Here is a 72,089-nt window from a genome sequence, read left to right on the forward strand (position 1 = left end):
GGTATTTATCTTTCTGTGCCATCTTATTTCAGTTAACATGTCCTCCAGGTTCATCCATGTTGCCACAAATTAGAAGATTTCATTCTTTTTTATGGCCAAATAGAATTCCATCGTGTGTATATAGACTACCTTATCCATTCATCTTTTGATGGACATTTCATATCTTGACTATTGTTAATAGTGGTTCAATAAACATGAAGGTGCAGGAATCTCTCTGATATATAGATTTCCTTTCCTCCAGATAACCTTAGTGAGATTGCTGGATGTTAGGGTAATTCTATTTTTAGTTTTTTTGGGAAACCTCCATAATGTTTTCCATAAAGGCTAATTTGCCCTCCCACTAACAGCATATCTCTGCATCCTCGAGCATTTATTTTTTTGTCCTTTGATAATAACCAATTCTAACTCGGATGAGATATCTCATTGTAGTTCTGATTTGCATTTCCCAGATGATTAGTGATGTGGAGCATTTTTCATATCCTTGGTCATTTGTGTGTCTTCTAAGAAATGACTGTTCAGATTCTTTGTCCATTTAAAAATCAGATTTTTTTTTTTTTGCTGTTGAATTGGTTCTTTGTATATTGGGAATATTTGTCCCTTGTCACATGAATAGTTTGTAAATATTTTCTTGAATTCTACAGGTTGTCTCTTTACTCAGTTGTTTCATTTCCTGTGCACAAGCTTCTTAGTTTGGTATTATTCCATTTGTTTATTTTTGTTTTTGTTTTAATCTACTTTGATTGGTTTGGGTATACAGTGAGAGATAAGGGTTTAGTATCATTCTTCTGCATATGGATATACAGTTTCCCCAGCATCATTTATTGAAGAGGGGGCTCTTTCCCCAGCATTCTTGGCATCTTTGTCAAAAATCAGTTGGTTTTGAATATGCAGATTTTCAGGTTCTCTGTTCTATTTCTCTATGTGTTTGTTTTCATGCCAGTACCATGCTGTTTTGGTTACTGTAGCTTTGTTGTATATTTTGAAGTCAGGTAGTGTGAGACCTCTAACTTTGTTATTTTTGCCCAGGATTCCATTGGCTATTTGTGGTTCCACGTGAATTTTAGAATTGTTTTCTCTATTTCTATGAAGAATGACATTAGTATTTTGATAAGGATTGCATTAAATCTGTAGATTGCTTTGGGTAGTATAGTCATTTTAACATTAATTCTTCCAATCCATGAGCATTTTTTTTTTTGCCTCTTCAGTTTCTTTCATCAGTGTTTTATAGTTTTCATTGCAGTAGTCACTCATCTCTTTGGTTAAATTCATCCTTAGTTGTTGTTGTTTTTGTAGCTATTGTAAATAGGATTGCTTTCTTGATTTCTTTTTCAGCTAGTTCATTATTGGTGTATAGAAATGCCATTGACTTATTGACTTTTGCATTTGGTTTTGTATCCTGTAACTTTACTAAACTCATTTGTCAGTTCTAAGAGCTTTTGCATGGTGTCTTTACATTTTTCTATATATTATAGAATATCATGTTATCTACAAAGAGGAACAATTTGACTTCCTCTTTTCCACCTTGGAGGCCTTTTATCTCTTTCTCTTGCTTAAATGCTCTGGCTAGGACTTCCATTACTATGTTGAAAAACAGTGGTGAATGTGGGCATCTTGGTCTTGTACCAGTTCTTAGAAGTAAGCCTTTCAGCTTTTCCCCAGTCAGTATGTTAGTTGTGGACTTATCATATATAGCCTTCATTATGTTGAGGTGTGCTCCTTCTATACACAGTTGTTGAGTTTTGTCTATTTCTCTCTCAAGACTTGGGAAGTTCTCAGCTATTATTTCATTAAATAGGTTGTCTATGTTTTTCCCCATTTCTTTTCACTTCCAAATCCCTAAAATGCTAATATTTGTTCACCTGATAGTATCATGTAGACATTCTTCATTCTTTTATATATATTTTTCTGCATGTACAAATGTGTTATTCAAAACACTTGTCTTCAAGTTCAAAATTCTTTCTTCTGCTTGATCTAGTCTATTGTTGAAGCTCTCAATTGCATTTTTTATTTCATTCATTGAATTCTTCAATTCCAGGACTTCTCTTTTTTCTTTTTTATTCTATGTTGAATTTCTCACTTAGATCATACACTGTTTTCCTGGTTCCTTTGTATTGTCCATTTGTGCTCTATTGCTCCTCACTGAATTTCCTTATTTTGAATTTCTTTTTAGGCATTAGCTTTCCTTTTCTTTGGGATCTGTTACTGGGGAAAATTATTGTGCCCCTTTATTGTGTCCTGTTTCCTTGCTTTTTCATGTTTGTGTCCCTGTGTTGACATTTGTGCATCTATTGTAACCACTGCTTCTTCCAATTTTATGGAGCAGCTTCCATAAGCAGAGTTTTTCCTTACATTTATCTATAGTGTCAATTGGGTAGGTTGCTTTGGTTTTCATTCTGGGTGGGCACAATAGTGTAGTCTCCATATTTTCTTAAACTGTAATAATCAGTGGTGTCTGCAAGTTACTCACTTTAGGCTGCAATTGTTTGTGGAGGCTATGGCAAGACTTTGCTGGAGACAAGAATGCTGGGCAAGCCAGCTCTTAGCTCTCAGAGGGGGCATGCTTGGGTACTGGTGATGGTGACTGCAGATACCAGGTCAACCAGTCCTTGGGGCTCCTGGGCAATGGGTGCAGGCATGCAGCAGCCTTACCACTGTAGCGGGCAAGGTTGCTGGTGATGGTGGGTTGCAGGCAAATTAGTCCTTGGTTCCTGGACACCATGCATAGGTGCCAGTGGCAGCAAGCCCTGGGCAGGACAGTCCTTGGACTATGGGTGGCACACATGGGCAAGTGCGTCTCAGGCTCTGGGGAGTGCACATATTGGCTATGTTCTGGGAGCAGCCTCCCGGATGTTTTGGACTTCCTTTTCCTCAGGGTATAGGATGCTGACTGGGCTCAAGTGCCGAGAACAAGACTTTGCTGGGGTCCAGCTTGTGTTGTGATGCTACAACCCTCGGAGTGGATGTCAACAGGGTCCCAGGGAATGTGGAGATGCAGGGTCTACTGGGCACCTGAGCACAATGTAGTACAGTGGTAGTGCCACTCTCAAAGTGGTACTGTGCTATAGCAGCTTGGGTACCAGGGGGTCAGTGGGATCCAGTGTGAATTCTCTCTCTGAAACAGTATAGTCGGCAAGAACTCCAGGCAGCTCCCTATTCTAGGGTCAGGACCTGTGAGGGATAAGGGGCTCTCATGTAGGTAAGATTGCAAGCATCTGTTGTGGGAACGAGGACTGCTGGGGATCTCCCATTTATCTTTTCCCTAGAATGCGGAATCCTTCTCAGCTAAAAGCCAATCCAAGTTGGGTGCTTTGCTTTCCCCTCTCTGTTGCCATCTTGAGTTTCTGTGCCTTAGGGTCCCTGTCACTTCCCTGTTGAATCCCCAGTGTTCTCCCTTGGACACTCTATTCAACATGTGGCTATCTACTTGTTTGGCTTTTCTTTTTGGAGGTGAGTGCTGGGCACCTTCAATCAGCTATCTTGATGCCTCCAAATTTTTTAAAATTGAGATTCCTGGCTGTGCTAGTGAGCCTCCAAGATGGTTCACAATCATCATCTAATGACATCCACACACTTGTGTAGTTCCCTCTCACACTGAATAGGCTGACCTCTATTACCAATAGGATACTGAGGAAATCACATCATGTGAATTTTGAGACTAGGTCATAAGAGATATTGCAGCTTCTGCCTTACTCTCTTAGATGACTTGCTCTGGGAGGAACCTGCTGTCATGTCCTAAAGACACTAAGCAGCCTTCTGGAAAGGTCTGTAAGATTAGAAGCAGTCAATATAGCTCGACCAATTTGCCAGTGATTTGAGTTGTCACTGCAATATGTTCCCTTAAATCTTTGGAAATAGGAAGAGTATAAATTGTAAACACAAAGTATCCTCCATTCTGTGGCCTAACAAGTAGTAAGATTTACCTATGAAACAACTTACTGCAGTTCATGCGCTTAGGCCTGCTATTCTACAGGCCTGCTATTCCACTTAATATTTTTCTACAGGCCTGCTATTCTTTCTACTTAATGTTTTTCTACAGGCCTGCTATTCTTTCTACTTAATATTTTTTAGGAGACGTTGGGCTTAAGTTGCTTGGTTGTCTCTCCTTTTTTGCAATAGAAGCTCAAATCCTACAAAATGAACTATGCATTCTTCAGACGAGTAAGTTTTGCAGAGTGCTTTGGGGGTTCTTATATCACTAATTTATTTGAATTATGAAAGGGGCCAGCCCCTACACACCTGTGAGTGTTTCTCATCAGGTGGGATGAGAGACTGCGAAAAGAAGTAAGACACAGACACAAAGTATACAGAAAGAACAGTGGGCCCAGGGGACTGGCACTCAGCATATGGAGAACCCACGCTGGCACTGGTCTCTGAGTTCCCTCAGTATTTATTGATCACTATCTCTACCATCTCGGTGAGGGGGATGCGGCAGGACTACAGAGTAATGGTGAGGAGAGGGTCAGCAGGAAAATAGGTGAGCAAAGATCTCTGTGTCATAAGTAAGTTTAAGGAAAGGTGCTGTGCCTCGATGTGCACGTAGGCCAGATTTATGTCTGACTTTACACAAACATTTTAGTGCAGTAAAGAGCAGTATTGCTGCCAGTATGTCTCACCTCCAGCCATAAGGCGGTTTTCTCCTATCTCAGTAAATAGAATGTATGATCGGGTTTTACACTGAGACATTCCATTCCCAGGGACAAACAGGAGACAGATGACTTCCTCTTATCTCAACTGCAAAGAGGCTTTCCTCTTTCACTACTCCTCCTCAGCACAGACCCTTTACGGGTGTGGGGCTGGGGACGGTCAGGTCTTTCACTTCCCATGAGGCCATATCTCAGGCTATTACATGGGGAGAAACCTTGGACAATACCTGGCTTTCCTAGGCAGAGGACCCTGCGGCCTTCCACAGTGCATTGTGTCCCTGGGTACTCCACGTTAGAGAATGGCGATGACTTTTACCAAGCATATTGCCTTCAAACACCTTTTTAACAAAGCACATCCTGCATAGCCCTAAATCCATTAAACCTTGAATCAACATAGCACATGTCTCTGCGGGCCCAGGGTTGGGGCTAGGGTTATAGATTAACAGCATCTCAAGGCAGAATTTCTTAGTACAGAACAAAATGGAGTTTCTTATGTCTACTTCTTTCTACATAGACACAGTAACAGTCTGATCTCTTTCTTTTCCCCACAGAATTACATTTTAAACATATACCAACTATTTTTCAAACTGCTAAAAAAAGTAAACAACATGTTATATACTAAATGCTTAGTATACCATGAACAATCACATTACACTTCCAAGTAAAATCATTTATAGGCAGAGGTTGGAACCATTTTTCCACAATTTAGCTTAAGGAGTATATCCTGAATTGGCATTTTAAACAACATAGAGACTTCCTCCTCGGGATGTAGAAAGTTGGAAGTGTTGATTTCACCCTGTAGTAAAAAAGGAGCAGGACTAACTTCAAATTTAAGACTTTTTGAAAACTCTCAGGAGACCTGAGGTTTCAGAGAAAACAACTGGTCCAAAATCTCCTCTACAGAAAGAGATGACACAAGCCCACTTGGGGTAGTTCATCTAAAATAGCTGACAAACTGGTGAAAGTCGAGTGCAGAATAAGGTGAAAGCCCTGAGGCTGAAACCCCTGGAGAGGAGACCACATCCTCTTACAGGCTCTTCTTGCAGGAACTCCACCTGGCACTCACAGAAATAAAAAGAACCTATGCATTGTGGTGGAGACCTAGGGGAGGGGAATGTTAGCTATGCACGAGGGACAGAAACTCTACCAGGATCTTTCCCTTCTATAACTACTATAGAACAAAATTCCTTAAAAAAACACAAACTATCAAACTCACACAAGAAATTGTCCGGCCGGGCGCGGTGGCTCAAGCCTGTAACCCCAGCACTTTGGGAGGCCGAGACGGGCGGATCACGAGGTCAGGAGATCGAGACCATCCTGGCTAATACGGTGAAACCCCGTCTCTACTAAAAAATACAAAAAACTAGCCGGGCGAGGTGGCGGGTGCCTGTAGTCCCAGCTACTCGGGAGGCTGAGGCAGGAGAATGGCGTAAACCCGGGAGTCAGAGCTTGCAGTGAGCTGAGATCCGGCCACTGCACTCCAGCCTGGGCGACAGAGCGAGACTCCATCTCGAAAAAAAAAAAAAAAAGTTGTCCTATATATAATGCTACATTTTAAAACTTAAAATATCCAGGCCCCAATGTTTTACTGGGAAATTTAGCTTCTATGCAACCTCTTCAAGAAAATAAGAGAACACATACTACTCAACTCATATTATGAGGCATTATTCCTAAACTGAAACCAAAGACATTAGAAGAAAACAGTCCAACATCCCTAAAGAATGCAAATGCAAAAGTCACCCCCCCACTCCAAATTTTACAAAACCAAATCCAGCAACACATAAAAATGAAACTACAGAGTTCATTCAAGGAATGCAAGGCTGTCTCAATAGTTAATGTAATTCACCAAATTAACAAACTAAATTTTAAAAACTATATTGATCATCCCAAGAGATAAAGAAAAATAATTTGGAAAACTTCAACATTCATGACAAAAACTCTCAGCAAACTAGAATTTGAGGGGAGCTTCCTTAACAGAAGGCATCCATAAAAAGCTACAGCTAACATTCTACTTAATAGTGAAAAACTCAATTGCTCCAAGATCAAAAACTAGGCAAAGATGTCACCTGTTATCACTCCTACTCAACATTATACTGGACTTCCTAGAAAGTTTATAGCCACATAATAGCACCAAAAAAACTCAAAGTACTTAGGTATAAATCTAATGAAATATGTACATGATGAAAGGAATTTTAAAAACCTAGAGATATATTCTATTTATAAATTTGAAGACTCAATGTCGTTAAGATGTAAATTCTCCCTTACTTGATCTACAGATTGAAGGCACTTAAAATCCCAGCAAGCTGATTCTAAAATTTATATGGAATGGCAAAGAAACTAGAATAGCCACAACAATTGTTGGAGGGTTCACACTATGCTATTTCAAGGTTTACCACAGTAATCAAGGTGGAGTGAAAGGCAGGCATGTTGGCTTATGCCTATAATCCCAACACTTTGGGAGGCTGAGGCAGACAGATCACTTGAGGCCAGGAGTTCGAAACCAGCCTAGCCAAAATAGTGCAACTCTGTCTCTACTAAAAATACAAAAATTAGCCTGACGTGGTTGCACATGCTGTATAATCCCAGTTACTTGTGAGGCTGAGGCATGAGAATCACTTGAACCAGGGAGGTGGAAGTTGCAGTGAGCCGAGATCGCATCACTGCAATCCAGCCTGGGTGACAGAGCAAGATTCTGTCTCCAAAAAAAAAGACAAAAAAAAAAAAAAATAAAATAAACCGTGTGTGGGGGGGTGATATAAGCAAAAGAATAGGCATACCAGTAGAACACTACAGTAATAATTGTTTCAGGCAAGATTCATTGATTAATGCTAAAATTACTAGATGAAACTTAAAAACTGGATATTTTTATTACCTCAAAATATCTCTCCCAAAATTTACTGATTACTACTGTGGTGGTTTCTCCAGAAAGCAAAGATTAATTCTTTTCCCTTGTGGCTATAAACTTCTATAGACTTAGTGATTCACTTCTAACAATGGAAAGGAATAAATATTAAACTATATAGAGTAGAGAAACCTAGCAAACATCACCTTAATTAAGTACTATAGACTTAGTAGTACTAAATGCAATGAGAAATACATAATGTAAAGGGAAAGACACATAACTTCTGTGGTATGCTTCCCCAAAATTCATAACCTTAGGCTAATAACGAGGAAACAATGAACAAACAACTGAGGAAATGTGAATAAAATCTGTAGTTGATAGTATCAGTGTTAATTCCTTAGTAAAATATTGACATATAGGAAGCTGAGTGGAGTACACAGGACTCTTGTGCTACCTTTGGAACGGTTCTATAAATCTTTATAAAATTATTTTAAAATTAAAAGTTAAAAAAGTTAATACCATTTGCTATGTATGTAAATCTAATGTTTTAAAATACTATGAAACTAAAATTAGAAATAAACTCGAAGTGAAAATTTGTAAGATTATCCATAATCTGAATTTCAAGCTTTTCAGAACAAATCTATTGTTCATCAAAACTCACTTTTTCAATGAGTGCTATAAATCTGAACTCATAAAAACACATTTATACCATTAACACATGCGCTTTTATTTATACACTGGATAACCATACAAATATTTCAATTGTAAAAAATATCCTGAAATTTAAAAGGTTTGACCAAAAAATTATTTGTGCCACCTAGTGGCACTTAACAACAACAGAATTGAGGGATTGAAGATGCCTATACTTTTGACAAATAAAACTTAACTGGGAGAAAAATGCTGACAATGTGATAACATTTAATATTTGAGATCATGTAAATGAAAGATACTAAAAAAAAAAAATTCCAGTAAAATTGGTTTAAAAGATCAATTTAAGAAAGGAGAGCAGTTTTCTGTCTATATGAACAAGCAGAATATTTTGAAGTATGAGGATGACGTCCATGTTTATCATCTCCGTATTATACCATATCAAACACCACAATACCTCCAAGTCATTAACTTCATTATGGAGATTTTCTTGTAATACAATAATTGATTGGAAAAGGGAGGAAAACAAAGAAAGCAAGGAGGATATTCTTAAATGATGAGGAGAAAATAAAACAAAACTATGGACAAGATTAGCCATTCCACTTTGTGCAGACTACTGAAAGAACAAAGATGAGGAATGTAGTGGCATAAAGAGAACAAAGGGCTTAGGTTTTCCTCCTTGGCTTTCAGTATGTATCCTAGAGCAGAATACTTGCCTTTCTAAACTCCTATACCTAGATCTATAAGCTGATATGACAGAATAAACTTATTATCCCTTTAAATTCTAGTGTTCTACCAGGCAATCACAATAGAAGAAATATTCCCGAATCCTTAATAAAAAATAATTTTGGTGCTATGAACTTAATACAACAATTGGGAAACATGTAAGTAATAGTACTTAAGAGTTCATGGCAAACAGTAAGCGCATCATAAATATTAACTATCAGCAGACAGGAAAAGGTAAGAGAAAACAAAAGGAACAAAGAAAAGAAAGAAGACAGTCTAGCACAGTGTTTTCTAATCCTAGTTTTGAGCCTTATACATTTAATACCTTCCTCATAAATGTGAACCAAAAATAATCTGTCATCATTCTATATGAGATAGATGTCTTCACTTATTATTATTTAGGGGAAATCAAATCATAACCTTTTAATAAGAAGCAAGAAAAACTGTCTCTTTACACTGATTTTTATTAAACAAATAAGGCTGGTAGCGGAACATATTTTTATTTAATGCATAAACATATAAGTCCCTTTATTAGAGAAACTGTATATATTGATGAATATGGTCAATGGTCACATCTATGGGTTAATTCTTTAAAAATCAGAACCAATAATTAGGATAGATTTTATGCTCTCTTCACTACATTGTGAAATGCCTTGTGTAGTCATATTCTATTGTTGGAATGACAGCTTGTACAAATTTCAAGAAAATAAGAAGATACCTAAAGGTTTAGTTAAGGAAAATAAGATTTGTAAACAGTTCTATGTTTTAAGCCCATGTTGTAATTATCCATTTTATTAAGCCATTAATTTCTCAAAAAAAATCAAAAACCCTTAAATTAAGTCTATTAAAGAATTCAACTATGCAAATTTGTGTCTATTTAACATGAGGCTCTTTAAGGTTATCTGACCACTCATTCTAATATTGAATTTGAAGCTTCTTAATGAGTAGGCGTTCATATAAGCACAATAACTTTGATATAAAAATAAAGGGACAAAGCTATACATGTTTAATCGAGTACAAAATGTACTCATTTACTAGACCCCTTTAAGTTTGCTAGAGTTATGTCAGAAAATAAGGCAGAATAGACTATAAAAGTACTGTAGCAAAAGAGAAAAAACTTAAATGAAAACCCTATATAGTAGACTGATTCTAGGTTACTGTATGTATTTGTCAGACTGCTTTACTGGACTGTCTTTAATTAAATTCTGAAATTTTTTTATGTTCATTGCACTTAAAAACGTTAAGAGCTTACTTTTCATTGGAGGAAACCAATTACTATTATGAATTATATATAGACAGTCTTCCCAGTTGCTTCCTAGTATCCAGCATAGAGATGTGCCAGTTAGGCATAATAGGACTTTAGGAGTAAATATGGTTTGGACTGGAAGTTTTAGGTTTGTTTCAATATCAAATCAGCTCATAGTTCTTCTTAGGGACACACTTTATTAGCAACGCCCCTCAGTCTGAGTCTCCATATCTAATCTAACACTTAGTAACAGAAACCACCACCATGTCAACTATTAACCTAGCATGAAACTAATTCAAGCTATCTGGCATCTTAATCACTGATTTTGACTGTGTGATGAATCTATGCTATGCGTACAGGTACTTTAGGATCCAACAGTTTGCTTGGGCATTAACTTGAATTTATTACTTTTGTCAATCCAAGAAAACTGAGTAGGAAAACTATAGTAAGATACAAGAAAGGTGCTACTGTCTTGAGAAAAATGAACATACTATATTTTAAGAATATCTAAAGCACTTCATGTAGTACATTAATTACTTTTTAATTTACCTATTTGTTTAAGTTGAATTATTTGCTTCAGAGACACCTCCGATTGACACAACCTATAATTTTACTTTTACCTGATGGGAAAGTACATTTTTGGTAACAAGTTAAATTGGAAATATACCTAAGAAAAAGATACTCATGTTATTACTCTAAATTAGTAGTTACCTTTGTAACAAGGCTGAGCTACTGCTACACATGGGGACATGTTCTAATCAACTAAGCAAGGTGTAACTACCACAAAAAACATTTTCTAAATAAATTAAAGACTTCCACTAGGATTTTCAGATATGAGAAGTTAAAACAAGTTATAGGTACTATGTCATTAAGGTTACACTAAATTTCTCAAAAAAAAAAAAAAAATCCTAAAGCCATTTTGCCATTAATCCTACACACAGGGAAGGATACATATGAACTCCAAGTTCTCCCCCTCCTTCTGCAACAGTCTCAATGATTTTCTTCATCACCTCAGCATGCCTAGAAGCCAAAAAAAAATTATTAATGTAGACCGATTAGACCAAAAGAGGAAAAACACATTTTCATTTGTAAAGAAATCGACCGTATTACTGTCAGTGAATTAATTTTTAATATAATAGTTACATTACAAACTTATTTCTCCCACCATTCCCCAATAACTATAAAGTATTTATTAAAATAGTTAAATTATAAAATATCTCCCCTCCACTTCCAAAACACAAGATTATAGATTGTTATGCCATGCAAATAGTTTTACCAGTGGAGGGCGTAATCTTAAAAAGCTATGGTAGTCACAGCAGGCACAATGGCATTAGTTAGTGTTCTGATAATTGGGACAGATAAGGCAGGCAGAAAACCAGGGAAGAGGAAATCATGAAGGAGAAAATGTGGAATGACAGCTGTTTGCTCTAAGAAACAAAAAAGAGTCATATCACGCAAATTAAAAAAAAAAAAAAGGCACAAGGTGTCAGTTGGACAAAAAAGCAAAGAGGTATCTATAATTGTGTGATCTGGGCTGTTGATTTAGTTGAGAACAAGCCAAAACTGAGAGGGTTTAAGAAAAGCTAATTGGTCAGAGTTAAGAGGTTTGTATTTGTTTCTTTGTCCTAATGCATATTCTAAAATTTATCCAATTCTATGTAAAAACAATTATTTTTGCTTATAAAAAGAAAGGTATTTATTTATATGAAGTTTCTATCCTATCTATACATCATGGCCAATTGGTATCTCTCCTGTGCTACAGAAAATAGTGGTATCAAAGTATCTAGGCACAGAAACTAAGAAAAAGACAATTTTTAAAGAAAGTCTTTTTAACATACCTTGGCTTAAATAACGCTGCTTCAGTTTTTACGACTATAACCTTCGATAGAGGCAGTCAACTTAGAATATGAGAGGGAATGTATCATTCCAGAGGATTTGAAGGCACAATCTGAGGTAGCCCACAGAACGGTCTAAAATATCCTTGAAGTTTTATTTTACAGGCACTCAGATTTTTTGAAATATTTGTATCCCATTCCACAATATAGTCATCTATTTTATTAAAATGTTTAACATAATTACCAGTTAAATTACTTTTCCCCCAACTGAGTAAATTTTACATCTCAGAAAGAAATATGCTTCAGTTTGATAAGCACCATCCTAAGACCTTAAACCATAAGAGGAATCAAGAGAATAACTCTAAAAACTGAAAACTTTTTAGATTACATAATTCAAAACTAAAGCTAATGGCTCCTAAATTGTTTTTCACAGCTAGCAATTAAAGTTTCAGACATTAAAAAAATGAAAAAATGATCAAGGTCTCCCATGGGGTTAAAGTTTGAGAGTAAAGAGGTTGCAGAATACGAGAAGAAAATATTAAAGGTTGTTTTTAACTAGAGGGAAGAGAAAACGAAATGTTTCATCTAATTGGTCAACAGAATGAGTTTCACTGAAAAATACTGTTACCAGTAGGTAACCAATATTCACTGAAAAAAACTTACTAGTATTTTCCAATCAACGGCGAAAGTTTCTATTAGAAATAACCAACCTAAAGAAATTAGCATGTAATAACTTTTTTTTTTAAAGAAAAATTCTGAACAAATCATGTATATAGGTTTAGCTTCACAGATTTGGCTCTGTGAAAAGCCACTGACACAAAGAAAATCCCAATATATAAACGCACTTGACTTGCTAAGGCTGACGAACTCTCAACTGAAGAACATACATACATATATCTCCCTTCACTAATCAATAAAAGAAAGCAAATAGGTCACCTAAAAAAATCACAAGGTTAACTCTATGGTCTACATTCACAGAAAAGCAGTCACAACACAGCAAACCACACCTAAATGATGACTACTTCTGAGTCAAAAACAGAATCTTCCAAACTGTTCTGGGAGCTAAAAAGTGTAGTAAAATCACAAAGATCCATCTATTCTACAAACACCCACAGAGAACAAAAAAATTTTTAACGTATTAAACTTAAATTGGTGAGTTGTTTTTTTTCTTTTTCTTATATATGTAAGCAGAAGAAAATTTCTAAGGAGGACAAGAGAGAATTTTACTTGTTTATTAAGAAAATTTTTTTCTGTTAGGGTTCTATGTTTCAAGATTCTCAAGTAACAAATCCATGAAATATACAATCACACCAAAAAATATATGTATCTCTACATATACATACCTGCATGGGTGAACTGAACACATAGGAGGTGGTGGCAGATGAGGGTGATTTTCAATGGTCACTGTTTTCTTCACATGATCTTGACTGATGTCTTCATACATGTGCTCAACTGTTAAAGGCTGCCGTTGCTGAAAGCATAAAAAATGCTGTGAAATTACTATTTAGGGCCGGGTGCAGTGGCTCACTCCTATAATCCCAGCACTTGGGAGGCTGAGGCGGGTAGAACACGAGGTCAGGAGATCAAGACCATCCTGGCCAACACGGTGAAACCCCGTCTCTACTAAAAATACAAAAAATTAGCAGGGCGTGGTGGCGGGGACCTGTGGTCCCAGCTACTTGTGAGGCTGAGGCAGGAGAATGGCGTGAACCTCAGAGGTGGAGCTTGCAGTAAGCTGAGATTGCGCCACTGCACTCCATCCACCCTGGGCGACAGAGTAAGACTCCATCTCAAAAAAAAAAAAAAAAAAAAATTTACTATTTAGAAACTTTCAGCCTAAATCTCAAGGTTTCTAATATATTTAGTTCTCCATCTCACGTCACTTGCAATTTAGAATTCTAGACTGTTTAGAATGATTTCCGGGAAATTTTACAATTTATTAATATCAAGGGAAGGACAGGAAGGAGTCATAGCCAAGCTCTGTGACAGCTACCCCCTAATGCAGAAAAAAAATCTCACAAAAAGACAAGTTTGTGGCTGTCAAAACATTTTATAGCTTTGTAACTCATCTTTTAGACTGATTTTATTTTCTTGTTTCCCATATACAGCCGTAAGAATGACAGATTAAACAAGTTAATCTTATATCAATTATCCTTTAATTCAATTAAGCAGATGAGTTTTCTGTCTTAAGGGGAAAAATACATACATACAACAATCCACTTTCTTCACATGTGACAATGGTCATTCTCTAAATGCCTACATACCCAACTGATGTAATCCCAAACAAAATTTAAATTTCCCTCACATTTTGAAGGCATAAGCTTAGAGGTCAAGGAATATGTAACAGACTATTTCTGTTTATGTCTTAGCATTATTGTTGCTACACTGAATAATTCATAGTTCATTCAAAATAAGAAAGAATCAAGTTCAACATTAATCATAAAACTGTAAAACAAATGATTTCCAACATTTAAAACACTACAATAAATACCCATGGACCTAATGAAGAATAAATTAAACCCAACAATTTAAAATATTGATATTAAAATATAATGCTTCTAATTTTTACCTCATCATAGCCAAACAACCATAATCGTGGAGTCTGGTAATATTTATCATAAGTGATGTAAAGGTCGTAAGTTCTGGTTTGCAAAATAGCATCTTCACTGCCAGCATCAGTTTTGGCTTTACAAGCTTCTACTATTTTGCTTGTATCTAGGGTAGCCTGGCACATAATAAAAGAGAAAAATTTACAACCATTAAATCAGTATGAACGTGACATTCTAGAAAACCTATTTTTTCCATTCTATATTTTGTTTTCTTAAGGGTAAATGAACTTGAACTCAAAGCTAAATTGTATATGCTATAATCAATATGAAAAAATTAGAATTTCTTTGAAAGATCAATATATTAATAAGAACACGAATCCCCAAGTTCATTCATTAAAAATTAACTAAAGAAAACTCAATTTACAAACCTCATCTGTTTCCAACAATCCACTCTCTTCATATTCTGTTATAAAAAGCAACAAAAGATTAATCAAGTTCAAGAAAATTGCCTAAACCAATTTAAGTATTACTTCATAGTAGCATTCAAAAACTGGGATTTTGCCGTTGTTTTTAACAAAGATATTGAATAGATATAAGTGAGCTAATTTGATACTTCCAAAGGCAAAAGCCCAGAGAAAGTCAGCATGTTTAAGGCTTGACATAATAATGCTGTAGAGTCCTCAGTGGCTCCACAGTGTATACAAGGCTACTTCTATAACTGCATAAACATGTTCATTAAAGTCATCGGTGACCTCCTCTTTGCTGAATCCAGTGGTAAATTCCCAGTTTTCATCTTAATTGACCTATCAGGAACACGTGGCATTTTTTAGTCCCTTCTCCTTGGAACATTTTCTTTCCTTGGCTTTTAAAATATGGCTTTCCTCCCACATCACTGACTGTTGCTTCACTATCTTCTAGGCTGGTTCCTCTTCATCACCTCTACTTTAAAAGAACCATAAAATCAAACACTGCAGTAACCAAGGGCTCAGTTTCTGGACCTTGCCTCTCCTCTATCCACACTTATTTCTGTAACGATTTCATCCAGACTCAATGACTTTAAATATTGATGACTTTCAAATTTATTCCCTGCCTGCAGACTTGGATATTTGTTTATTTCACTTCTCCACTAGATAACTAATGAACACTGCAAATATCACATGTCTAAAACTGAGTTCCTGACTCCCTCTCCAAAGCTAATCACTCTTGATTTTTCCACATCTCAGTTAATGGTATCTTTCTAGAAGCTCAGGTCAAAAACCTTGGAGTCACCCTTGACTACTCCGCTTGTCACATATGACATCCAATCCAGCAGCAAATCTCTTTGGCTCAACTCTCAAAATATTCCAGAATTCTACTGTTTCTCACCACTACCAATGTTATGACCCTAGATCAAGCCACCATCTTTTCTTGCCTAGATTATCAAAACAGCCCCCTGCTGTCCCCTTCTCCCTTCAGTCTATTCTTACCACTGCACCGTGGTTCTGTTGAAATGTTAAATCATGTCGCTCCTCTACTTGAAAAGAAAAAACCCTCCAATGGCTTCTCTCACTCTGAGTTATGTCAAGACCTTATAGAACCTGGTCCCTGGTTACCTGACTCCACCCTTTACTACTCTCCCTTCTCTTCTATCTGGACATAAGCATACTTTACAGTATTTTACATAAGCCACACACATTCCCACCTCAGGACCTTTGCACTCTTCCCTCAGATACCTAGTTTCATTCACTTCCTTCCAGGCTTTATTTTAATGGTGTGTACTTTCAATTAGGTTTTTCTTGACCAACTTATTTAAATTGCAACACTCATTCCCACCCCAAGATTCTCTAGCCCTTTCCTCCTTTATTTTTTCCTTAACAATTATAACTAATACAGTATATCTTTTGCTTATCTATTTTTTGTCTCCATTGATTAGAATATAAACTCCACATGAGATCATGTCTACTGCTTTAGCTCCAACACTAAGGACAATACCTGATAAATACTGTACTGCCCAATAAATAATTTGTTCAATAAATGAAAATACGTTTATATTAGATACCATCAACACTATTGTTGAGCAAAATTACATATATAGCAATTCTTTAACTCTATCTAGGGGAAATATAATAAACATACTAAATGACTACCAGATATTTAAGGCAATCCCACAGCTTGTACTTTGAAAACAGTGCTTTAATCAAAGGGTTCTATGCCACCCCACCAACCCAACTTGGTCAACTATGCCATTCAGAGACAGATGAAATTCAGAAATAATATTTGTGCAAGAAGGTGGTAAGTTCAGTTTCTGACAACTATGAGACATCCAGGTGGAAATGAAACTGAAATAAATCTGAAGTTGAGAATATCTAGGCTAGAGGATTCGATATGGAAGTCCCTAGCATACAGATGGTATGTGAGGCTGCTGTGATCAATTCTGGTTACAAGTAATTCATTCAGATTTCCTTAAGGAATAGCAGTTTACTATGAAAGTAAGGACAAGAATCTCACTGAAATTTAGGAACAGATATAGCTAGGTTTCATGGGGAATTGAAAGTAATTTTGAAAACAAACAGAAAGGTACTTTTTTGGTCCAGCAAGCATCACTTGCCATTATGGTGTTTCAACTCTACCTGGCACCATCTTCTACTTCTGCATACTACAAAACACAATCTATCTCACTCTAAAGTCTATGTATTTTTGGGATTCAGCTGCCTTACAGCCTTCAATGCCTGCCCTTTTTTCATATCCTTTTCCTTTTTCCGACTTCTTACACATGCACCCTATTTACATATATAAATATATTCATATTTAAACTCTCACAAAGTATTGGATGTAATTTATACGCTATCTTTCTTGTTGCAGAAATTCTCATGCCAGACTACAGAATGCCATTACAGAAGAAAAAATCTGGCAGTACAGAGAGTAAGCAAGGAAAAAAAAAAAAGAAAGAAAGAAACCCATGAAACAGTAACATTTAATTGCTGAGGGAAAGAAAAGAATCATAGATTACTAGAAGAAAGAGTCCAGGAAAGAGGAAGAAAACCCAGTGTTATAGAAACCAAAGGAGGAAAAAAAAGAGGAAGATACGGTTAACAGAATCAATGCAGAAAAGGTAAGTGTAATAAAGATAAAATGGATTTAACAAAGAGGTCACCCTGGTGACAGCAATTTTTTCATCTACTTTTAAATATCTGAGGTTTCAAATGTATTGAAAAAGATTATCATGCTCATGAAATACAAAGCTTTGAATAACCATGTGCTAACAGACCCATACTTCTCTGATTTTAGTGGGTTTCTCTCTCTTGTAACAATGATTCACTAATGCAGTGATTCTCAACTGGCAACTCTAGGAGGAGGACTTCTCAGAATCTTGGGAAACTGAGGGGATTCTGTGTAGTTCAAAAGGCCCCATTAGCCAGGCACAGTGGCCCACACCTATAATCCCAGCACTTTGGGAGGCCAAGGTGGGCAGATCATAAGGTCAAGAGATCAAGACCATCCTGGCCAATACGGTGAAACCCCATCTCTATACTAAAAATACAAAAATTAGCTGAGTGTGGTGGCGTGCATCTGTAGTCTCAGTTACTCGGGAGGCTGAGGCAAGAGAATCACTTGAACCCAGGAGACGGAGGTTGCAGTGAGCCGAGACTGCGCCACTGCATTCCAGCCTGGTGACAGAGTGAGACTCCGTCTCAAAAAAAGAAAAAAAAAAAAAGGCCCCATTGAAACTATCTTCAGGTTTTAGTAGAAAGATGCTATCAAAGAGGGAAAAGAAAATACAAAATGCATAATAAGCAAACTTTGTTCTGCTCTGAAATAATTTGGTTAGGAATTAGTATCTTGCAGCTGTACCCAGTATTAAATATTTATGTCTAATAGTTATTCCAATAAAAATGATGTTGTCCAAGACTATGTTCGGAGTAAAATAGAGGAGTCCAAGATCAAGGTAAGTTTTACACCAATGAAATTTTCATAAACTAAACATATATAAAATATACCATAGGCTGCTATATGCTAAACTTACAACTCAATGAAGAATTCTCAATCCGCATAAATTACAAATATTCTAAATCAATATTCTAGTGGAATTGAAGCAAATCTAGAACAGGGATACCTTCCATATCTGCAGCTTCTCCTTCATCTTCCTCTTCTTCCTCTTCACATAGTGCTGAGCAATCTTGAAGTCTTATATTGTCCTTTGAAATTAATTACATTTAAATTCACTTAAATATATTCAATATTTAAACACTGAACACCCATGTGCTAGCACAGTGGTAACCACTGTGAAAATAAGAATGATAAGGCAGTTCTTCTCCACAAAAAACTTAAACTCCAATGGAGATAATGAATTCATACATCAATCATTAAAAGTAATGTGCTAAGTGCTGTGACTGAAAAATAACAAAGGTTATTATGGGAGCAGTAAGAGTCATCTAAGCTAACTATTTAAAAATAATCGCCAGTTGCACTTCCAATAAAACAGTATTTTTGGTCAATCAATTCATTAGTATTAGAAAATCAGGTCAATATTATATTAACTTGTGTACTTATAATTTAAGGGGAAAAAGTGCATATATTTATAAATCAAATATATTATAAGCTAAAATATAAATCAAACACTATTACACTCTAATTTGTTAACAATATCCTAGCTGAATTAGGCAAGTTGTCGGACTTTACAATTATTAAAATGCACAAAATATCAGTTTAATTTCTTAACTATATTAGCTCTAGAGTGAAAGAACAATACTGACCAACAGGTTTAACATATGGCTATTGTTTTCACAAAATTAATATTCTGAAAATCTGAAGTCAACATAATAAGTGGATAAATTGAACATTTAGTTTTACCTAGGTTACATTTTACTTAGGGGTGGTTTTATTTAACACTATATGTTTAAAACTTAAATCATTCTTACACCCAAAATTGAAACCACAAAACCACTGTCAGTGTCTCAGTAATTATTATATGAGCTATTATCTAACAAATTAATCATTAAGAAAAATTTTCATCATATTGGTGATATTTATACTTGATAAAGTAGAATACAATAGAAATTGACAACCAAGATTAATACTTGCATTTGGATGGCAAGTATTCTAAGTTATAAAAAAATTAAAGGTATTACCATAAGCCCATCCATGAAAATCACTATCTACACTACTCTGCCATTTATCATTCCCAAAGTCTGAAGCATACATAGTAATGGTCAGAGTAAAAAAGATCTTCTGAAACAGCAAAGCAATTTGTGTGATTTCTCCTTAAGTCATTCAAACACTCCAAAAAGTCGAATTTCAAAATGAAGAATTCTCAGGTCAAATAACTAAATCTTAAAGCATAAAACTGTACCAAGAAACCCCACAAAACTTGTCTTAATTTCTATCACTTTCTGTTAAGCCCCAGTTACAAATCCGGAAAGATCCAAATGACAAAATCACATAAAGAATATCTTTAGTAACTGTTGTAGCAAATGTGTCGTAAGACTAGCAACACAATTATTCCACCTAAATAGTCTATCCTCTAAGTGATCTGACGGATAAAAAAATAACTAAGACAAGGGTGAGAGCATTTTATATTATATTTTCATATCATTTCAAACAACTACAGGTATATAAAAACATGAAGACAACTGCAATTGATCTCTCTGAGAAATGAAAAGCTAATCTAATACCTACGACAGCCTAAAATAACTCAGAATTTCCAAGCAGAAAAACTCTATCCAATTATGTTTTACCCCATAAGTCATGCAATAAAACTTAACTGATTAAGCTTCTATTCATTCAAAATGTTACAAATTTGAATGATGCAAGCTAAAGTTTGCTTTCAAATATTCAAACAAATAAACCCCAAATTACCAGTAGTTGAAGAAAATACAGAGAATGATTAAATTGCTTATGGCACTATTTAACCTATAAAATTTAAATGTTAATATATCCTTAGCATCTACTAGTAAGCAAGTAGTTAATTCCACCCCAAAATTCTCTACTTACATGACATTTGGTACTAAATACATTTTAAAACAAAAGTCATCTCTTTTAAACTAGCCTAGAAGTCACTCCAGTCAGTGAAAATTAGTAGTTTGCACAAGCTACAATCTAAAAGCTGTTTTACTTAACCATACTGCAAATTAAGGAAAATAAGAGATGCATTAGGCAGCAGTAGCGTTTTGGTGTGTTGAGACAAAAAAATGAATGGGGAAGAAAGCTGGAATTTAAAAGAGCTTGATAATAAATAACCAGGGTTTTTATAAGACAGATATGGTGATTATATATGTGTGCGTAGAGATAGATAGATAGATAGGCAAATAACTAGTCATTAAATTTAAAAATATAATTAAGCAGTACCTTGTTTTCCAGTGTGATCTCTTTAACTGCTTCGGTTATTCCTGTAATACCTATGTAAAATTCAGCAGAAAAGAATAATTAAAATTAAACTGCAAACACCCTATTTACTTATTAAAGTACTATAAAAATGCTGAAAATTCTCACAATTTCTCTGAAAAAAGGAGGCAAATAATAGTAGTATCTTTACAAATGAACTCTAATAAGAATAGTCACAATGACACCTCCTCAAATTTTGAAAAACTCATTAATATTTTACCATGAATTATCCTGCCATTCTTCACTTATTATTCCTTACTTTCCTTGTTAGAATCTCTATCACACTTTCTCAGAAACAGAACAGTTTGACCAGGTGCGATGGATCACGCCTGTAATCCCAATGCTTTCGGAAGCCGAAGCGGGTAGATCATCTGAGGTCAGGAGTTCGAGACCAGCCTGGCCAACAGGGTGAAACCTTGTTTCTACTAAAAATACAGAAGTTAGCTCGGCATGGTGGCGTGTGCCTGTAGTCCCTGCTACTTGGAGGCTGAGGCAGGAGAAGTGCTTGGACCCGGGAGGCGGAGGTTGCAGTGAGCCGAAATTGCACCACTGCAATCCAGCCTGGGAGACAAGAGCGAAACTCCATCTTAGGGGGGCAAAAAAAAAAAAAAGGAAAGAGAAGAGTTTAAGAAACTACAGGACTCGTATGTACATTTTAATTAAACTTGCATCAAAATTTTCTCAAAGCTATTAGTTATCTTAATATAGGCTGATTATCCCTTATCTGAAATGCTTGGGACCAGAAGTATTTCCAGTTTTTTTAGATTTTGGAATATTTGCATACTTACTTACTGGTCAAGTATCCCTAATACAAAACTTCAGAATGCTCTAACGCGCATTTTATTTGAGCATCATATCAGTGCTCAAAAAGTTTTGGATTTTGGAACATTTCATTTGGATTTTTGGATTAGGGATACTCAATCTGTTTGTTATTTGCTTCATAAATGTAGGATACCCAAAGGTAGTAATATCATATCACATTTATATGGGGCTTTCCACTGTTTCCACATCTTATTTAATCCTTACAATGACTATCCTATAAGGAAGTTACAGTAATAATGTATTCGTATGAAGAAATGAAGTCACTGGAGAGATGACCTGCTTGAGTGTTATACCCAGTTAAATGATGAAATTGGGATTAAAATCCATACAAGCTAACTTTTGGTTCAATTCTCTTGTACTCTGCTGGGCAAATACCTCAAAATCTACTTGTCTCAAAGAAAGCATTAAGCAGGTGGCAGCACCACCAGTCAGCTAGATAACATTTCTACTTCAAAGTACCTGTCAATGTTAACAAAATAGTTTAACAAGAAATACCATAAGACAATAGCATCTAAACTTACTAAAGAAAAACCCTGAGTACAGAATGTGCTTAGCTCCTTTGCTAATCTTCTAAAATTTGAGATGTCTGTTCAACATGCCTAAACAAAAGAATAAATAGCTCACTTTCACAAATAAAATAGGTCAAAATCCATAGGTCTAGCACAAAGCTTTTACTTCAGTTTTTCTAGAAATTACTATATAATAGGTATGATTATTTCATAACAGTAAAACCCAAATTTTAACATACTGAATTGACTGTTTTTAAAGTCAATTCAGATTGATTTTAAAGAAAATCAATCTCTTTAATTTGCCAAAATATAATAATGTAGTAGTATGCCATCAAAACACTTCTAAAAGTAGGATATAGTTGACAAAGAAAAAGAAAGCTCGAATGACTAATGAGAGTAATTCTCTCAAGGGTTATGATAATTTTATGTCAACTTGGCTAGTTTATGGCACCCAGATGTTTGGTCAAACACCATTCTAGATGTAGCTGTTAAGGTATTTTTGAGATGTGATCAACATTTAAATAAGTAGACTGGATAAAGCAGATTACCCTCTACAAGATAGGGGGATATCATCCAATCAGTTGAAGGCCTTTTCAGAAAAAGACTGAGGTCCTCCAGAAGAAGATATTCAGCCTCCAGAACGCCTTAGGACTAAAGCTGCAATATCAACACTCCCTGAATCTCCAGTCTGCCGGTGTGCCCTGCAGAATTCAGACTTGCCAGCCCACATAATCACACGAGCCAATTCCTCTAAAACAAACAAACAAACAAACAAACAAACAAACAAACAAAAAAACCTATCTACCTATATCTATACCTATACCTATGCAATAGTCCTCACTTATCTGTGGGGGACATTCCAAGACCCCCAGAGGGTGTCTGAAACCATAGATAGTACCAAACCCTACCTACGCTGTACATGACGGTTGACCTGATAACAGAGTTGGCTATTAAGTGACTAATGGCTGGGTAGCATACACAGCAGGGATACACTAGACAATGGGATGATTCACCTCTTGGGCAGAACGGATTTTATCACGCTACTCCAACAGTGAGGGCAAAAATTAAAACCCATGAATTGTTTATTTCTGGAATTTTGCACTTAATATTTTTGGACCATGGTTGACTACAAGTAACTGAAACCACAGAAAGCAAAACCTACTCTGTACACATCCTATGGGTTCTGTTTCTCTAGAGAACCACGAATAATACACAAGCTTATACAAGAAAAAGCCCAGGAAAGCAAAGATAAAGCAAGGGACTCTGAGTTGAATAAGGAACCAGTATCTGGCCTCGTAAGTCACTAACTTGACATTAAAAACAACGCACAATCAATGGTTCCAGTCAGTCAACAGAGAATTTCCTACTGATGTGTTGCCAACATCTTCCAGGCATGGAAAAACCAAAGCAGAAGAGTTAATAGACTTTCACTAGTCAGTGGGGGGAAAAGAAGGATGATTTCTGAAATTACTTTCAAAAGTTTTTCAATCTGTTATTTCCTTTAGGCTTTGATATAGCACTCAACTCACTAATAAGCCAATAAATTTCAGATCAAGGAACCCAAGTCCTAAATCTTTGCCTATACCTCCGTAAGGAAAGAGGCAACATCCTTTATTAAGAGTAGAGGAGAAACTGACCTAAGAAGAAACTTTTACTTGGGCAGATACTTAGCCCTCTGTCTACTGCAGTGAGTCTCAACTGAAGGCAGTGATTTTTTCCCCCATGAAACATTCAGCAATGTCTGGAGGCATTTTTGGTTGTTAAAACTGGGGGATGCTACTGGTATCTAGTGGGTACAGGCCAGAGATACTGCTAAGCATTCTACAATGCACAGGAAATAATTATCCATTCCAAAAAACAATGCCAAGGTTGAGAAACCCTGTTCTATTACTACTAAGGATATAGCTCCTAATCTCTAGGACTCAAAGGGAGAAAAACTTGTATTTAGTATCAAGGACTTAAACTTAGAGCATATTTTCCATTCCAAAGAGCAGTGCCAATTTGAGAAACCCTGTTTTATTACTACTATTAAGGATATACCTCCTAATCTCTAGGACTCAAAGGGAGAAAAATTTGTTTTTAGTATCATGGATTTAAACTTAGAGCACATTTTCTTCATCAAAACAAGTAATAAATGGTAGTTAGCTTCAGCAGCACTTAATATGCATTTACATAGTTATATAAATATAGTGGCGAAACAGTGTTTTAGGACTTAGAATAAAAAAGTATATTCAGGGTTTCAAATAAATCATAGAAACACTTATAAAAACCTTGCATTCAACTCATTTAACAAATATTTACTGAACAACTTCTATATCATACACTGTGATAGATACGGAGAATTCAACAACAAATCTTTACTTTCATGGAGCTTACAGCACTAAAAATTTCTTTTAGTTGTTATTTAACAATTATTAAATACTTAATAGATGTCAGTTCTCTGGGTAAATGTGAATACAGTATAGTTCCTGTCATAGAGGACCACATAATCCAGCAGTGGAATGACAATGACATGTAAGCAAGAGACAGTAAAGCAAAGTAGTATGCATATTCAGCATCTCTGATGGACTTTTTTCCCCCTCTATCTAGGAACTAAGAAAATAATATTGAGTATTTTCAAGTTGCAATGGAAGTAGCAGGTATTATAGAAATTTGGCATACTCTGGCCAGGCGCAGTGGCTCATGCCTGTAATCCCAGCACTCTGGGAGGCCGAGGCAGCCAAATTACGAGGTCAAGAAATGGAGACCATCATGGCCAACAAAGTGAAACCCCATCTCTACTAAAAATGCAAAAATTAGCTGAGCATGGGGGTGCACACCAGTAGTCCCAGCTACTCGGGAGGGTGAGGCAGGAGAATCGCTTGAACCCGGTAGGTGGAGGTTGCAGTGAGCAAAGATCACACTGCTTGCACTCCAGTCTGGCGACAGAGCGAGACTCTGTCTCAACAACAACAACAAAAATAAATAAATTTGGCATACTCTAAAGGCTTCTTTTTTAATATTTGTCCTCCCGCTTTTTTCATGTAAGTCCACTGGGACAAAACTATGCCTTATGTATCCTCTTTTTTAAATCTAGGCTATTATAAAAGATTGTGAAAGAGTTTAAACTAAATGTATGTCATTCTATTCTCCTCTTACCTGTGTTGTGATATGTATCTACCCATCCGCCATCACCATCATCTTCTTCAATGATAGCTTCCAATTCATCTGAATATTCCATCTGTTTGCACCGCTTATAGCACGGCACTATAAAAAAATGGTAAATACAGTTACTAGCACATAATCTGCTAACCATAAACCCATTAGAAAGAAGAGCTTAGTCCATAAAATAGGGTGTTTATACCACCAAAATACTAAGTGAATATTATGTTTCACTTTTAAAGGTGATTAAGAGTTACATTCAGCCCACAGACACAAAATTATTTGGCTACATTTACCTTTTCCTAAATAGCTTTGTCAGAAGACAAGCAGAAAGTCTCTATTGGGAATGTTCTATGCATTCCTTTACCATGATGGTCTGTGAAGAACAGCAGGCTGAAGTTCAGTGTCAGTCTAATGAATAATAATACCTTATTTTAATGGCTTTACTCTCAGAACATGGAGCTACCAGCTGTCATATTCAGTGGTGGTAAAGGTGACCTCTTGTTTTCAAAGCTAAAGTAACTTTCAATATAAATTTTATAATTCATATTTAAGTTCCAGTTATTTACAATGGATAAAACAGTTTAAAATTCACCAACCTTCTGATTTTTACTTCTTTATACCACACTGGTAAGTTGTTCATACGGTAAATGTGTCAATTAACAGGCATTATTATTCACAAGCCTAAGATTGGGTAATTATACGGTAAAAGCATTATGGTATAAGGTCAACAAATTGCTTTTTAATCTCCTGATTTTTTTAAACAATCAGGATATAAATTATCAGCCTTTGTAAAAAGAAATATACTGTAGAAAAGAAAAAACTGTTTTGTACACATTATTTTCCCTTTCCTATAATGAGTAAATTGGAACAGAAATCAATGTACTGTTCTGTGATTAGTAAGGAAGTATTAACAACCTTTTGATGTTGTTTTTAAATTTAACTTCATAAATAAAACATTACCTGTTTCCACCAGGCGCGGTGGCTCACGCCTGTAATCCCAGCACTTTGGGAGGCCAAGGCGGGCAAGTCACCTGAGGCCAGGAGTTCGAGGCCAGCCTGACCAACATGGCGAAACCCTGTCTCTACTAAAAATACAAAAATTAGCAGGGTGTGGTGGCAGGCCTGTAATCCCAACTACTTGGGAGCCTGAGGCAGGAGAATCGCTTGAACCCGTGAGCCGAAATCGCGCCACTGCACTCTAGCCTGGGCAACACAGCGAGACTGTCTCAAAAAAACCAAAAATAAAAAAACCACTACCTGTTTCAAAATATTTTTGTGCCCTTCTATGACACAACGGGTAATAACATCTTCAGCTCTGTGCTTTTAGCTATCATAGGTAGTATGAATTACATTTTCCATACAAAATTGCAGTCTAAAGAAGATTAAAATCAAATACCTAGAAAGATTATTATGAAGCCAACTTCAAAAAAATCCACTTAGAAGTCTAACTTTCCTTAGGGCCCTCTTCCTTTATATCTTGACAACTATATGTTTTTGGCAGAAAGAAATAACAGAAAGAGGAGATAAAACCAAGGAAAAAATTTTCAAGCAACAGAAAAACCCAGAGCTTCATTTTAATATACCTCTGTGCAAAATTTATTAATATATGCAACATAATTCTTACCATTTTTAGTTACCAGAAATTGTTTGCCTGCTGGTAGGTATGCCTTCACTTTCAATTCTTCCCCTGTAGCCCTTTAAAAACAGTGAAAAGCACCAAAATACAAAATATATTTTAATAGGCAAATATAGAGCAGAAAGTATCACATATAAATCTCAAAATGACATAATCCATACTTCTCAGAAAATTGGTTTAAAATTGATTTGGGAAGGATTCCATTAAGTAAGTATGTCAAAGCATGGAAAAAAGCGCAACAATAATCTAAGTGAAATATGCTGCTCCTCAGTAAGTTGTAGCCCATTGTATAATCTCTCACATTTTTAATCCTAAAGTACTGCTGCTCATCTTGAGAACAAGGCAGAAAAAAAAGCTGCAAGACATTATGTAATAATGTAGGTGGCTGGCAAAATCCCTGTTCCTATCACTGTATTAAAATCAGAACTAAGAGACAAAAGATGCTTTGAATCATAAAATGACAATATTAATAATTCTTGAAAACAAAAAACCCTTTCATTGAGTGCTTATTAAGTATAGAATTTAAGTCTCCAACATGTTATTTTCAATTAGTCTTCATAACTCTAAACAGTAGAAAATATAAATATCCCATTTTATAGTTAAGTAAACTAAAGATTAAACAGATCAAGTTGCCTATGATCACAAAACTAGGTGGGAGAGCAAGGATCAAAGCCAAGTGACTTCAGGGCTCCTACTTTTAAACACTGCTCCCTCTGTGGGTCAGAGCCAACTATCTACATTTCTGAGCTGCTCTGGCACCTCTTCTTAAGAATTTGTGGGTCATCTGAAAATGGTGAGAGGTGGAATGGTATGTGAGCATATGAGCTCACATATATGAGCATATGAGCATAAATTTGGAGTTCTGCTGTCTTTTCAAGCTTCAGTCTAAAGTTCAAACCATTGATCTGGGCACAAGGTAAAGTCAGGAAAAGCCCTAAAATTATTTGACAGTCTTCTAGGCTTCTTTTGACTAGTCCCAAGTGTCAAATTCAACAATGTCATGGCAACACCCGAAGTTCTAAGGGAAGAGTTAAAATAAGGTCATAATAGCACTTGTGCACATGAAGGTATATAAGCATGAAGGTATAACCTGTCTCTAGCACTGATTTAAAATGAATTTTTCCTTTGGCCCAGCAATTTAGCCAAAAGTGTGGACACTAAAGTGGGGTATAATTGAGTTCTAAGTTACAGTAAAATCATTGTAATTCATAAAATGGAATAAAACTACTAGTATCTGCTAAAAAAGAGATCCTGTCCATATATACAAGCCCCTACAACAATGCTATAAATCAAATATCTACACTACTTAAACAATTAAGCTGGTAGAACAAAGAAATCTCAATGCTTATCATATTGAAAAAAATCCTAAATCACTTATTTTCACAAAGTGAATATTATTGTAAACATCATGTCCCTATTTGACTTGAAATACACATAAATTATAGACCAGAACCTAGCTAAATATAGTTTTAACAGAATACCTGGAATATAGAAAAAAGAAAAACCTTCATTAAATCAGAGAGCTTCTATGACATGAATTTAATTTTAAATATGGAACAGAAAACAAACTTGAAACTTTAGTCTTTTGGTACATAAATAATGCCCTACAAAATAAAGAGTAATTGAAAAAGGCAGTGACAACTGTTTCAGCTACATGGTAAGTACTAAAATGCAGGAGAATAACAGGCCACAGATGAAAGAGCATTTCAAGGTCTTTAGATATTAAGAAAAACATTATCAACTGGAAACTTATTAATTATAGAACTCCTATCTCCAGTCAAAACTATACTTTTCAACTACAATTGAAAAAAAATTTTAAGAAAAAAAAAGATATAACAAGTTGAAGCACCTACATCCAAACAAGGTGATAATTCCAAGCAATTCTAGTTTAAATAAAAGTTCTGCCAATATTTCAGCTACCAACAGGGAATCTTCATCATGGGTACTTGAAAGTAATAAAACAATGTGATTATTCAGAATATTTTAAAATATAGATTGTGAAAACTGCTAAATTGCTTAAAGTACTTTAGTAATTAAAATAAAAGCTATTAAAAAAACAAAAACTTAAAGCCTCTTAAAAGCAGACTTACAGTGAAGGCCTTAATTGGTATCATAAACCTTTCTTTTAGCTTTAGCTAGTTTCCTAAAGATGGAGCATACTTTTGAACCTAATGGAAAATGTTTATGTCTTATATTTTAAAGAAAATAAAACTGCAAAATCTCTGCATTTATTAATGCCACAAAAATGTTCAATAAATTTTGTTAATTTGAAAAAAAGCCTGTTCAAATTTTTTTTTTTTTTTTTGAGACTGAGCCTCACTCTGTCACCCAGGCTGGAGTGCAGTGGCACCATCTCGGCTCACTGCAAGCTCTGCCTCCTAGGTTCATGCCATTCTCCTGCCTCAGCCTCCCAAGTAGCTGGGACCACAGGCACCCGCCACCACACCCGGCTAATTTTTTGTATTTTTAGTAGAGATGGGGTTTCACTATGCTAGCCAGGATGGTCTCCATCTCCTGACCTCGTGATCTGCTCGCCTCAGCCTCCCAAAGTGCTGGGATTTCAGGCATGAGCCACAGTGCTGGGATTTCAGGCATGAGCCACTGTGCCCCGCCAAAAACCCGATCAAATTTTATTAACCTATTATTCAACAAACCAGAAGGTCAAACCTAAACACTCTAAAGAAAAGAAATAATAGTAAAGAAGTAAATGCATTTTTCTCAAATAAGTCCACCTATTGTGCTAACATAGCAAAATAACGTGGGTACAACACCCACTTGTTCTTCCTCTATTTTATTTTGAGTATCACTGGGGGCACCGTTTAACAGAAAAATCTGCGGGGAGTAAGTTAAACTGGTCATTCTAATTTTCATCCATCAACCTGTTTTGCAAATTGCTATAATTCTGAAGCCATGCCTTTTACTAATTTTCTATTCTTTACTCAATATTACTTACCATTGCCAGGTTGGACAGTGGTGGACTAAGTGATCTCCAGCTGCCACAAACTATTCAGGATTTAGAAGTAATATGAAAAAAAGAAAAAAGAAAAATCAAACATCACTTAATGTGCAAGGTGGCAAAATACCAAACTGATGGCCCTAGGTAACATTGAAATCCAGTAAGCAATTAAAATATAAACAGCACCAAAGCTGCTCTACTAGCCTCAAGATTTATTTTTGATTATGACTAAACTGCAACATTTTCTAACGTCCATAAAAAAATTCAAATTAATGTTGGAAGAAAAAACGTCAAGTGCTCTTTTTTAAAAATTGTTTTTATCATTGGATTAAGTAATGCCAAAAGCAGTATCATGAAATTGATAAAGGTAAGGCTATCAGATTTAAATTGCCAAAATCCATTTTAAGGATACAAAAATGTAGACACATTCTTGTCAAAGATTGAAAATACAATAAAAATCCAAAAAAATTACTAAATAGATATAAGTCTATGATGTAAATCTACTTATTATATCACAGGGCACACTTCTTCCTCTTTTATTATTTTTGAAAATTTAAGTAATTTTGAAAGTGTTTTTGCACTCCTAAAAGAGAAATGCAGTGCCAAAACAATGGGAAAAAATTAGAAGCTCACTCTGAAAACACCTACAAAATTAACAAATTGAATCCTCTAACAAATCTTAGGCTTTCTAAGCGGGCTGAAATATTGTACAAGTTTTTGTTTTTCTTCAGAAATAAAAACCAGATTCAGGGAGATAAACTTTAACCATTTGAGAATTATCAGTTTACTCGAACATGAGCTGATCTTACTGGCTAACAGAAATCCTGCTCATAGTCTGTTAAGCATAACTGCAGTGTTCCAACTCAAGCAGAATGCGCATTGTCAGGCCTCGGAGCCCAAGCTAAGCCATCATATCCCCTGTGACCAGAATGTGTACATCCAGATGGCCTGAAGCAACTGAAGATCCACAAAAGAAGTGAAAATAGCCTTAACTGATGACATTCCACCATTGTGATTTGTTTCTTCCCCACCCTAACTGATCAATGTACTTTGTAATCTCCCCCACCCTTAAGAAGGTTCTTTGTAATTCTCCCCATCCTTGAGAAAGTACTTTGTGAGATCCACCCCTAGCCAGCAAAAAACATTGTGCTCCTAACTCCACAGCCTATCCCAAAAATCTATAAGAACTCTTGATAATCCCAGCACCCTTTGCTCTCTTTTCGGACTCAGCCCACCTGCACCCACGTGAAACAGCCTTGTTGCTCACACAAAGCCTGTTTGGTGGTCTCTTCACACGGATGCGCGTGACACGCGTATACTTGCCAAATTACTTCTATTTCGCAAAAGCTCTAGCTTAAAATCTTGTATCGTTCATGGGTTTATTATACAGCAAAAAATTACAAAATATTTAATCTCTAATACTTTTCTGAGAAAGTATGTCTACATAAAATACTCTATTTTGAGCATACAATTCTATCAAATAATTCTAAGAGTAACCTCTTTTAAGATGAAACATTAACAAGATACAGCAACTGGATTCCTGACTTTGTTTCTGTTCTTTTACTTCAAATAAAGTTATTATTTAAACAGCTTAAGTAAACAGCTTAAGTAAAGACAAAAACCAAAATAAAAACAATAGTCTCTTCCCCAAGTTTTGAGCACTTTGAGGTCATTGCAACCAGATGCTACATTTAGCTCTGTGGTTATCAGGAACTAATTTATTACCATTAAAAGTAATAATTTAACAAAATGAAAGCAAAATAAATAATTAAAAATTCTTTCATTGTATTGCCTTGAGGTAACAAGACAAATATTTTGTCTCATAGTCCCTATAGCAGCTTCTATTTAAAAACAAGAACACTAGAAGGCAAGAAAAATGAAAAAACACCACCAACAACAAAAAACCACACTTGCACTGATAATAAACACGTGTACATCTGCCCTCGTTAGCAATGGCCACCATTACTTGCTTCATGTGTTCAAATACTATAAGATTCAAATTTCTAAATGATCAATATTGCTTGCGGTAGCTTTCTCTTAGAGACTAAAAATGTTCTCTTGTGATCTTTATTATCAGTATATAATACTGACTAACTCCAACAAGAATCAATGTTTACATCTTGGTGAGCAATTCCACTCCTCAAGCTAACCTCAATTAATAGTATTCTACTTAATCAAATCATACACATCCAACATTAGTGTTTCCTTTTTTTTTTTTGACAATACAGTATCAGATACTAGCTGCTCCTCTTTTTAAGCACAATACTGTCACACCTCTGAATGAAAATAAAAAGACAGCTGATGTCTGGCAGAAATCCAGAAACAGTAAAAGGAAACAAATGAACAAATCAACTCAGTATATAATATTTACACAAAGCAAATGATGCCTTCCCATTTCCTTCTCCAGACTCATTCTACTCTAGCTCAATCCTGTAACTGTGCTCTATCCCAACACTGCATTATGTGCTGGGCACCCAGCTGGGCTAATTTGGCCTTGGATTTTTTTAGAGGGAGGAAAGTTCATAAATTGATTGATGTTGTAATTAAGTGTAACAGTTATTTATTCTAGGATGAATTCCTGTTTTGAAACTGCTTAATTCTATCCAATGACCACGGACTTGCATCGCTAACTGCAACTATCTATTCAACAATTAGTCATCTTCACAGAGGAAATAAAACCAAAGAGAGCAAGAACAGCATACTTTCATCTCCGCTCTTGATTTCAGATAAAGAGCCATGGTCAAATTACACCTGCTTGGCAAGAATGTTAATGATATCCTTAAAATCAAAACTTAGTTTTATTTGGCATTTGAGGTATAAAACCTAAGGCAGAATAGGATCTTTACAGAAGGTCTAGCCCACAACCGTTATTTTATAGATGAAGAAACATGAAGCCTCGGCAGGTATAGCATAACTGATTTCCTCACTAGGAGAAATTACAGATATAGGTCTAGAAGGCAGGTCTCCTAGATTCTTTCCATACTACCATGTGTCTTCACCTAAAATAAAAGACAATTTGAGATAAAAGATCAGTTAGGCAAACCATTCTTTTTTTTTTTTTCTGAGACGGAGGCTTGCTCTGTCGCCCAGGCTGGACTGCAGTGGCGCGATCTCGGCTCACTGCAAGCTCCGCCTCTCAGGTTTAAGCCATTCTCCTGCCTCAGCCTCCCGAGTAGCTGGGACTACAGGTGCCCGCCACCACGCCCAGTTCATTTTTTTGTATTTTTAGTAGACAGGGTTTCACAGCATTAGTCAGGATTGTCTGGATCTCCTGACCTCGTGACCCGCCTGCCTCGGCCTCCCAAAGTGCTAGGATTACAGAAGTGAGCCACTGCGCCTGGCCAAACCATTCTTAAAACTCACAAGGATTTGGACAGATTCCATTACAACTGAAAACTGAAAGATCAGTTAATTCTCTAGCTCGACACCCTGGACCTTAACAGCAGCAGCCTCATCATACAATGAGGTTTAAAAAGTTTGTTTCAAAACAGTGAATAAAGTTCTATTGCCAATAAGTGGTGTTTTCATTGACAGTAAAAATAAAATAAAATAAAATAAAAAGCTTAAACAGTCTTTTATTAAGAGTAACATAAATCTGATAAAACCATAACTATTCATAAAATTGGAGCCTGGAAAGGTTTTTAGCCCAGTATTTATTTCTCCAGGGACAACAAAATAAACTAAACAAAAAAGAACTCTTAAGATAAACAATATCTAAGTAGTGAGCAAAGTTTTCCAATGAAAAGCATGAAAACTCACACTTGATGTAGACAGAACCAAGACACCACAAACACTACAGAACTTACTGCACAGCTCAATATAACACCAATACAAATGAAGGATAAGTGATATAGGACTTGTTTCGATCCCTTCTTTCACCCTCATTTCTAAATAAAAAGGAACTACAGAGAAATACGAGAAGTGGCAAACTGACAGGGAAGTTACATCTTTTCCTGTATGGGAAGTAGAAATTCCCATAAATCACAAACAGTCATAAAACCTAATTTTACTCAAATCAAAATTAAAGTTCAAGATATTTTCTTATGAAGCAGAAAAGCCACCTAGTTTAATACAATTGTAAAATAAAAGGGCTTCAGTATTATCTTCAGCACTCACCTCTTCTGGGGTAATTACACCTGTTTCCTTAAACTTTGATTCCTAAAAAAAAAAAAAAAGCAAAGAAAAACATTATGTTTCACTATCAATTAAATATATTTTTGGGGCAATTATTTGCCTGGTGCCCTTCCAGGCAATGGAGCACATGCAAAAAAAAAAAAAAAAAAAAAAATCAATCTATCTAATCTATAATCTATCTATCTAATCTATCTACCTACCTACCTCCCTCACTGGTATCTATCTATATCTATCTATTTGTTTCACTCACTGGTAATGACCACAGGAATATACAAGTCTAATGTAGGAAACAGACATGAAAATAATTATAATACTATCGGATCAGAGCTATAATAAAGCTCTATGTAGAAACATTCCTTTTTTTTTTTTTTAAGACGGAGTTTTGCTCCTGTTGCCCAGGCTAGAGTGCCATGGCGCTATCTTGGCTCATGGTAACCTCCACCTCCCGGGTTCAAGCGAGTCTCCTGCCTCAGCATCCCAAGTAGCTGGGATCACAGGCATGCGCGACCACACCTGGCTAATTTTTGTGTTTTAGTAGAGACGGGGTTTCTCCATGTTGGTCAGGCTGGTCTCGAACTCCCGACCTAAGGTGATCCGCCCGCCTCGGCCTCCCAAAGTGCTGGGATTACAGGCGTGAGCCACCGCGCCCAGCCAAGATCTATGTATAAACATTCTAAGATTTAAATAAAAATAAAGCCTTACAGAGATTCTGTGAAATGAATAAATATCTTTATTTTAAAGCACAGCAAAAATGTCTTAAAGATGTTTAGACATCTTACAATTCAGCCAGTCTTATTTACACTGAATAATGTTAGAAACCAAATCTAGAAATCATTTAGCATCTTCCCCTAATTCTCATCTCCACCAAGATATTGACACACTATTCTCTCCTCTAAAGCAAGAATGCTACTGACTACATTTTTCTAAACTTTAAGTTATACGTAAGATTTTCTGGTAGAGTCTACAAAAATGAAAACACTCATTTATAAACATTATTCATTCAACAAATGTTTACTATGTACCGGACACTATTTGAGGCAGTGGCGATATTTAGGTGTGAACAACAAATACAAATGTATTCTTGCCCTCATAAGGAGTTTCAACTCCAGTTGAGGAAGGAAAGCCAAATGGTAATGAATAACATGCCATAAAGAAAAACGAAGCTGAGAGGAATCTGTGGGGTGGCTGGGGAGAGATGGCCATTTAAAATAAAATGTAAGAGAACAAAGACTTCACTGAATAATGACTTGAAAACCTCAAGGAAAGGAACATGCCATAAGGCTGTAAGTGAGAAGCGCGTTTCAGATAAAGGGAAGAGCACATGCAAAACCCCGAACCAAGAGCGTGCTTAACGGAATAATAAAGAGGAGATCAGGTTAGCTTAACCAAGAGCAGTCAGGGGATGGAGTAGATGAGACTGGGGCCTCTACCAATTAAGCAGAACCTTAGCGATGACTGTAAGAACTTCAGTGTTTACTGCACGCACATACTCCAAACAAAACATGATTTTTCTTGATTTTTACTTGCTAGGAAAAGACTACTACTTATTTCCTGAGGACTTTGTTTTTTCTCCTTGCCCTCCCTTATCTAGCAGGAAACTAAGGATTCTCTCTGTAAACCAACAGTTTGCACAGGAGTATCAAGGAAACAGTCATTAATTCTCTCCTTTTTACTAAAAACATAGATCATACATACTGACATGCTAACAGCTCCTTTTCAGTTTGGTGAGCAAGTAAGATGACTCCTGAAAACTAATTCTACATCATAAATTTTATATTTAATTTAGGCAGTCTCTTGCTCCTCTCTCCCTGAATCTAAAAAGTTGTAACAATGGTGTATTATTAAAATACTGTATACCTAGGTAGATATGATATTCTGAAAAGTTACCATAATATGTAAAAGCATTTGATTCAAATGTGAAAATTATTTTCCAATCTTAGTTTGACTGAATAATCTTAAAATGACTTTCACGGTAAACAAATGTAAGCAAAGCAACAGTTGAAATTCTCATTTATAATCGCTGGTTTATTTCTTACTTGGCCAATAAGTTATTCTTTTAAAAGGAGTTTTACAAAAACGTATTTAAAAAAGTACAGACCAAATATTTTCCTTTGTCATGGAAAAGGAGAAAAGCAAAACTCTCCACTATTCTTAGCATATTAGGGTATTTCACCCCCACATTGAGATTGGTACATTCTAATTGAAAGCTTAAAAACTAGAAAAAAACAAAAACAAAAACTAAGCAAGAACTTCCCATTAATTTACTATTATTGCTCACTTTTCAGAAAGCAAAAATGAAGTTACAACAAAACACTTAACTCCAAAAGAGTTACAAAAGCAAAGCTTGAAGGCAGTAGTAGAAATTTACTTTTGAAAAAAAAAAAAAAATCAGTCACTACTGTAACAGCTAATGTGTCACAATTTTTTACTTTAAAAATGCTGTACTGCTGCCAACATATTTTTAAAAATTACACAGCCAGGAAGATCAAACCGTGCCTTGTTATCACTAACAATCAGTTACGGCTATCTGAAAACCCTGGGAAAAAGGTTTTGCTCGTTAGATGGGTTCAAGGTTACTGAATTAGATAATGTTGCCAATTTCACCTCATTCCTCTGAAATCTAAACGAGTTGAGATCCCAGTCACAACTTACCCACTACAGCGAACTTTCTATGAAACTTAAAGGAAAAGTGACATATGTCAAACACTGAATTCATTTTTTAAAAAGAGAAGCAAAATCCTTGTTTAAAAAGGCTAAAAGACTTCCAGTCTTTGGATTTAACGATCTTCAATCTACTCGGCCGCCAAACACCCTTCCAACTCGACGTACCCGACCGCGCAGAGTTATGACGGGCGAAGGCAAGAACACGCACAGAGCGTCCCCTTTACCCCTGAGGGGTCAGAAAGCCCTAACGAACAGCCAGTTAAGACTACGGATGAGGGCTGCACGTTTCCCTGGGTCCCGAGCCCTACCGCCTTCCTACACCTTCCTACACCGGCGGGGACTCCTGCGGCGACCGGTCCCTGAAGAGTCGAGCAAGTGCCAGACAGCCCCTGGCAAGCCCGGCCTGGCTTACCTTGAGGACCGGGGTCAGGTACTCAGCCACTTCCAGTGCCTTTCCCTTCACCGTATTAATCACATTCTGCATCCTGGGGCCGGAGTAGCGGCCGGCCCCGCGACGGGATGGAAAGTGCAGCCGGGTCAGGGGCCGGGGAGTCAGAAAATGTCCTCGCTGCCACCGACTCACATCAGCACCCGGCTGGTAGCACCCGAGGGGACGGGACGCGACGCGACGGGACGGGCGGGACGAGGGGGCGGGGCGGCAGGCACCACGCGCGAAGACAGGGTGCTCGATCCTTGAGCCCCAGGCAGCCCGCGACCGACCGGGCCCAGCTGTCACCCAGCCGCGAGGGAGGGCAGCCAAGCCGAGAGGAGACCTGAGGAGATAAGCGGCCGCACGCGCACCCCTCGCCCTCTCGGAAGCTGCCTTTCCTCGCTTTGCTTCACTCGCGCCCCTTCCGGCTTCCCCTTCCTTCTCACTCTCTTGCCGTAGCTGCGCCGCCACCTGGGCCTCACGTGACACTGACTCTCCCGGCACGTGACGTGAGAAAGGCCGGGTTGGGGCGGGATAAGCGGCTTCTCCCCTCCTTCCGGAAGCCTAACACTGAACGCGGCTGCGCAATGGGTGTTGGGTGCGCTTTTTCACAGTCCCGACGTAATTGTGTTTTTGTTCCGCAATTGCCGGCTTAGAGGCAGAGGCTCTTTCGCCTATATCTACTATAGCTTCTCCACGTATGGACCCTAAAGGCTACTGCTGCTGCTACAGGGCCGGGCAGTTACTGTCTCAACTCTAGGATGTGCGTTCTTCTACTGAAAGCTCTTCTGAGGGAGGTAACCGCGCCCCGCGGGCAAGGAATTGCGCGTGCGTCTGAGGGGAAGGTGAGCCAGACAAGAGCCCTACTGCGCATGTGTGACTAGAGGGGTATTCCCTGACTGTGAAAGGAAACCTGGCTGCCTCCTGTTGGGGAGGCGTCTTATTGGTCTCCTGTACGCGTGCGCCCACTTGGGCTGTCAGTATTGGCATTTATCCCCCCTCCCCGCAGGCTCTGTGCGCTATTCCTATGGTACGCTGGGAGGCTTTGGGCAAGTTACTTACCCAACCTGGGGTTTAGTGTCCTCAACCTATTAAAAGAGGGCCTTAGACTCATTGATTCCTACGATCTCCTCCATTTCAAACACTAGTTCAGTAAAACTTTACAGCAGTGTTTCAGATATTTCCATTTTGGTCGTTATTGTAATGAAGTCTGTCCTAATAAGCTTTTTCCTTAGAGGGAAAGGAGGAGGAAAATACAATTCTGAAAGTCTCGTCTTACAGCAAAATTATTTACTAATAAAAGTAAAAGCTAGACCGGGCGCGGTGGCTCACGCCTGTAATCCAGCACTTTGGGAGGCAGAGGCGGGCGGATCACGAGGGCAGGAGTTCGAGACCAGCCTGGCCAACATAGTGAAACCCCGTCTCTACTAAAAAGACAAAAATGAGCCGGGCGTGGTGGCGGGCGCCTGTAGTCCCAGCTACTCTGGAGGCTGACGCAGGAGAATCGCCTTGAGTCCCTGTAGGTGGAGGTTGCAGTGAGCCACGACCGTGCCGTTGCAGTCTATCTAGCCTTGGCGACAGAGCGAGACTCTGTCTCAAAATACATAAATAAAATTTAAAAATAAAAGCTAAAATTGCTTTGAAGAATTCTTTTCTGCTGTTGCAAAGTGTCATTTGCTCGTCTGCTATCTTTGTCAGCACGTCTAATCTGGTTCTACCTTTTCTGTCTCTAGAGTACTCCTCTTACCAGATTTTCACTTTCCTTTTCTCATAGTTTCTTCTGTACGCCTCAGCTTTCTTGGTGTTGATATAGTCATAGCCAAACATTTTTTAAAAATTCCTTTTCTGTTCTCACCATCGATGGTATTTGCGTTTAGGGTCTGCCAACAGGGTTGTTCAAGAAAGTGTTTTTCTCTTTAAGGCAATTAAAAAACAGTGGAATGGAAAAACAGTGCTGTAGTCATCCTATAATATGCTCCTTGTCGACAATGTATACGTTCCTGCTAGGTGCCATATTCATTGCTTTAAGCTCAAGTCGCATCTTACTGGTGAAGTATTCTGCCAATGAAGGTAAGTTAAGACTGGGTATATGTATGGAGCACGTCCATCTAATCACATCTCTCTCATCTTTGGTTTTCTTATATATAACATGGAGATAATAATGCCTTTTGCTTCATGTGAGTGATAAAGCATATTTGAAATTGATTATTTAACCTTGCATTCCTCAACAAGAAAAAATGTTTGATACTGGATGAAATGTGAGTCAAATACAAAAATCAAACCCTTTAGTGAAGAACCAGTCATAACATTTGACTATTGCTTCAATCAGCAGGTGTTTCTGGACCTATAGCAAAATGTGTAATTGCACCTTATTTTGAAGTAGAAGGATATATTTGTTTGGTCACTTGGCATTTGTGAGGTACTTACTATTGTAATTACTGTATCAATGGTAAAGTGTCAGCATTATATTGGGCAATGATACTGTGTCAACAGTATAAATTATAAGCTCTGATAAGTATGTATTTAAGAAATTTTTTTTTTATGTAAGGATTTAAGCAAACACTTTAATTCCACAAAACTGTATTGAGTACTTCTTACTAGTTATTGAGGTGAGGATACATACAATCATGACATGACCTTTAATGGTCTACTTGGAGAGTCAGATGTGTACCTAAGTCTCTACTGCAGTTAACATTTATCTGCCAGGCACTAGTCTAAGTATTAGCAGCAGGTTCAACGTGCATAAGTTATAGACCTTGTCCTCAAGACTTAGTTTATTAGGAGAGACATAAATGTAAACACATCATGAAAATCCATTATAATAACTGCAATAATTGATATATCCTGAAGATGCAGAGATTATCTAGAGGATAAAGCTATATATTCTGTTTGGTAGGGGACGATGTGGAGTTCAAATGGATCAGAGAACAATTCTCTGATTAGGGGACAGTTGATCCACTAGAAGTCAAGGTGAACAAGAGTATTCAAAACAGAGGCAACAGCCTGTAAAAGGGAACAGAGGCATAAAAAGCAGGATATGTAGTTTGAAATTACCAAGCAAAAAGTTTAAGGACTAGCAGCCAGGTGCAGTGGCTCATGCCTGTCATCCCAGCACTTTGGGAGGCCAAGGCGGGCAGATCACTTGAGGTCAGGAATTTGAGACCAGGTTGGCCAACATGGTGAAACCCCATCTCTACTAGAAATACAAAAAATTAGCTGGGTGTGTTGGCATATGCCTATAATCCCAGCTACTCGGGAGACAAGCAGGAGAATGAACCCGGGAGGCAGAGGTTGCAGTGAGCCGAGATCATGCCACTGCACTCCAGCCTGGGCAACAGAGCAAAACTGTCTCAAAAAAAAAAAAAGAAAAAAAGAAATATAAGGACTCAGAAGAGAGAGAAGGAGTGGTTGGCTGGAGAGAGTTTGGTAAGTCTCAGATTATTAAGGACTTCATATTCCATGGTAAGGAGCTAGGACGTTAGTCTCTAGGCCAGTCTGAGGGATAAAGGATACTTGAAGGATTATAAATAGGAAGGTAAAATGAGGGCCTATTGTGGTAACTGGATGGCAGTGGAAAAGACAGGAAGCTCAATAGCCAGTTAAGGGGTTATTGCAAATTAAAGCCATAGGTGATGAAGACTAACATTGTTTTGGAAGTAGTAAGATAGATAAGGAGTATTCAGAACATAGAAAAGACAGGATTTGGAGAATGTGTTAAATATGAAAATTAAAAGAGAGAACATTGTATAGCTCCAGGGTTTCTGGTTTGAATGCTGAGTGGATTGATGATGTTCTCAGCTGAGATGGAGACTATTAGGAGGAAGAGTAGGTTGGGCAGAGTTTGAAAAGATTGTAGTTGAACAGGTCAGGAGCTATGTCCTTACTGCAGTTTTCTGCAGTATCTGGCATATCATGCACATGAAAGAAATGCCAATTATATTAATAAGAGGTAGGTTTTCATTTGGATTTTTATAGTGGGCAATAAGTTAAACGTTCTAGAATATAGATTTGGGGACATTAATGTTAAATTGATATTTAAAACTTAAGGAACAGAGAGAGGGAATGAGAAAATAAAGAGGGCCAAATTCCGAGGAATGCCAGCATTTAAGTGGCATGAGGACACTCAAAAGCATTAAGGAGAAATCGTTAGCAAGATGGGGTAACTAAATGCACATGACTCATAGAAAGGCAAGAAAGAGTTTGAAGACTGAGAAAGAATTGCGACATCATGATAAGCTAAAGATTCAAGGATACCCTTTAGAATTAAGAATGAGAAGATGTTTGATAATCTCAGAGAGGAGTTAGTTTCAGAAATCAGATTACTTGGAGGTGAGACCTGAATGGAAAGTGAGTAAAGGGCACATAAAGAATGTTGATACTGTTTCAGGGAGAGATGGAGAAGGTATGGTAGCTAGAGGGTGTAGTATTTTATATTTTGTTTTTCAGATGGGAGAGTTTTGAGCTTGTTCATAGGCCAAGGGCAGTAAACCAGTTAGTAGAGAGGAAGATAAAGATACACTAGGCTGGGCGTGGTGGCTCACGCCTATAATCCCAGCACTTTGGGAGGCCAAGGCATGTGGATCATGAGGTCAGGAGATCAAGACCATCCTAGCTAGCACAGTGAAACCCCGTCTCTACTAAAAATACAAAAAATTAGCCGGGCTGAGGCAGGAGAATGGCGTGAACCTGGGAGGCGGAGCTTGAAGTCAGCTGAGATCAGGCCATCGCACTCCAGCCTGGGCAACAGAGCAAGACTCCATCTCAAAAAAAAAAAAAAAAAAGGATACACTGAAGCCAAAGGAAATGGAGCCAAGTATCTGAGGAGAAGAGAAGATTTGTTTGTTTTGTTTTGAGATGGAGTCTCGCTCTGTCTGGAGTGCACTGGCGTGATCTCGGCTCACTGCAACCTCCACCTCCCGAGTTCAAGCATTCTCTTGCCTCAGCCTCCCAAGTAGCTGAGATTACAGGCATGTGCCGCCATGCTCAGCTATTTTTTTTGTATTTTTAGTAGAGATGTGGTTTCACCATGTTGGCCAGGCTGGTCTCAAAACTGCTGACCTCAAGTGAGCCACCCACCTTGGCCTCCCAAAGTGCTGGGATTACAGGCATGAGCCACCATACCCGGCCTGAAGGGAAAGTTTTAAAGGGGAGATTAGATGAATAGCCAGGCCTTGGCCCTTTCCTCTGGGGCTGAAGGGAAACCAGTGAGGATGAATGCCATGTAGAAAGGTATGTTAATGTGGGCAGGAGATGTGTGGAGGGAAGTCACATACCATGTTGTCATATGGTCTGGGATTGGCCATGAAAGAACTGCAAGAAAACCACTGAAAAGCAAGAACAAGCTAAAGAACAGTGACAAGGGTTTGAAAGTTATAATCCAAAGTCCCTCCTTCTTATGTGCACATGTTGGCTTATGTGTATCATGATGGATCATGAGAAGTATCATTGGAGGATAACAGTGTGAGTTAAGTCTAGCATTTAACTGAAAAAAAGGAGATGTTTTGACTGTGCTTTGAATGATGGGGTAAGTTGAACAGGCAGATATTTAAATTCAGGTGAACATTTATTAAGTGCCTACTAAGTGCCAGGTATATGAGGGTGACAAACATGGTCCATTTCTTGTAAGGATCTTCCATTCCATTTCATTCCGCACACTTCCAATGTGACAAGTAGTGCCATAGAGGTTTAGAGGTAGTGCTATAAGAACAGAGATGAATGAAGAATTGATTCTGATTAGTTTGAGAAGGTCAAGGGAAACCACAGAAGAGAGGAAGAAAGTGTTCTGAATAGACAGTGTCCACTTGGTTTTTTTCCCCCTACACTTGGCCAATTTTGGTTTAATGTGACTGAGAGAAGCAAGCAAATATTTTCAAAAGTGGGGAAAATGCATTCCTGAAAATAGTACCCAATAAAGTTTATGTTTATCCTTGGCAAAATTGTAAAGCAAGTTGTTTGTAAGCATTTAGAAGAGATGGGTAAAAGTTGAGATGAAGTCATACCAACCAAACCTCACCTCCTAATTCTATTGATTTGCAATTTAGGACGTAGCTTTCCAACTCATTAGTGGGTTTGGATGTGTCCAAGTATTTCCTCTCGGCCCTAACTAGCAGAGCCCTAGGCTAGTTGCCTCTTGCCTCAGATAGTTTCCTTCTTCCATTTATCCCAGAGTGCCAGACAAATATTAATGTTTTCCGTGTGTACGATGATATAAAACAGATCGGAAGACTCTTAAGGGAATGTCATAGACAGAATGTACCTCAATTTTAGCAAGGCAAACAAATCACAAGAAAAATTATGAGCTGAGTAATAATTCAGCAGGTCAGTTTATAACTGAGAAGTCGGTGTTGACTGATGGTCAATTTAGTAGGCAGTCTCTAATGCCATGCCACAGAGCATTCTTTGCCCTTAGTCCTAGCCTCTTCAACATATTTATTAGCAACTTGGATGAAGACATGAGAGGCATGTTTAACAAATTCAAGGATAATAAAAAGCCAAATGGGATAGGGATAGCCAATACATTAGGTGAATTGATTAAAAAATCCAAAGGAGCAAAGCTAACTGGAAGAAACTTAATATAGCCAGTAGTAAATCCAGCTTTTAAGTTTTTAAACAATTATAAGTTATACTGTATATAAACATATATAGAATAAAATGTATAGTTAAAAAACATTTCTGTTACATTTCAGAAAACAAGTATGATTATCTTCCAACTTCTGTGAATGTGTGCTCAGAACTGGTGAAGCTAGTTTTCTGTGTGCTTGTGTCAGTCTGTGTTATAAAGAAAGGTAAGTCTTGAAATGGTGCTATATACTTGTTAAAAATCACAAGACCAAAAAATGTTAGAACTGAAAGGAACATTTTATATCATTTAGCTTAGTCCATTAAATTTTATATGAGGAAGCTAAGATACAAACATAAGTTTGTTTTAGAGGTAGAGAAACAAGCTCAAAGAGAAAGTGTTATGCAGAGCTGCATAGGAAGGGGAGGAGCTGGGACACCAACTTACGTTTCCTAATGCCCTTCCTATTACTCTATCTTGTTACTTGTTCTGTGATAGTTGTTGCAGTAAGTTAGTTTTTATTCAAATTAAAGATTTTCTAAATCATGTGCTGTCTAACTTGAGATGTATCATATTTCAAAATAGTTCCCATTTCCTACAGGGAAGGTAGAATAGTGCAGTGGCATCAGAGACTGTTCTGGGGCAGATTATTTTCTCTGAGCTCCAGTTTTCTGAGCTATCACATAGGGATACTAATTCATTTCTCAAATGTAAAGTATATAGTCTTCATGGAATGTATATGCTCTTTAATGTATATTAATTCTTCACCTTAGTTCCCCAATTATTGCACCTCCGCTCCCTCTGCCTCTTTTATCTACCTTCACACGAGGTAAACATAAACTTTACAGCATTAAAGTGTTTGCCCAGCAAGATCTCTTTTCATACCCCAGGGTTTCAAACTTTGCAGTTTCTAGTTAGTGACTACTTTTCTTAATGTCATAAAACTCATGATTTGCAGGGCCTTAAACTGCCTTTGTTTTCTTTTTGTTTTACGTTCTCTGCTACAGTGCCTAAGTTTTTAGAAACCTAGAGATGGAATAATAACTGACTAGGATTACTAAAAGTTAACTTTCTCTAGTTCCATATATATCAATTTCGATTTAGTATCCCCCTTTCCTGATTTGCCCTGGGGGGCAAAAATTCCAGTATGAAGGCTTGTTTTTTTTTGTTTTTTTTTTGTTTGTTTGTTTGTTTTAACTTATTCTCACTTGTTGATCTCCCTCTTGGCCTTATGCTCTTACAGCAGTAAGTGAAGCCACATATATATCCTGAGTTGCCTTAAGTAATACTTCTGTTATCTCAAATTAATGGGAATTAGGATAACCAGTAGTCCTAAGGTTGTTGCTGGTTGTCAGTGATGAAACTGGTGGGTTGAAGAGAGACAGTAATGAAATTCCCTATTGTCTTTGATTACTTTTAGCTAATATTCTCTTATGGAGGCACGTTTAGGAAGCTCCCTTTAAATAATTGTATCAGTAATCAAGTGCAGTGGAATTTCTCTAAAAACGTGGGCATTCTCATCAAGGTCATTTATTTACACTGTATTTCTTTCTAAGATCATCAAAGTACAAATTTGAAATATGCTTCCTGGAAGGAATTCTCCAATTTCATGAAGTGGTCCATTCCTGCCTTTCTTTATTTCCTGGATAACTTGATTGTCTTCTATGTCCTGTCCTATCTTCAACCAGTAAGTAAATATGACAAAGAAACTATCATTGAAAAGATACGGAGAAATAAATCCCAGAATTAATTTTTTTTTTTAATCATTTTTGTTGGCATTGTTAGTTCCTCATTGCCCTCACTGGCCTTCCTGAGATTTCCCCAGAATTATCTGAGTACTGAATTATCAATACGCATTCCAGATTCTCCTGAATGGTCAAGATTACTGTATTAAACTGGGCTGACTACCATGGGGGAGTTTCTCCCTAGGCCAAGGAATCCGAAGCCACCTCTTTTTATGTAACCCTAATTAGTATACCTATTTTCTGAGACGGCCTGTGGCCACTAACCTCTAATATTAATCTCAGCATCCAGGACCTCATCAAAGAGAACTTCCCTGATTAACTCAGAAACTTACACACTCAATGTACCTTTCTTACACCTGTTTTAGTGTAGTTTGTATGAATTTTATTTGTATGGTTTTCTTTTCTGTTAGTCCTATCATTTAACCAACAAGTTCTTCGAGGGTAGGGATCATGTCTTCCCAACTAGAAATGCCATCTATAATTGATAATGCTGGAAATACTTCTCATCTTTCTTGGCATCCTTTATGTCAGTTTAGAAAGCCATTAGTAATCCGAACTGGAGTTTAGTTTTCTGCTTTCACCTATTACTCAGTTTGGGTCACAATAGGTCACATGGATATTTCCCCATAATATTTTATAAAATGAAGATTGCTATTGCCTTTATTGCCAAAATGTGTTTTAAATTTCTTTAAAAAGTAAATTTAGGCATTTGATTATAAATAGGATTTCGATTGCTACCAGTCTTCTCTGTGAAATTTCTTAAATATAAGCAAATCAGTTTTAGAGTGGGGTGAAAAGGAGGGCTCAATACAGAACTGTATTAGCCTGTTCTCACACTGCTAATAAATACATACACCCAAGACTGGGTAATTTATAAAGGAAAGAGGTTTAATAGACTCACAGTTTAATAGACTCCAGAAGGCTGGGGAGACCTCACAATCATAGCGGAACACAAAAGAAGAGCAAAGTCATGTCTTACATGGCAGCAGGCAGGAGAGCTTGTGCTGGGGAACTCCCATTTATAAAACCATCAGAACTCATGAGACTTATTCACTACCACGAGAACAGTATAGGGGAAACTGCTGCCATGATTCAATTATCTCCACCAGGCCCGGCCCTTGACCTGTGGGGATTACAATTCAAGGTGAGATTTGGGTGGGACACAGCCAAACCCTATCAAGAATTTTAGTAGAAAACAGGTGTTTGACTTTCCACAATTTGGAAGCTGCGTAACTAGGCAGGCCCAACTGCTTACAGTTTCAATTGCCTCCTCTATAAAACAAATAATAATAATAATAATAATAATATACTAGTTCAAAGGCAGCGAACTGGGCCAGTTGATGACCTGAAGTTTTCTTCGACTCTGTAATGCGTGTTGCTAGTAAGTGTCCAGTCCATCTAAATCTATTCTCTCCTAAATTCTTAGAGAATTGCCATCCCCAACAACATAATCATGCAAATTCAATAAATAAATTTTATTGTATTTTATCACAGATTTGCTCTAAACTTGTGTCTCTTCTCTGTGTCCCCCAGTACCAAAGCAAAATGGCAACTTCCTTATTTTTCTTCCAGCTTATTGCTTTGCTCTTCCTTCCTGATTTTGTACAACCATATATCTTACAGAATAAAACACTTGCATACTCTGTGTATTGCTGTGCCTGAGCCTATTGAAGGAATTAAATAGAGATGCCTGGAATGTTTGGGGCAAAGAGCTCTGATGTTTTATTTATTTTATCCTCTTGCATGGAAAGAGTTTTCAGAATTTTCAGAATTCATCAAGCCAGTCAGGCTGCATGGTTAGGCACTTTTGCGTTGCCCTTACTGTGATTGATCAAGGCCACTATTTCCACACTTCGCAGCCACTTTCCTCTTCTCCTCTTACTCATCTCCTAACTATGGGTTCACAGGCATTTTTCTACAGAGAAGTACGCTGAGAAAACCTTAAAATGGTGGTTCCCATAAGAATTCAGTAGAAAAACAACAATGTTATATTCTTGGAGTTGTTGCCATTTTTAATTGAGTTTACTCTTATGTTTAATTTAGCTGCATATTAGCCATGTTTATTTTAATTAGTGGGTATATATGACTATTAATATCTTTTGGGGTTTAATCACCTTAAAGTGATAGCAAGCAGGAAGGCAGGGTGAAGTACATCCTAAGATTTGCATTAAAAAATTATTACTGTTGTCACATCTGATTATGGGCAGCAATGATGGAATTTCATGCTTTCTGAGCATAATGTATACATGTTCAGATTAATACTCTCATGTGTGAAATAGGACTGAATTCGTAAAAACAAATGGTTTTAAAATCTGGCTGATACATTTCTAAGTGTTCAGAACAACTTGAATCAGTGCCCAGGACTGTCAAGTATGAGTTTGGTATTGAGTTACTGCAGTTCAACCAGGAAAATCGATACATAACAATTCTTAGAATGGTAAAGATGCTTAAAAAAATCTATACTTCAATTTTCTTACTATATTAATGGGCCAAACAGTACCTGCCTTCTATGTGACCATAGAAACAGTGTTAAAAATCCATAAGGCACTTTGAGAACTTTGAAAAGTAGGCTTCATAAGCATAGTAACTGTCATTTCTAGACCTAAACCTTTGGAATTTACAAGTAATTTCAGATCTGTATATAAAGATTATTTTCACAGGCAATGCCTGGACAATAATTTGATCACATCTACATAAATTTAACAAGCGACAAAACTGGAATTTAATCCTCAGGTGAAATTGCTACCTTAATAACCCCTCTGTTTTTTGACCAAAAAACTTTTGTTGTCAGGTGAACTGCCAAGCTAGGACATTTCTGAGGTCAGTACTTTGTTTGGATTGTAACTCTATCTTCTCTTTCTTTCTAGGCCATGGCTGTTATCTTCTCAAATTTTAGCATTATAACAACAGCTCTTCTATTCAGGATAGTGCTGAAGTAAGTAACCTGCTGTGAAAACATATATCATACTTTAAAATAACACAGCCCAATTTCAAATGATACACCCAGAACACTGAGCCCTCAGAATCCCGAAGCCAGGATTTTGTTCCTAATTGGCTTTGTGTATTGGGCATGTTTAAGCCATGTAGAAAGCAACTCCAGTGCTAGTCCATCTAAATCCTCTGTGATCAGATGAATGAAAATGTCTTGAGCATCTTAAAATAAGATAATTAACTGTGTTATAATTAGCATTTTCATATTTAGTGCCAGATTTTCAACAAAGAATTAATGAGCTTTTTGTGCAAAATCTTTCTGCACTAATAGGGAAGCAAATGATTCCTAAGATTGTTAATATATTTGTAATTTGGAGTTTGGAGATGATAGATAATGGCCAGTTTTCTATTAAACTATTTGAGATGAGGACGTGATTTATGCACTAATTAGCACAGGGTTTGTGTGAAAAATCTAGTCAAAATTACCATTAAGAAGGATAGGTTTTTAAACTTTTAAAAATGTTATCACCAATTTTTACTATCTCCAAGAAGACCGTTGAATAGTACATTTTTAAGTAAATTGAGCTCTCTTCAAAGCAAAAGGCAGAGTGTCCTAAGGCAGGAAGATGATACAGGATCTGCATACTTCAGTTTAATTTCTACTTAATGATAATGATTAAATAAAATTAATTTCTTATTAAATTTGTTGCGTTTTTTGTAATTTTACATTATCTTTTTGATTTATTGATTCTCAGTGTGCTGATAGTATGTTCTTTCATAATTTGAGTATATGAAAGGGTGACTGGCTTGGTACAAAGATTTAATTTGTTGAGTCCGTGATATATTTATTATATAAATTATATAAGATTCCTGATAAATTTTCTTTTACCCTGAGGAAACATTTAATTTGATAGCTAATGTGAGAGATAAGGAAAAAATGAACATTACATTTAGCCCAGTTTAAATGTTAGCGTTCATCGAAGTTTGTTCTACATATCTGTTTTTCAGTTTATTTGTGAATTGTGAAAATAATTCTTTAGCAAGTTAAAAATGATATTCCAAAAACATTTTGAAGTCTTTGAAATCAATTTGAATCTCACTTTGTAGTATAAAAAGTTGACTTTTGAGAAAATGTATACAAGCAATAATATTTGTATATTGATTCCTGTGATAGATGAGAGATGCACTTCTGTGAAGATAAATAGAATGGTTCCAAGACCATTTCCATATTCCAAGATGATAAAAGGATCACTATTTAATAAGGGAGTACAGGTCTCAAAAACATGTGTTTTCAAAGTGTTTGTCGTTTACTTTTAATGAGTACAGATGGTATTATACTGAAGTTGTATAATATAAAAATATTATATCAAAATTACATCAGTTTAAAACTGAATTTACTAAAGACTAAAAGTATGTATTGCCTGACTTGAAATTGGCCAGTAGCTCTAGTTCTATCCTATAGTAAGTATTCCTTGTTAACTTTTTAAGCATTTAACTATTTGTTTTAAGAAAGTTCAGTCTAAGTTTAAATCTAAATTAAATTTTAAATATTTGCTTTTAATACTAATTATAATATTGATTACATTTTGCTAATTTTAATAATAACTAACTCTGGTATGAGTTAAAGTTCAAAAACGTTTCTACATTCTTATTTTCAGAGGAATAATATTGATTCTTAGACATATATTTGCTTTGTTGTTGACATCTCTCTGTTTTGAATCCTTGGAAAGCAGCATGCTAATAATCTAATGTTGTCTTTTATGAGAATGTCTTTTAAGTGTTTTATTACTTTTTTTAATTTTTTGAGACAGAGTCTCACTCTGTCACCCGGGCTGGAGTGCAGTGCCACCATCTTGGCTCATTGCAACCTCCTCTTCCCGTGTTCAAGCAATTCTTGTGCCTCAGCCTCCCAAGCAGCTGCGACTACAGGCGCACACCACCACGGCCAGCTAATTTTTGTATTTTTAGTAGAGACAGAGTTTCACCATTTTGGCCAGGCTGGTCTCAAACTCCTAACCTCAGGTGATCCACCCACCTTGGCCTCCCAAAGTGCTGGGATTACAGGTGCGAGCCACTGCTCCTGGCCTTATTACATTTTTTAACTCTTTTTTCTAATTGTGGTATAAAAAGAAAAAAAAATTTTTGCCATCTTAATTTTTTTGGGGGGGTGGGCACAGAATCTTGCTCTGTTGCCGGGCTGGAGCACAGTGGCGCGATACCAGCTCACTGCAACCTCCACCACCCGAGTTCAAGTGATTCCCCTGCCTCACTCTCCCAAGTAGCTGGTATTACAGGCACATGCTACCACGCATAGCTAATTTTTTGTATTATAGTAGAGACGGGGTTTCACCATGTTGGCCAAGATGGTCTCAATCTTCTGACCTTGTGATCCACCTGCCTCAGCCTCCGGAAGTGTTGGGATTACAGGCATGAGCCACCACATCTGGCCCATCTTAACAATTTTTAAGCGTACAGTTTAGTAGTGTTAAGTATATTCATGTTGTTGTGAAGTAGATGTTGAACTTTTTCACCTTACGAATTTGAAACTCTAAGTCCATTAAACAACTCTCCTTTCCCTGCCTCACCCTAACCCCTAATAACTACCATTTCACTCTCTGTTTCTATGAATTTGACTACTTTAGATTCCTCATATGAATAGAATCATACAGTATTTGTCTTTTTGTGACTGGCTTATTTCACTTAGCTTAGCATATTGTCTTCATGGTTCATCCATGTAGCATGTGACAGGATTTCCTTCTGTTTTTTAAAGCTGAAAAATATCTCATTGACGTATATGCTTTTATTACATTTTGAAGTCAACTTAACTTTGTTCTATTTTGATCTTTTTGGAGTTGGTGGTTTGCATTGGTTTTCCCTATTTAATTTACTCTTTGTGAATCATTTGATGGTCTTTTTGCCCTTTGTGATTAAGTTTTGACCTAGGAGTAGCAGCTTAATAGTTCTATCACATATTCTTTGTTTGCCACTTTTCATTTATAATATTAAATCTGTTGTCATACTTGATTGTAGCAGACCTATCAAATACCTTTCCCATACAGGTAAAGAATACAAGGCTACAAAATAAAATAAAATAATTAAAAAAAATTTTTTTTAAAGAAAAAAACAAAAAAACAATTTAAAAAATTCTTAAAAAGAATATAAAGCTACAAAAGCAGGCAAAAGTAAGTCTGGTAACTACTGCAAGGATTACTTGGAGGAATTTGAAAGTGGGAAAAAGAAAAATATTATCTAAATGTCCTATTGTCTTTTCTAAAAAGAATAAAATACCTAAAGGCATTCTCATAAAAGACAATATTAGATTATTAGCATGTTATTTTCCAAGGATTCAAACTTAATGTGAATGTATGGATTTGTTCTTTGAAATATGAGCCACTGCTTCATGGTAGAAACTGGTAGCAGGCATTATGCCTTGTAGCCTGCTTCCCTGGTTTGCTTGTAACCTAAGCAAAGTTGTATAATCTTGTTTGCTTTAGCTTTGGGAAATGATACCAACCTAAACATTGAGATTGGAGGCAAAAGATAACCAAGACCAGCACTTACTTTTACCTAAAAAATGTATATAAGTTTCTCTGATTTCCTCAAAGAGAGGGTATGGAAAAAAATTATTTAAAAATACATTTTCAAACATGGTGGATGTGTAGGAAGTAAAGGAAAAGTTTAGTTGCTGTACAAAGAACAGAGAAAAGTGCCACTCAGTGGTAGTACAAGCATTTCTCCAGAATCATTCATTCACTTGATAAATTTTCTCTTTGATTTCTCATTATAAATCTGCCCCTTGTCACTCTCTCTGTGCTACTAAGAAATGTGTTTTGTACAGTTTCTAGAGAAAACAATTTTGTGAGTCTTTCCATTTAATTGTCTTCATACCCTGCATTAGTTTACCAAATATAGAAGTGCTTTTATCTGACACAATTTGAACCTATTGCTTAGTTGCTAGGAGAACTTATAGTTGTGAATCATATACGTAAGTATATATAGAAAATAAACAATTTATTTTAACTTAGAGTATGTCAATATACATATATTCATCATTCTTCTAATGCTGAGCTAAAGCGCCTCCTTTGAGTATGTTACTGATTGAAGTTCCTTAGCTCACCTGTATGTTATTAGAAAACAGCTTTTTAGCTTCTGAATGATTTACTTTCCCTTAATCTTCCCAAAGTGTTCAACTTAGTTTTCATATAAACAGCTTCTTGTCTTTTACTCATAGTTTATCATTTGTGTAATCTTTATGTAGGGACAACAGTGAGGTCACCTGGCAAAAACATGTTTAGGAACAGAGATTCTGTGAGCAAACAATTCACTTGGGAGCAGAGGCCCTCAAAAAGAGTAGCCTCCTAGCCACAGGCGTTCAGCTCTGAGCATTCATTACTATGTTTTACAGAGGCAGTGGAGAGATGAGTGGAGTGAGCTTCCACTGTTTTGTATCAGTTAAACTGAAGAACGAATTCAGTCATGCAGACTCAGTTGTCATTTCAGATTGTTAGCTGACTTTACAGGGTAATTTGTTAAGCTTTATTTTCTTTCCTAAAAATCTACCATTTTTAATTTTTAGCTTAATCCTTAATAAATTTTACATTCCTTAGAGCATTACCTTGAATGAGTAATTGTTTACAGAAGGTGTTGTTTAGCTTAAGGATTTCTTTTTTCTTAATATCAGTATTAGTGACAAGTGTGTAGCTGCTAGAAAACTTTTAAAGGAACTGTAGATTACATCATTGCCTCACTTGTATGTGATTTGCAATAATTAATTTTAGAATTTTTTTGTAAAATGGACACCCATTTTTTTATCTCTGTGGTCATTCTATTTGTTTTCTGCTACTGAATGTGTACCAGCTGCACCTTCAGAAATTTAAGTGATTAGTTCACAGTTTCTCACCTGATGACATAAGACTGCGCTAACCCCATCAGTAAGCTCTAGATCTGGCTATTTGAAAATTACTTATGTGTGAGAAAGCATATAATAGTGTGCACAGGTGTGCTGCTATCTAGGCTAGTCTGTGCATTTAGCAGTTTCAGAGCATGAAGCTTTATATGCATACAACTTCCTATATGTGCATCCTGGAAACTTAGAATTATACTTAGGAGGTATGATGATGCAGAAGGAAGACATATAAAACCATGGATCCGATTCCTTCCTTAGTCTTTAAGTACATGACCTTAGGGAAATCTGTTAGGTTAACTCTTTCCTCCCTTAGAGCAGGAATGCCTAAGTGCATGGTAGGTGCTCAATAAATGCTCCAATGTTATACAGATTCTCATAACTTCTGGTTCCCACCTATTGCTTTACACTTCTGCATTTTTTATGTTCCTCTTTTTTTCTTGGTGTTCCCCTTCTTTGCCTAACTAACTGATCTTCAAACATCAAGATTTTGTTCCCCCAAGAGGCCTCCTGACAACGCCAATGAGAATGAGATATTTCTCTTTTCTTTGTCAATATTGTACGTTCTTGTTGCCTTTGCATAGACTCTTCCCTCTGCCTGGATATATCACCAACTCCTTTTTCACATGATAAACTTCAATTTGTTTTTCATCTTTTAGCTCAAGTGTCATTTCTTCTTTGAAGCAATACCTATTTACAGATTCTAGTGTTCCTCAGTATACTCCGGTTGTCCCATTAATCACTTTTCACACATACTGAGATCATTTAGTTTCATTGTTTTCTCACTATTAAAGCATAAATTCCTTGAATATGGAGATAAATCATCTTTATCTCCCCAGCTTGCCTGGCACGTAGTAGCTGCTTATTAAACATCTATTGAATAGAATGAATCAGCAAAATGGAATAACAATAGTACATATCCTTTATATATCACAAGTTTGTTGCTAAGGAAAATAAATAAAAGATTGTTAGGACTATGTAAACTGAAATACTGCCCAAAATAACATTTTTCTTTGCCTTGTCAGCCATCAGTTTGCTGTTTAATGCTCTATGATTAGGCCATGAATCTAGAGCTAACCTTCTTCTTTAAATCTTTTTTGGGTTATGGACACCTTTAAAGATTTGACAAAACTTTGCAGGATCTCCTGCATAGGGAGAAATTCATCTACGCACAAGATTTCTGAAGCTCATCTACATTCTTTCTGGTTCTGGGAAACCAGGTTGAGAATCTCTGCTATAACTTTATAGTGTGATAAAAGTTATTGTGCCAGAGGTCCAAGATCAGCTCTAGAGGTAGAAAGAAGGCCATGTTAAACTTGTAGGTTAAAAAGACCTACACAGAGGGGAAATGACTTGAGCAACCTTAAGGGATAGGTGTTATAAAAATGAATTAAAACATTAAATTGGAGAGACAGGCACCAACAGGTTTTCTCTGAACTTGAATAGTAGGAAATGCTAACAAAAACTGGGACCAGTTTATTCAACCAAATACTCAAGTGTCTGAGTTTTCAGTAGAAACTGTTGATATGGGGGGAAAACAGTAGTAAAATCTTGTTTTTCATCTTTGAACAGGAGGCGTCTAAACTGGATCCAGTGGGCTTCCCTCCTGATTTTATTTTTGTCTATTGTGGCCTTGACTGCCGGGACTAAAACTTTACAGCACAACTTGGCAGGACGTGGATTTCATCACGATGCCTTCTTCAGCCCATCCAATTCCTGCCTTCTTTTCAGAAGTGAGTGTCCCAGAAAAGACAATTGTACAACAAAGGAATGGACTTTTCCTGAAGCTAAATGGAACACTACAGCCATGGTTTTCAGTCACATCCGTCTTGGCATGGGCCATGTTCTTATTATAGTCCAGTGTTTTATTTCTTCAATGGCTAGTATTTATAATGAAAAGATATTGAAGGAAGGGAACCAGCTCTCTGAAAGCATCTTCATACAGAACAGCAAACTCTATTTCTTTGGCATTCTGTTTAATGGGCTGACTCTGGGCCTTCAGAGGAGTAACCGTGATCAGATTAAGAACTGTGGATTTTTTTATGGCCACAATGCATTTTCAGTAGCCCTTATTTTTGTAACTGCATTCCAGGGCCTTTCAGTGGCTTTCATTCTGAAGTTCCTGGATAACATGTTCCATGTCTTGATGGCCCAGGTTACCACTGTCATTATCACAACAGTGTCTGTCCTGATCTTTGACTTCAGGCCCTCCCTGGAATTTCTCTTGGAAGCCCCATCTGTCCTTCTCTCTATATTTATTTATAATGCCAGCAAGCCTCAAGGTCCAGAATACGCACCTAGGCAAGAAAGGATCCGAGATCTAAGTGGCAATCTTTGGGAGCGTTCCAGTGGGGTAAGTTTGTGAGGGTGCTCCTTTTTGCTTGTTCTTCTCAAATTTAAAGCATAGTTAATTCAAGGAAAAAAATAAAATCAGTACTGATTTATCAAAGAATGTATTGGATCTCTGACTTTTAAAACTGAATCAACAAACATTCATTGGACTCCTGATGTTTGCAAGGGCTCATGATTAATGCTGTCAGGTGTAGAGAAAAAGTATAAGTCAATCTCAAGGACCTTATGTGTTATTTCATAGAGTACTATAGAATTATACACCTGGAAGGTACCTCACAGGTTGTCTTATCTTGTCTCCATAGTTTTACAAGTGAAGAAACAGGCAAAATGGTTTACACATAATAAATGAAAGAACTGGTATACCTATGCCTGACTCCAAGTCCCTTGCTCTTTCTTTTCCACCATACTTAGGAAAATAAGCTCATTTGTGAGAGAAGTTGGTCTTTCATATTAGTAAGTCTTGTTGAATAGAAAACCTGGCTCCTCAATCCTCCCTGTAGTTATTCATAAGCCAGTATGCCAGAAGGGAAGGGTTTGTTTATTTCACTAGCAAGGTAGTTTTCAAAAGGATCCTTGCAAGGCAAGTAGGAGGAAAATATTTTCTAGAAAAATGCTTATGCAATTATTCCGAATATCTCCCAGTTGCTTGCAATTGTTTTGGAAGGCTCTGTCAATCATTTTACTGGCAAATTGATGATCTCTTTGAAGATTCAATTAAGGAGTTAAATATGTTTAAATAAGTGAAGTAGACATCTAGCTTTAGATTTACAATTTTCTTGAACACACAAAATATGAAATATTTTATACAATGAACATTTCACTCTTTGGGAAAAATAATCTATTGCTTAATAACATTCATGGCAGAGCTTCCCTGAGTGTAATGCCTCTGTCGTGATTCAACAGATTCTAAAGATGAAAAAATTAGGATCTTGAGTTTCAGATACCCTGCTCTTAGCCAGAGTGTATATCCAGAAGTCCTGTATTCTTTTCCAACAACTGATAATGCCATTTGCTCTAATTTTTAAGTAAAAGAAAATATATATAGATAACAAGGCCTATGAAGGCCTATTTCTCTAACCTTTAATCATTTTTCTGCAAGACCAGCAGGTGGTGCTCCTCACTTTGCTCATGTTAGCTTTGAAATTTTGAGTACTGAGTGCCCTTCACTTTTTTATCCTCTCATACTTATATAGTTAACTTTCCAAGAACTTTTTTATTTAATTTGACCAGGTTATATCTATAGCTTAATAAGGTAAGACCAATGACTTGTTAGTAAGGTTTCCCCTTAGTAATCTTTAAAAATGCTACCTTTCCAGTTTTGTTCTAATTACTGATTTCATGTTTCCTTTTAGGATGGAGAAGAACTAGAAAGACTTACCAAACCCAAGAGTGATGAGTCAGATGAAGATACTTTCTAACTGGTACCCACATAGTTGGCAGCTCTTTTGAACCTTATTTTCACATTTTCAGTATTTGTAATATTTATCTTTTCACTTTGATAAACCAGAAATGTTTCTAAATCCTAATATTCTTTGCATATATCTAGCTACTCCCTAAATGGTTCCATCCAAGGCTTAGAGTACCCAAAGGCTAAGAAATTCTAAAGAACTGATAAGAGTAACAATATGAAGAATTCAGTAACATCTCAGTACTTGATAAATCAGCAAGATATAGTTGCAGATTATTTTCCTTGGCCTTCAAGTTTCCAAAAAACTTGTACTAATCATGTTAGCTATAGCTCATATATACACATAGCGATCAATTTGCCAGATATTCACAATTATTTAGTTCTAGTTTACATGCCAAAGTCTTCCCTTTTTTAACGTTTTGATTATCTAGGTTGTCTCTTGAATTTTGAGGCATTTTGCGAGTAAAGAGCAATGGGACCCTTTCTAAAAATGTTGGTTGAAGGACCTAAATACCTGGCCATACCATAGATTTGGGATGATGTAGTATGTGCTAAATATTTTGCTGAAGAAGCGGTTTCTCAGACACAAAATCTCAGAATTTTAATTTTTAGAAATTCATGGGAAATTTGATTTTTGTAATAATCTTTTGATGTTTTAAACATTGGTTCCCTAGTCACCATAGTTACCACTTGTATTTTAAGTCATTTAAACAAGCCATAGTGGGGCATTTTTCGCCTCAGTTTGAGGAGAAAAATCTTGACGTCATTACTCTTGAATTATTACATTTTGGAAAATAAGAGGGCATTTTATTTTATTGGTTACTAATTCAAGCTGTGACTATTGCATATCTTTCCAAGAGTTGAGACGCTGGCTTCAGAATCATACCAGCTTGTCAGTAAAGCTGATGCCTTGGAGCTTTTAAAGGGATCCTTTCAAAAGGATCACTTAGCAAACACATGTTGACTTTTACTGATGTATGAATATTATTACTCTAAAAATAGAAAGACCAGTAATATATAAGTCACTTTACAGTGCTACTTCACACTTAAAAGTGCATGGTATTTTTCATGGTATTTTGCATGCAGCCAGTTAACTCTCATAGATAGAGAAGTCAGGTGATAGATTATTTTAAAAATGAGCAAACAAAAGTGACTTGCTCAGGGTCATGCAGCCGGGTAATGATAGAAGAGTGGGCTTTAACTGGCAGGCCTGTATGTTTACAGACTACCATAATGTAAATATGAGATTTATGGTGTCATTCTCAGAAACTTATACATTTCTTCTCTCCTTTCTCCTAAGTGTCATGCAGATGAATATGAGGTAATACTGTTATAAATTCATTTGTGATATCCACAATAATATGACTGGCAAGAATTGGTGGAAATCTGTATTAAAATAGTTGTTAAACCTATGTCTTGTGTTGCCACTCTGTCATATAGGGTGTGATGTGGAGTACTTTTAATCTTAAAAAATAGAGTGAGACAAAAACCCACACAACTTTTAAAACTTTCTTTAAGTAGATCTTAACTTCTAAGAATAACAAAGGCATTTTAATCAGTTATGTGAAATAGGAAGATTATATCTATTATAGCAATTTATTTTAAAGGTAAGGGAAATGAGGTACAGCAGGACCTTTTTAGGAAATGTGGCATACAAAACATTTTTATCTTATAAAACAAAAATTACAAAATTATTTTTACAAAAGTATCACATGCAGAATACATAAATAGCAGATTTCAGTAGTGCATGCAGATTGATTTTCTTATTTACAATTATTTTTGTTCCTCACCTTCCTCTTTGGAAAGCATTTTTTGCACAGTTAAGTTTACTTACGTTAACTTGCCACTTATTGAGAGAGGGAGAGAAAGAGTGAGAGCACAAGATCATGTGCTGGAACTAAAAATGTTAAGTTCTATTCGACCCAGCAATCCCTGTATTGGGTATCTACCCAAAGGAAAATAAATCGTTTTATCAAAAAGACATCCCACTGGTATGTTTATCACAGCAGTATTCACAGTAACAAAATCGTGGACTCAACCTGAATGTCCATCAGTGGTGCCTGGAATAAGAAAATGTGGTACATATACACCACGGAATACTTTACAGCCATAAAAAGTAGTGAAACCATGTGCTTTACAACAACGTGGATGCAGCTGGAAGCCATTATCCTAACTGAAATAATTCAGAAAAGAAAATCAAATACCACATATTCTCACTTGTAAGTAGGAGCTAAACAGTGGGTACACATGGACACAGGACTCCAAAGTGAGAAGGGTGGTGCATTAGTCCATTCTCACGCTGCTATAAAGAAATACCCGAGACTGGGTAATTTATAGAGAAAAGAGATTTAAATAACTCACAGTTCTGCATGGCTGGGGAGGAGGCCTCAGGAAACTCATAAGCATGGCCGAAGGCGAAACAGAAGCAGGCATCTTCTTCACAAGGCAGCAGGAGAGAGTGAGTGCCAACAGGGGAAATGCCAGATGCTTATAAAACCATCAGATCTCATGAGAACTTACTATCATGAGAACAGCATGGGGGAAACTGTCCCCATGATTCAATTACCTCCACCTGGTTCCTTCCTCAACACCTGGGGATTATGGGGATTACAATTCAAGATGAGATTTTGATGGGGACACAAAGCCTAACCATATGAGATGGGAAGGGCATGAGGGTTGACAAAATACCTATTGGGTACAATGTTCGCTGTTTGGGTGATGGGTCCACTAGAAGCCCAAACTTCACCATTATGCAATATACCATATATACGCAATGTAACAAACCTGTACATGTACCCCCTCAATCTGAAATAAAAGTAATTTTTTTTAAGATGCGAAGTTCTGATGTGTATCCACTGGAGGTCTTGTGGGCACCACTGTTTTAAGAAGGTCCGAGGTCTAGAAACCATATCCTACATGCTCCTGAAATCAGTATAGTGTAGCCTGGAGAGGAGCAATTGTCATGTGAAAAAAGAAGCAGACTTTTTTTCTGCTCTGGAGAACCAAACTACAGTAAGATTTATACGGTAGTGATTATTATTATAATGAGGACTTTCCCAAAATAGGTTACTTTTCAACAGTTAAAGGAACCTTCCTGAAGAGTAGTAGAGAATAGTAATAAATTATCACTGAAGTTTTTAGGAAGAGATTGTGTCATCAGGATGTTTTAGAAGATATTCCTTCATTAGTATAGAAGTTGGACTGATTTCTAAAGTTCCTTTCTATTTTTAGATTCTCTTCTGCACAGTTATGACCTACACATAATGCACTGAATCTGTTCCCTTGATAGTTTCTGCATAGCCTTTGGTTGTACCACAAGTGTGGCCTGCGGTGAATGACCTGGTCTAACTCTGTCATTGGTCCTAGGACTGAACTGTCCAGGAATGTGCCTAATCCTGAGGGAAAGCAGCAACATGGCTGTTGGTTATAGAGAGAAAGATGGCTTAGACTCAATATCTCAAATCCTTGTCCAGCTGCATCTTGCTGCCGTAAGTTTTCAAGATCCACATAGAGGGGGGATAACTTGGCAGAATTACTCTATAACTCTGAGGCGTTTTTTGCCTCTGAAGTCTCATGTGGAAGTCTTGTCAGTTGTAAGCTGGACTAGACTTGGTAGATCTGCAGAGAATCTTTTTGCTTTTCTGTGTAGACCCAATAGGCTTGATTAAATAGGCCATATCCTCCTTGGCGCCTTTTTCCTTTACCTGATTTCCTGATTTTTCCCATGAATGTCTGCCTTTCCTGTGGGGAGAAGAGGCAGAGAAAGCCAAGCTCAATAAAGTGTAATATTTTTTTCTCTGAAACCTAGAGCAGAGTTTCTTAAACTTCCCTTTAAAGGAAAAAAAAAATTTCATAAATGTCAGCATGGACTTTTTTCTACTTTACTGTTACTTAAATACATACAAACATAATATAATAAAGTATAAACTGCTTATACTTTTTAGAGGAAAAACAAAACATTTACAAATTAAAATACAAAGCTTTACAACCAATAAGTGTCTATTTCAAATATGAATGTAATGAGAAGGTGATATTTTGCTCAAATAGAATCGTAACAGACCCCCCAACAGTCCTGCAGAACTTCTGCCCTCACTTGCTGTTTTAGTTGCTTCAAGTACCACCCTGTGGCTGTCAAGATGACTGAAACTTGCTGACTTTGCAAATCATGCATTTAATCCTGCTGGGGATTTATCAACCCATGTTCCTAACAATCCCATACGGATGTGGTGGGGGTCAAGCTACTAACTCCCATTGGCCTTAGCGCCCTGGAAAGATTTTTAAAATATCAGCTTTATGTGTTCCCTGAAGTTCTGAAGGAACTCACTAGTAAAATTGCCTAGGCTTGGCACTTTTTTGAGATACTTTATTTTTCCCTCTCACAACATTCTCTCTCTTCCTTTTCCTCTTCTTGGTTCACTCTTGATCATTTGTTTTGCTTAAAAAAGCCATTCATACAGATTTTTGAATTTATTTGCATAGGAATTTATTATTTATTCTCATAATCCTTTGAATTTTCCATTGATGTTGTTCTGTTTTTCTCATTCTTAATTTTGTGTCTGAAAGTTTTTTCTCTTGTTTTGTAAAAGTATAGGTTCTAACAAGCTATTTCTATTTATTTTTTCCATTTTTATTGTGGTAAAATGCACAGCATAAAATTTCCTGTCTTAACCATTTTAAGTGTACAATTCAGTAGTTGTTAAGCACATTTGTATATTTATAGTGTGCAACCATCACCACTATCTACCTCCAGAACCCTTTTCATGTTGCAAAACTGAAACTATACCCATTAAGCAATAACTCCCCATTCCTCCCTCCCCTCAGTCTATGGCAGCCAACATCCCACTTCCTGTCTTTATGATTTTGACTATTCTAAATACCTCATTTATAAGTGGAATCATACAATATTTGTCCTTTTGTGACTGGCTTATTTTACATAGCATGATGTCCTCAGGGTTCATCAGTGTTGTAGTATGTCAGAATTTCTTTGCTTTTTAAGACAATAATATTTCATTTTATGTATATGCCACATTTCTTTATCCATTCATCCATCAGTGGACACCTGGGTTGCTTACAGCAATTTAGCTTTTGTGAATAATGATGCTATGAACGTAAGCATACAAATAATCTCTTAGAGACCTTGCTTTCAATTCTTTTGAGTGTATATACATGAAAAGTGGGAAAAGGACTTGAATAGGCAGTTCTCCAAAGAAGATATACAAATGACCAACGAGCACATGGAAAGATGATCAGCATCACTAATTATTAGGGAAAGGCAAATCAAATCTACAGTGAGATATCACATCATACCCATTACAATGGCCACTAAAAACACACACACACACAACAGAAAACAACAATTGTTAGTATGTGGGGAACTTGGAACCCTTGTATACTGTTGGTGGGAATGCTGGTGGGTATAGCTGATATATACACACATGCACACACACACACACACACCCCTGGATATGGAATTACTGGATTATATGGTAATTCTTTGTAAATTAAAGGGTACATTTTTAATTTTTTGAGGATCTGGCGTACTGTTTTCCTTAGAACCTCTACCATTTTCCATTCCCACCAACAGTATACAAGGGTTCCAAGTTCCTCATATACTCACTAACACTTGTTGTTTTCTGTTTTAGTGGCCATTGTAATGGGTATGATGATGTAGATTTGATTTCCCTTGTGCTAATAATTAGTAATGTTGAGCATCTTTTTATGTGCTTGTTGGTCATTTGTATCTCTTCTTTGGAGAAATGCCTATTTAAATCCTTTGCTCACTTTTGAGTCTGGTTGTTTGTTTTGTTGCCATTGTTGAGTTTTAGGAGTTCTCTATATATCTTGATGTTAATCCCCTATCAGATATATTATTTGCAAATATTTTTCCTAATTCTGTGTCTTGCCTTTTTACTCTGTTGATAATATGTTTTGATGTACACAATTTTAAAATTTTAATGAAGTCCAAATTGTCTATTTTTTCTTCTATTGCCTGTGCCTTTGGTGTCATTGCCAAATCAAATGTTGTGAAAATTTTTCCCTGTGTTTTCTATTGAGTTTTATAGTTTTAGCTCTCATACTTAGGTCTGGGATACATTTTGAGTTTATGTGAGTTTATTTTTGTATGTGGTGTTAAGTAAGGGTCCAGCTTCATTCTTTGGCGTGTGGCCATCCAATTTTCTCAACACTGTTTGTTGAAAAGACTGTCTGTTCCCCCAATTAATTGGTCTTGTTATCCTTGTCAATAATCATTTGACTACATATGTGAGGGTTTATTTCTGGAATCTTTGTTCTATTCCATTGGTCTGTATGTCTGTCTTTATGACAGTACTATACTCTTGATTACTATGGCTTTGTAGTCAATTTTGAAATCTAGAAGTATAAGTCCTTGGCTTTATTCTTCATTTTCAAGATTGTTTTGGCTATGCAGGGTCCCTTGATATTCTATATGAATTTTGCGATGGGTTTTTCTATTTCTGCAAAAAAAAAAAAAGTATTAAGATTTTGATATGGATTGCGTTAAATCTGTAGATCATTTTAGTATTGACAGCTTAATAAAATTGTCTTCCAATTTATATACATCTTTTCGTTTATTTATGTCTTTAATTTTCAGAAATGTTTTGTAGCCTTTGTTGTGCGGGTCTTTTACCTCAATGGTTAAGTTAATTTCCAAGTAATTTATTCTGTTCTTTTTGTGTTTGTTTTTGTTTTGAGACAGAGTCTCACTCTGTTGCCCAGGCTGGAGTGCAGTGGCGTGATCTTGGCTCACTGCAACCTTCACCTCCCAGGTTCAAGAGATTCTCCTGCCTCAGCCTCCCGAGTAACTAGGATTACAGGCATGCACCACCGTGCCCAGCTAATTTTTAGTAGAGATGGGGTTTCACCATGTTGGCCAGGCTGATTTTGAACTCCTGACCTGAAGTGATCCACCCACCTTAGCTTCCCCAAGTGCTGGGTTTACAGGCATGAGCAACCGCACTCAGCCAAGTAATTTATTCTTTTTGCTGCTGTTGCAAATGGAATTGTTTTCTTAATTTGCTGTTTGGATTGTTCATTGTTAGTATGTAGAAATGCAACAGATTTTTTGTGTTGACTTTGTATCCTGATACTTTGCTGGATTCATTTATTAGTTCTAGTGGTGGTTTTGTGGAATCTTTAGGGTTTTCTACACATAAGATCATATCGTCTGCAGAGATAATCTTACTTCTTTCTACTCAATTTGGATGCCTTGCATTTTTTTTTCTGCCTAATTGCTCTAGCTAGACTTCCAGTGCTATGTTTCATAGAAGTGGCAAAAGTGAGGATCCTTGCCTTGTTCCTGATTATAGAGGAAAAACTTTCAGTCTTTCAACATAGCTTATGATATTTGGTGTGTGTTTTTTATGTATGGATTGTATGTATTGTTATATATATGGATTGGATGTTGTAGTTTTTGTCTACTTTTCTAAGGGTTTTTATTATGAAAGAGTATCAAATGCTTTTTCTGCATGAATTGAGATAATCACATGGTTTTTTTTCATTCTGTTAATGTTATGTATTGCATTGATCATTCCAGGAATAAACCCCATTTGGTCATGGTGTATAATCTTTTTAATATGCTGCTGAATTCGGCTTGCTACTATTTTGTTGAGAAGTGTATGTGTGTGTGTGTGTGTCTGTGCATGCGTGTGTGCACGTGTGCACATGCAGTTACTCTAGTAAAAGTAAATGTTTTGGAGCATAGGCATAGTGTGTTTTCTGATTCAGAGATTCTGTTTTGTTCTAGTAGGACCTTTAATTTATAGCAATTTCTTCATTCTTACCTTCATCACAAGTTTCCAGAGGATGCTACCTTGGTCCAGATCTCACTCCTTTCCCCAGCAATCTGCCTTTCCCAACATTGGCAGCTTTGATCCTCTGTACTGTGAAGTCCCTTCTTTTCAACTCCCCAGAGGTCAGTATTATTAATTAACCAGGTCCCAGGCGTGTTGAGTTTATCTATGCTTGCTCTCTGTGAATGGTGAGTATTTTTACACGTTCATAAGAGATATTGGCCTGTAGTTTTGTTCGTAAGAGATATTGGTCTGTAGTTTTGTTTTCTTGTAATTTATTTGTCTGGCTTTAGTATCATGGTAATTCTGGCCTCTTCGAATTAGTTAGGGAGTGTTCTCTCCTCTTCAAGTTTTTGAAAACGTTTGAGAAGGATTGGTGTTAGTTCTTTAAATGTTTGTAAAACTCACCAATGAAACCCTCCAGTCCATAGCTTTTCTATGTTGAGTGGTTTTTTATATCTGTAGAATCAGTAATAATGGTCCCACTTTCTTTTGTATATTTTAGTAATCGGAGGCTTCTCTCCTTTTTTCTTAGTCCATCTACCTAAAGGTTTGTCAATTTTGTTGATCTTTTCAAAGAAACAACTTTTGTTGTTTTTCTGGATTATTTTCATATGTTCTATTTCATTCATCTCTGTTCAACTCCTTTCTTCTGCTAGTATTGGGTGATTTTGTTCTTTTTCTAATTCCTTAAGTTGTAAAGTTAGATTGTTCATTTCAAATCTTGTGTGTGTGTGTTTTTTTTAATGTTTCTGTAGCTATAAATATTCTCCTTAGCACTCCTTGTATTGTATCTCATAAGTTTGGTATGTATTTCCATTATCATTCATTTCTAAATATTTTTAAATTCCTTTGTAATTTCTTCTTTGATCCATTGGTTATTTAAGAGTGTTGTCTAATTTCCTCAAATTTGTGAATTTTTCAGTTTTCCTTCTGTTACTGATTTATAACGTTATTCTGTTATGGTCAAAGAAGATACTTTGTATGACATCTGTCTTTTAAAATCTATTGAGACATAATTTGTGACCTATGTATGCTCTATCCTGGAAAATGCCCCATGTGCACTTCTAAAGAATTTGTATTCTGTTGTTGATATATAGCGTGTTCTGTACACGTCTGTTAGATCTAGGTACTTTATTGTGTTGTTCAAGCCCTCTATTTCCTTACTTACCTTCTGTCTAGTTATTCTATCCATTATTGAGAGTGGGATATTGAATTCTGCAAATATTGTTGTAGATATTTCTATTTCTCCTTTCAATTCTGTCCATTTTTGCTGTATATTCTTTGATGATCTGTTATTAGATATGTAAATGTTTATAGTTATATATTCTTGCTATATTGAACCATTTATTAATATATAATGTCCTTCTTTGTCTCTCATAATCATTTTTGATTTAAACTTTATGTCATCTGACATTAATATAGCCACCACTGCTCTCTTTTGGTTATTATTTGCGTAGAATACTCTTTTTCATTCTTTCACTTTTAACCTATTTGTGCCTTTAGAACTAAAGTAAATCTCTTGAAGAAAGCAGATAGTTGGATTGTGGTTTTTTTAAAAATCCATTCTGCCTGTGTATGTCTTTTGCCTGTGTCTCTCCAGTTTAATCTATTACATTTAAAGTAATTGCTGATAAAGAGGGACTTACTTTTATCATTTTGCTATTTGTTTTATGTATGTCTTAAAGCTGTTTTCCTCTCATTTTTTGCATTAATGTTTCTTTTGTGTTTAATTTTATTGTAGTGAGCATTTAAATTTCTCATTTCCTCTTGTCTACTGTCCTTCCTTTTCAACTTATAGAACTTCCTTTAGCACTTCTCACAGGGCAGATCTAGTGGCAACAAACACCCTCAGCTTTTGTTCATCTGGGAATGCCTGTTTCTCTCTCACTTTTGAAGGACAGTTTTGCCAGATGGAGAATTCTTGGTTGGCAGGTTGTTTTTTTGTTTTGTTTTTTTTTTCCCCCTATAGCACTTTAAATATATTAGCCCACTGTCTTCTAGTCTCCAAAGTTTCTGATGACAAATCTGCTAATAATCTTATTGGGAATCTCTGTTTATAATGAGTTGCTTTTCTCTTGCTGTTCTCCAAATTCTCTCTTTGTCTTTGTCTTTCAACAGTTTAGATATAATGTATCTTGGTATGGGTCTCTTTGAGTTCTTGATACTTGGATGAGTTTCTTGGATGTTTATACTCATGGCTTTTATCAGATTTGAAAAGTTTTCAGTCATTATTTTTTCAAATATTCTATGTGCCCCTTTCTCTTTTCCTTTTGAACTCTTATAATGTGTTTGTCTGCTTGAAGATGTTCCATGGGTCCCTTGATCTCTGTTCAATTTTCTTTAGTCTTTCTGTTCTCAGACTCAGTTATTTTCATTGTTGTGTGTTCCTGATTCTTTATTCCACCTGGTCCAATCTGTCTCTGAGTTCCTCTAGTGAATTTTTCATTTCAGTTTTTGTGCCTTTCAGCTCCAGAAAGGTTCCCAAAAGGGAGGAAAGAGAAAAATTGAAGTGGATGGGGAAAAGGAAAAGGGCCCCAGTCTTTTAAATCCCCTAGAAGTCACTTCAATCCAACAAAAAGTGGCTTAGAACAATGAGGGGAAGTGTAACACCATTAGCTGCCACCATTTTGTCTGCTTTTGTGTGATCAGAAGCAGCAATCAGTGATCAGTGCACAGATATCCAATGTTTGGATGACAGAGCTTCTTGCTCTGCCATCTTCCTAGAATCCTCTCTTTAATTAATTCTTGCTTTATTAAAGTTTATCTTCTTTTTTCCTAGGGTTTATGCTCTAATATCTTTTATGTGTAGTTGAAAGACATTTTTTTCTTATTAGTTAATATATTTATAGCTAGTAGAATCATTGCTTGAAGTATGTATACTTTAGGCCAGTCTTCAGAGACTTTGAAATATAGTAGTATCATTATCATTATTTTCCAACTATTCTGTTTTGAGTCAAGGGTAGTGTGTTTGAAGCTTTTATGCACAATAACCTCAATTTTTGTTAATGATTAATTTCTGGTTTTTATGTCTTTGGTTAGGGGTTGATATCTATAGTCTACCTTTTATAGAATTATGACTGTTTGCTTTATGACAAATTTTGGTATGAGCATTTAAACAGAATATATGCTGTTTCTTAGTACAAAATTTATTACAAGGTTATTGTCATTTTCCCCTAGTATTTTATTTCTGACTATTTTTATTTTGTATCATTCACCATTGTGTTTTTTTTGGTGCAAAAAGCTTCATGCCAGTTATATCTTAACTGATTTATATATGTCCTTAATAATTAAAAGTTACCACTTTTTCCCATCTAATGCTATTTAATATTAAATTTTATTGGTCAATATTATTATGGATAGTATTGTTTGCATTTTTTAATAATGTAAATATATGCAATTAATATTGCTAATGTTAATATATTGATACTAATGTTAATATTGGTATCATTAATGTTCTATTAATTGTTATTTGCATATTTTAATTGAATTATTAGGTGTAGTTTGGCCTATCTTTAGTACTCAATAATTTTTTTGAGAAAGTTAGTATTGGTTTGCTATTTTGAACTGATCTGAAAGTTTTTTATAATATTTGAAATTTATTACACCTATACTCCTAGCCTGTTTTGTTACTAGTGTTTACCTTTACATTTTTAAAAGCAACTTAGAACTTTATGATGTTATCAACTTCAAAAAATAAAATTATTAATTTACTGTCTTCACTGAAAGATGAGGAACTTAGGATATGTTTCCTCCCAACTCCCAGTTTGTTTTAATAAGCTCTGCGTATTTTGTCCAGGTCTACTATCCTCTATTGCATCGATTCTAAGACTCATGTTTTAACATATTACTATCTCTGAAATTGGAATGTTTTAAACAATAGCATGTTAAAATAGCTGCTGCCTTGTGATGGTAGTGATGAAGCTGCCTTTGCCTGTGCATGCAGGTATTTGGCATGACTGAATAAGTACAACTTCTTGACATTTCAGTAGACACACCACTGAAAGACCATTTGAAGAGAGAATAAGTGTGTTACTTGTCTAAAAATCTTCCTTTGATGCCTCCTGTTAAGAACAAGAACATGACAGCCTCAAATTATACAGAATGGGTATCGGTAGCTTAGAAAAAAAATCCTGGAGACAGCAGAGAAACTCCCTTAAGAAATTAGGCGCATCCTCAGTTCTCTCAATGGTGCAGAGAATTATTCTGTGTGGAAAACTTCAGACATCTACAGCAATGAATCAAATAGTGATTCAAAAGATTCTGGCTTGAAATGGGAAATGTTTTAGGAATAGCTTTATTTATTTAGCTTATTGTTTCCCTTTTATGTTATTAGAGAGTGATACATGATAAATCAGTCTTTAGGCAGTCTTTAAACAAATATAAAATACAAATTCTAAGTAACAAAAAGGCATTGTTTTTAGTTAGCAGCATACTTTCTTAGTGGGATATAAAATTGTGGTGCCACTTGGAATTTATGCTGTCATAATTTGTTAATTTATAAGTTCCTTTTAAAAAATGTTTTACTATATATAGTTTTTTTTCAACAATGAATAGTTTGCCCTTTAGTTTATTAATCCCAGTTATCTCAAGTAATTAAACTTAATTTGTTCATGACATAACTTCCTCATTCATAACTTTTTAATGCTAATTCATCTATCAGCTGGAAGCAGTCTTAAAATAGATTTTTCTTTTCTGAAAGAGTTTTGACTGATAAATTTCCTGAAGTTTGGCATATATATCTTCAGCATCTAATAATTCTTTACTAACTCCAGACTTTTTCTATTTGTCTTATTCTTCAAAGAGGTTTTGCATTTTTTATTACTTTCTGTAGCCATTTAATACAAAGGACAACTTGTCTGGAAAATAATTTGAGTCACTCTTTTTTTCCATCAGAAATTAATCTTTTTTGTTTCATGTAGAATTACCAAGAAGTTAAAGGTTTCCCTGCTCTATTTTAAGTGACTGTGTATTTTCTTTGTAGGTAAGCAATTTTTGAGTGTTTGTATGCCTTTTACATAGGCCCTTTCTTTAAGGTTCCTGTGTACTCATCTTTAAAGAGTTTAACATTCCAGTTGGGCCTAATATTTGCCAAAAAAAAAAGCATAGATAGAATCTTCCTTACCTAATCCCTCTTTTCCTGTACAATGTTTGAGTGCTATCTTTAACTTATTCTAAGGGACTGGAAGCTACTTTAAGGATGTAGAAGGAAGGCAGGGGCCATAGAAAATTGCAGTGAGGGAATTTTGTGGGTGTGTGCTTTTCCTCTACATTGCTTGAAACTCCTGCTTTGAGAGCCAGTTCCACACAGACACAATCACTACTGTCTGCTGTTCTTGAGGAGGAAATATCAGTTGAATTTTAGTTTCTTCCCTTGTTTTAGATTAAGCCCCCTAATTTGGTGAGAAATCTGGTTAAGTGAAGTTCCTTGAAAGCAGCACACAACTTTTCTCTAAAGTTGTGAAATTGGTAATTAGAATTTTTTATATTTTATACTTATAAATACTGTATAATATTTTATATGTTTTATATTTATGTCTTATACATTTAACATACAATATAAAATATTTTAACATTTTAGATTTAATATTTTGTATATATGTTAATATACATATGCCACCCTGCAAAACCAGACTCCACACAGCATAATCAAATAAACCTTTTATTTACAGGCAAAGGATATAGTACATGAAGAAAAAGAGAATACAGATGACATCAGGGGTCCAAGAGACATTCCATACTTAAGCTTCACAATGTCCTTATTTGCACACATATACCACACTGCCTTCATTTTCTCCAGCTGATAGATTTGTGTAAGAAATCTTGACTTTGAGAGCTCAAAGTCATTCCCAACAGGGTCTTTATGTCTCTCTGGTCATGTTACCAGCCAGGCTTACTTAATGTGTTAGGCTAGTTGGAAACCATCATTAAAGAAACTGACCCTGGTAATCACCAGAGTAGTTTTGGACTGTAAACAACACATCATAAATCCCACTGCCCTTATCTTGGCCAAGAGACAAACCTGGACATTCTGATGACCCCAGAGATTATGACAGTGTTTTCTGGTCTAATTAAACCATAGTCTTCATATAGCTTTACCACACCTCCTTCCTCCAATTAGGAAGCTAAGTGGATCAGAAGGAAAAAATAAAGGCAGAGCATAATGATGTCACCCATCTTTGGCCTCCCAGCCAGAGCTGATCCTTGCATGGGCAGTAGACTATAAATGTGTTAATTATTTTTTCCTACTGCAGAGTTTCTTCATGTTGGAATGGTGAATAGGCACACATTTCTCAAAGCTCAAAGTGCAAGTCTAAGGATATTCTCTAGTTTCAATCTTGGTGAAATTTTCTTCTATGAATTCATTACTTTTTATGTAGTTTATTTTGGGAGGGCGTGGTGTTTTTTTAATGAATTAATACAAATGTCAGCATCTTTCATGGACATCCAGACAACTTCTTAAAGATGGGAGAAGTAAAAAATCTTCAGGAGAAACTGTGCCTGAACTGTGAGTGTCCAGAAGCCATTGACCATGTTAATGGTGGAGCCAATATGAAGTACTTGCTAAATCATGTGGTGCTTGAAAGGAAGAGCAATGTTATAATTCCATCCTCCGAAAGACTACATAACCATCATCACTCATCATCTCTCCCTGGTCCCTTCCACCTGCCATAGCCCCATAAAAACCCATAATTGATGATACATATTAGCTTATAATTAACAGTGTACCTAACTGTTCTCTACTAGTCTGAGCCTCTGTACAGAGAAATACCAGTTTTGTATTCCTGGTTCCTGGAAAAGACCATATAAAATAGTATAAATACAATAAATGTTTGAATTATCATATAACTTGAGTCTAAACTTTAAGTTAGTATCCTGTATTAAGAACTGGGTTGATCAAATGGTTCTTTGCACATATCAAGGCTTTCAACTATTCCCAACCAGTTCTTCCCAAATTTGGGCATATTCCTGCCTCTGCCTACCCTGTTGTAATTTGGCAGTCTAAAGATAGTTCATGATAAGAAGCAAGCCAAAGATAGAAAAGAGAGCTAAGGCTACAGGAGGAATTTACTCTTTAACATTTGGGGGAAGAAAAATGAGGCTTGTCTACAGCAGGGACTGGCTGTCTTCCAGAAATGGTTTCCCAGGGTGTTCCCTACCTCCCTTCTTCTTGGATATCCTTTTGCATTATAGATAGCCTTGGGAAGGGTGTCACCTTTACCCTATCAGTTACACCTA

At 36.4% G+C, this 72,089-nt stretch overlaps 2 protein-coding genes across 10 annotated transcripts; one reads left to right on the plus strand and one right to left on the minus strand.

Moving 5' to 3' along the window:
- Positions 1 to 9,305: 9,305 nt before the first annotated feature.
- ATG3 (autophagy related 3) lies at positions 9,306 to 37,408 on the minus strand. 2 transcript variants are annotated; one of them, XM_003893922.4, is made up of 12 exons: positions 37,127 to 37,408; positions 34,033 to 34,074; positions 29,914 to 29,963; positions 26,949 to 27,019; positions 25,319 to 25,426; positions 20,814 to 20,863; positions 18,583 to 18,664; positions 14,918 to 14,952; positions 14,510 to 14,665; positions 13,284 to 13,411; positions 11,057 to 11,125; positions 9,306 to 9,577 (listed from the first exon to the last, which is right to left on the minus strand). In XM_003893922.4, the coding sequence occupies exons 1-12, from the start codon at positions 37,196 to 37,198 to the stop codon at positions 9,496 to 9,498; spliced, it is 945 nt and encodes a 314-aa protein (XP_003893971.1). In that variant the 5' UTR covers positions 37,199 to 37,408; the 3' UTR covers positions 9,306 to 9,495. The 2 variants fall into 2 exon arrangements, with proteins under 2 accessions (XP_003893971.1, XP_009198243.1); XM_009199979.3 differs by lacking the exon at positions 34,033 to 34,074.
- Positions 37,409 to 37,713: 305 nt separating this feature from the next.
- Positions 37,714 to 58,454, plus strand: SLC35A5 (solute carrier family 35 member A5). 8 transcript variants are annotated; one of them, XR_004182051.1, is made up of 9 exons: positions 37,744 to 37,989; positions 39,066 to 39,214; positions 43,831 to 43,929; positions 45,260 to 45,390; positions 48,316 to 48,383; positions 54,855 to 55,015; positions 55,488 to 55,635; positions 56,987 to 57,055; positions 58,343 to 58,454. XR_004182051.1 is itself a non-coding variant. In XM_031663012.1 (8 exons), exons 2-7 carry the CDS (start codon positions 39,085 to 39,087, stop codon positions 55,604 to 55,606), a joined length of 708 nt encoding a protein of 235 aa, XP_031518872.1. In that variant the 5' UTR covers positions 37,714 to 37,941; positions 39,066 to 39,084; the 3' UTR covers positions 55,607 to 55,635; positions 56,987 to 58,454. The 8 variants fall into 8 exon arrangements, 7 of the variants coding, with proteins under 7 accessions (XP_031518872.1, XP_031518870.1, XP_031518873.1 ...); XM_031663012.1 differs by having other exon boundaries at positions 37,714 to 37,941; positions 56,987 to 58,454; XM_021934051.2 differs by having other exon boundaries at positions 54,855 to 55,635.
- Positions 58,455 to 72,089: the final 13,635 nt, after the last annotated feature.

Source organism: Papio anubis, chromosome 2, assembly GCF_008728515.1.
Source record: "Papio anubis isolate 15944 chromosome 2, Panubis1.0, whole genome shotgun sequence".
Lineage (NCBI taxonomy): Eukaryota > Metazoa > Chordata > Mammalia > Primates > Cercopithecidae > Papio > Papio anubis.

What these genes read in the sequence shown, in the direction of transcription:
- ATG3 (XM_003893922.4), bottom strand. Translation starts at nt 37,198, where the DNA reads ATGCAGAATGTGATTAATACGGTGAAGGGAAAGGCACTGGAAGTGGCT. An exon ending in ACCTGACCCCGGTCCTCAAG is followed by an intron (nt 34,075 to 37,126) that starts GTAAGCCAGGCC and finishes TTTTTTTTTTAG; the next exon opens with GAATCAAAGTTTAAGGAAAC. An exon ending in ATTTCTGGTAACTAAAAATG is followed by an intron (nt 25,427 to 26,948) that starts GTAAGAATTATG and finishes ATTTTTTTATAG; the next exon opens with TGCCGTGCTATAAGCGGTGC.
- SLC35A5 (XM_031663010.1), top strand. Translation starts at nt 39,085, where the DNA reads ATGGAAAAACAGTGCTGTAGTCATCCTATAATATGCTCCTTGTCGACA. An exon ending in AGTCTGTGTTATAAAGAAAG is followed by an intron (nt 43,930 to 45,259) that starts GTAAGTCTTGAA and finishes TTTCTTTCTAAG; the next exon opens with ATCATCAAAGTACAAATTTG. An exon ending in TCCTGTCCTATCTTCAACCA is followed by an intron (nt 45,391 to 48,315) that starts GTAAGTAAATAT and finishes CTTTCTTTCTAG; the next exon opens with GCCATGGCTGTTATCTTCTC.